Source organism: Pelobates fuscus, chromosome 13 (genome assembly GCF_036172605.1).
Source record: "Pelobates fuscus isolate aPelFus1 chromosome 13, aPelFus1.pri, whole genome shotgun sequence".
Classification (NCBI taxonomy): Eukaryota; Metazoa; Chordata; class Amphibia; order Anura; family Pelobatidae; genus Pelobates; species Pelobates fuscus.
The window spans coordinates 84,791,877-84,863,965 of NC_086329.1; the positions used below are offsets into that span (position 1 = coordinate 84,791,877).

General features: G+C 42.7%; 1 protein-coding gene across 1 annotated transcript; it reads right to left on the reverse strand.

Moving 5' to 3' along the window:
• Positions 1 to 783: 783 nt before the first annotated feature.
• On the reverse strand, positions 784 to 6,542 carry LOC134583198 (intelectin-1-like). Its single transcript, XM_063440034.1, has 6 exons — positions 6,398 to 6,542; positions 6,036 to 6,283; positions 3,115 to 3,273; positions 2,009 to 2,129; positions 1,820 to 1,923; positions 784 to 1,009 (listed from the first exon to the last, which is right to left on the reverse strand). Exons 1-6 carry the CDS (start codon positions 6,531 to 6,533, stop codon positions 857 to 859), a joined length of 921 nt encoding a protein of 306 aa, XP_063296104.1. The 5' UTR covers positions 6,534 to 6,542; the 3' UTR covers positions 784 to 856.
• Positions 6,543 to 72,089: the final 65,547 nt, after the last annotated feature.

Consider the following 72,089-nt stretch of genomic DNA (forward strand, 5'->3'; position numbering starts at 1 on the left):
CACCACAGGCACCCAGACTTCAGCTCATGGAAGTGATCTGGGTTCAGTGTCTCTTTTGCACCCAGTGCTGCAATATAAAACATTGTAGTTCCAGAGAAACTGCAATGTTTACATTGCAGCACTAAGTCTTCCTCCAGTGGCTGTCTACCAGACAGCCACTGGGGGGCGCTTCATGGATCGAAATGGACCGTTGGTCCGGTATATGATGCTCGACATCCTTTGCTTTGCATGAGGACATCCAGCGTCAGATTTTTTCCCCATAGGAAAACATTGATTCAATGCTTTCCTATGGGGAGGTATAATGCCGGGCATGCCTGGGGAGGAGTGTCAATCCAGCGCAGAGGGACATTGGCGCTGGGATAAGGTAAGTTAATAAAGTGTTTTTAACCTTTTATTCATGGGGAGAGAGGAGGTGTGAGGGAAGGGGGAGGCAGGGGGCACGATAGTACCAAAAATTCAGCATGGTATTCCTGGGACTATAGTATCCCTTTAATAGATTATAACAAACAAAATGAATTATGTACGTTAGCACCCACCAATATTGGGGTACTTTGTTACAAGCAGCAGGCTTAAACACAATGTTCCCCTATTTTGTATATGAGACAGATTATTTGAACGATTGTTTGACAATTGCTTGAACTGTTTACTGTGTGTGCGCTGAGCCATATTTCAGTTTCTATAAGAATATTCCAATATTATAACACGTTTCTAATTAAACTAATTTTTTTTAATTTTTTTTATCAGTATGCTATAGACTGGAATGCCAATAATTAAAACAAAACATAATTTTTATAAGATTTATGAAATATTTTTTTTTTTTTTTTAAAGTGCACTAAGTGCCAAGATGGCTTCCTAATTAGCGGTAAAATAGCATGACAGTTGCCTCTGTCATCTCCTTGCTGACACTCCATTGTGAACGTGTGCCATATCCGTTCCAGTCGTAGGCGACAAAATCTCCACATTGGATGGGATTCCCCTCTGGAAAGAAGCCCCCACCTCCAATACAGTGCTGAAAGAATTCAAGTTACAGTAAATATAATATATGTTTTAGTAGTTGGTTGGTATCACATTTTTACGTTTCATTCAGTTCAATTGTTTATAAACAGTCTTTTAATTTACTGGAACAGGATTATTTTCAGGATTTTTATATCACATCAATGTAGTGAGAGGGCTAAATATTGTGTGATCATGAAGGTTGGACCAGTGCAAGTCTAATAGGGTTATTCACCAAAGTGAGCATTCAAATTGAATTTCACATTTAAGGCTAAAAGAGTCAAAAGACTCTTGATGCACAGCTGACTGACAATTTCCCTTCTGTGAATACCATTAACTTGGTAGGGGACATTAAAGGGGCACTCCGCTGTCCAAAAATAAATAAATGAATACAATTTTTAAAAAATCACTCACTGATTAGTAGATAATACCCCAATGAAAGCGTACATGCATTTAATTATGTATCTGTTCAGTAGAGGTATATCTAAAAAAGTCTATGATTGGACTGACAATCCCAAAAACTGTAGATCCATTGTCTACAGCCTTTGCAAGCTTTCCTTCTCTTCCCCAGCCCGAACTTTCTGTGACCGTCCAATAACAGACTTCCCAACGCAGCTCCATGAGAAGTCTATGCATAGAAATGTGCTCTAAGTAATTGCTTTCTCTTCAGTTTCGCTACAATGAGCTAACCAAACCAGGAAGTTTGACTAGTTCCTCTAGACTAGTGCGTCCTGCATGAACAGAATGTGCTTGGATCTCACATATAACAGCTTCTAACATGCAACAGTGGTTTACATGATTTAGAGGAGCTGGTGGCAATACTTACGTGTTCAGTGTTGCATCCCGTAACTTTCATTCCTGGACACAGAGCAAGAGGGGCCTTCTCTGTGTTAAAAACTCGGAATTGGACAAAGCCGGCAGTGAACTCATCTGCAGAATGAGATAGATGTTGGATATTATATGGACAGACCTCTTAGTCCTGGCTTCGAGTCTACATTTGTATATTATGTCCTACTTTTTCCATTTGGAGAGTAGTAATTATTTGTCTTTTCAGCATTTCCAAAGTCGTACACAACCGGCACAGCAGGTCCGTTGTTGGTCAGGCAGCTCCCAGCGTTATATCTTACTGGATATTTCTAGGGACAAAGATATACAATGACTGCTAATGTGAATATTATATTTCTACATAAGTGCAATCTTCCTAGATGTGTAGAATTCTCATTTAATCAGCAAAATGTTAATAATGATAATATTAACTGTTTTAGCCGAAAATATCAACTTTGACTAAAACGTTTGTAAACCTTCTTTCGACCAACTTTCGTAAAACAATTTGTCTCAAAAAGCTTTCTGCTGCTCTAGGTGAAATCTCATTTCCTTAAAGGACCACTAAATTCACCCAGGCTGGCTGCAATGGCCCTATAGTTGTAACCCAACAATATAAATCTTTGTAGAATCTTCATTTTTTACAGTGCAGGGTTAAACACACCTCCAATGGCTGTCTTGCACACATCCACTAAACACGTTATGTGCAACAACCAAGTGAAACTGTGCCATGTGACATTCAAAGTCCATGAGGATGTCAAACATCATCAAATCCAGCTTTTAGAAAAGGACTGAATTCAATGCTCTCTTATAAGAAACTTTTGATTGAGCTTGTGCATTATGTCCATAAAGCCCCTCTATAAGGCACATGGGATGACCAGCAAGCAGACAACACCACCATGATGATGTCGCAGGAGATGGAGTTGGTGGATCTCTGCGTTAACATTTTGAATTTTTTTATTTTAAATGTATACATTTTTATTGTTTGTAGGGTCTGAGGCTAATTACGAAGTAGGGTACTATAGCGTTAGGAATAGAGGTTTAATGCTACAGTATTCTTTTAAGTCTCAGTGGATCAACTATTTAGACATCAACATTTTACATATAATACTGCCATTCTATCTGCCTGGTGAATATAAGAATTAGTAGCAATCTGTCTGCCATTTCTCATAAACAGCTCTGTTTTTTTCACAATGCTACATGGGCAGCATCTATACATGCATTGTCCATTACATACACGCTTTCAACTAAATATACACATAGTTAATACTCCAAATGGGTTTTGGAGAAATAATGTACCTTGTAGAGGTTGAAAAGGTTGCCTCCTTCTGCGGTGAAGAAGCCATTCGCTGTACGATATCTCAGCAGAGCCGTGTCTCTCCATTGAGAAAGTGGGGTCTGGTTAGGCACATGCCACAAACCCAAATCCTTGGCAGAGATGTCATAATATCCTGGATTCTGGGAAATAGTAGTCATTTCATTAATTAGGTACCTTTCTTCATCCAGTAACTCGGAAAGAGGTAGATACGCTATTATAGTAGATCCAGCATGAAAAAAGGCAAACGACTATATGATTGTCACACCTATATAAGTCTGGAGAATCTTGAAAGTAAAAAATGTGTGTGAAGTCCTATAATGCTGTTTGTAAACCACTAGATACTGCAATTCAAGAATATCAGTCCAATTTCAAATTGCCGCAAGATTAGATAAATAATTTTACAGTTAGATACACAAAGATTCCATAAAACTCTGTATCAGGATGGATCATAAGATCAGATAAAACCATTCCTGAATAATTAGTTTGTTTTTGCAAGCAACCACAAACATGTGCAAAGCATGTATAGCAAGAGTCAACAATCTAACAGCCCCTCAGTATTAAAGGAATACTATAGGAATCAAAACAGCTGTAGATTAATGAAGCAGTTTTGGTGTATAGATCATGCCCCTGCAGTCTCACTTCTCAATTTTCTTCCATTTAGGAGTTAAATCACTTTTGTTTCTGTTTATGGAGCCCTAGCCACCAGTCTGTCGGTGAGTGTGTGTTGGTCAGTTTTGCAATGGCCGCGGCTGGACAGTGGAGGACCTGGAAGTGCACGGAGGCACGCAATGCCACGTCACATTCCGACATGATGTCAACGTGCTCCACCTTCACAGGTGTGTGTCTGTCAGTCAGTGTGTGAGTGTGTGTGTGTGTGTCTGTCAGTCAGTGCGTGAGTGTGTGTCTGTCTGTCAGTGAGCGTGTGTGTCTGTCAGTGAGCGTGTGTGTCTGTCAGTGAGCGTGTGTGTCTGTCAGTGAGCGTGTGTGTCTGTCAGTGAGCGTGTGTGTCTGTCAGTGAGCGTGTGTGTCTGTCAGTGAGCGTGTTGGTCAGTGTTTCAAGGGCCGCGGCTGGACAGTGGAAGACCTGGAGGTGCACGGAGGCACGCAACGCCACGTCACATTCCGACGTGATGTCAACATGCTCCACCTTCACAGGTGTGTGTCTGTCAGTCAGTGCGTGAGTGTGTGTGTGTGTCTGTCAGTCAGTGTGTGAGTGTCTGTCTGTCAGTGAGTGAGTGTCTGCCTGTCAGTGAGTGAGTGTCTGTCAGTGAGTGAGTGAGTGTGTGTCTGTCTGTCAGTGAGCGTGTGTGTCTGTCAGTGAGCGTGTTGGTCAGTGTTTCAAGGGCCGCGGCTAGACAGTGGAGGACCTGGAGGTGCACAGAGGCATGCAACACCACATCACATTCCGATGTGATGTCAACGTGCTCCACCTTTACAGGGTTTCAAGGAGTAGCGGAAGGAACCGCTTTGGCACAGGGTGCGTACGGCGCCATTGGGGGGTATACCAGAGGCAGGACTCCAAAGTCGCATACTGTTAGCGGAAATGTGAGTAGAGTCTGCTTGTTGGCTAATATTTTTTTATTTTATTTTTTAAACAAGGGCCGGGATTTAGTATAGAGGGGAAAATGTGAATTAGTATAGAGGGGGGGACGGGACGGGACTGGGATTTAGTATAGATGGGGGGACTGGGCTTTAGTATAGAGGGGGGAATGGGGTTTAGTAGAGGGGGGGCTGGGTTTAGTAAAGGGGGATGCTTGTTTTTTTTTATACTGTACTTTTCAAAACAAACCTACGTTTCTACAAAAATTTAAGGTTTTGTTTTTTTTGCGGCCCACATAAACTTAAACCTTGTTTATTTGGCCCGTGCTAGCCTTTGAGTTTGACATGCTTGTCTTAGAAGAAAGACGAGATAGGGGGAATGAGATAGAAACCTTTAAATACATAAAGGGAATCAACACAGTAAAGGAGGAGACTATATTTAAAAGAAGAAAAAAAAACTACCACAACATGAGGACATAGTCTTAAATTAGAGGGGCAAAGGTTTAAAAATAATATCAGAAAGTATTACTTTACTGAGAGGGTAGTGGATGCATGGAATAGCCTTCCAGCTGAAGTGGTAGAGGTTAACACAGTAAAGGAGTTTAAGCATGCGTGGGATATGCATAAGGCTATCCTAACTATAAGATAAGGCCGGGGACTAATGAAACTATTTAGAAAATTGGGCAGACTAAATGGGCCGAATGGTTCTTATCTGCCGTCACATTCTAGGTTCCATATAAAATACACCAACACTGCTTCATTAAGCCAAAGTTGTTTTGGTGCCTATAGTGTCTCTTTAAATTAAGACATATTTGGACAAACACCCCAAGGTTGTATTAAACCCCGTATCTGGTTGTGCACTCCAAGATTAACAGTGTTATTTACTAAAGTGAGAAACCAGAGTGAATTTAAAATTTAAGGTCAAAATAGCCAAAGTGGGGAAGTTTTTAAGCTAGTTAAGCTTTCAGTTCATCAACTTTGTCCCTAAATTTTAAATTAACTTTGATTTCTGACATTAGTAAATAACTCTGTAAATTAAAAACCTTCTCTGTATATTCAACCCACGATTGTATTAAAAACCCAGTATGCACCATTCAAGGTGAGTAAACATCCACATTTTGAAAAGTAATATCATGTTGACTTATAGAAAAACAAACACTAACTTAATTTCGAATTGCAGCCCAAACCCCAGAATGTGCCCAAAGACAAGAAAATTGCACTATAAAAACAGAGTATTTAGCCGTACGTTCCAAAACTCATCTCATTATAAGGAAAAACCTTAACCACAAAAACATTAAGTGCGATGTTTAATTCTTGGAAATTATTGCTTAGTTTCATAATTTTACATAATCATTTTGAGTACCTTGTAGTCATCACTGGTTGCTCCAGCAGCCTGCCCAAACGTGGCATAGTTTGCCCAGTTGGCATCTCCCTCAGGGTAGTTAGCGGAATTGCCCTGCTGACTGGACCAGCGATCACCTGTTGTGCACTTCCCATACATATTGTTTTCATGGATACTGGCCACCAATGTCCACCCTCCTCCATTGGTGGTCATGTCACAGAAGGTCTGATACTGCTCTCCATCTTTGGTTGTCAGAGTATAAATTCCATCTGTGATAATAACAAGAGTGGAACACGTTTACTGGTGCTCAGAAATAATATATTCAGTCTGGTATTCACAAGAAGCGTAGAATGCCAGATTTGCCATTGGATTCTCTGACTCACCTGTTGCAGAGCTATCGATTTGCTTGAACTCTTTGCAGCTCCTGAAACCCATGTAAATGCCTCCAGTGGGTTGGTCATCAGCAGCATGTCCACTGGTAAATACCACGGCCAGCACTAACAGACTGTACTGCAACATCTTCTGCTAGCATGAGAAACAAATGACAGATTATAAAAACACAGAATTCCATATCAATAAATACAAGATAGATTGTGCGCATAGATTACCCTGCAGACATTTAACATTGTAACCATGCCAAAATAAAGCTAACTTTTCATGATGGGACTGGCTGCACAAGTGTGAACCCAATACCACCCCATCCTTACCATTTCACAGAGTCAAATGTTAGAGAAGGCTCTAGGCTTCTTCTTATAAGACGTATATACTTCATGAACCGGTCCATCTACATTCTTAGTTTTCTTTTTTTTTTTACAACATAGCTTAGATTAGATTGTGTCTTTAATGGGTGTAAGGAATGGGTGCCTTAGCCTTTGTGTAAATATTTGCATACTGTTAATGAAATGTACACTGAGGGGTTTATTCAATAAACTCCGAATTGCAGAAATGTAAAATCCAAATGACAAAAGTCAGGCAGGCAAATATAACCAAACTGTGATTATAGGTGAGCTGAAGATTTTTTTTTCTTCAAATCAGCTAATTTTGCCTGAAATTTGCCACCCAGAATGTAATTTGTTACAGTTCGCCATTTCAAGGATATTCATGTGATAAAATTAGAACTGGGTGTAATTTACTAAATGTGTAAAAAAAAAAAAAAAGTGGGTGTACCTACAAAGAGCGCTCATCTTTAAAAAAAAAAAAAAAAAAAATCTTATTTATTCCTATTGTTCTGAAATAGTTAATAATATCTTAATAATGGTTAAGCTTATCTAAAACAGTGTTATATATGTGTAATTATCATTCAATTTAAAGTGCAAAACCTTTTTAAATGATTGTTAAAAAAAAAAAAAAATGCGAAAACAATAACAATGAGAAGTGCTAAACCATTAAAATGCTTATGTAAAATTTTACACAATTACCATACATTTACAAGTGCAGCATATAAGGTGTATAGTAATAAAACACAGTGGTTATGGTGTTTAAATCTTAGTGGGCATGTGTGTTACACGAAGAAATACTTTTTGATATGCTTCTTTGAAGTGTTGATAAACCTAAATGTTTTTTTTTGTTTTTTTTAAACCCACATAAAAAATAATAGTACAGACAATCTGAGAACTTAGATGGAACTTGAATACATTAAGGACAATTGTAAAAGTACCAACTTACCAGCATGGGGCCCAATATGTGGCTTAATTTCTGTAGCCTTTGGTGTCTTTTGCAAGGGGACTTCTTCCTTTCTATGGACGTTCTCCTCTTTAAGAAGTGATGGTATATGTTAATGAGAGGAAAATACAAATTTGGTGTAGTATGTCTTTAAATAATAATGTTTTAAAAAGAGAAAGGATCACACTCACGTATATGAGAGTCTTTTTCTTGTAGGCTCTATTTTTTCAGCAGGTGTCTCTCTGAGGGCAACGCATTGGTGATAAAAGATATCCTCCTCACGGTATTGTAGTAAAAAAAAATAATAATAAATTGGACCAATATTAAAACAAAAGAAAATCTCTTATCTTTAATACGCGTTTCACGACAAATGGCTTCAGTCAGTATTTATGCCCAGTAAGTATTAGGTTTATATACCTATACAGTAATTAATAAAAAGTTCCTGATGTCACTGCTCGAGTTCGGCGTGAATTCCATGCCACCTGATTCCATGAACGGGTTTCCAACCTCTTTTTGAATTTTTCATGGTTCGTGGCTATTTTGTGTTCCGTGTTCTGAGTTCCACATCTCTTTTTGGAGTCCGCGGAGGCCATCTTTTACTCCACTCAGGTTTACTGTTATAACTATTGGCAAAATTCTTTGCAAACTTGTAGGTCATATATATGGACCAAAAAGTTCATAATGCACAGCAATTTAGTTCATAAAAAGTAAATTTATCTGTTAAAAAAAAAAAGACACAACATTAAATCTAAAAAGGTATGTTCCTTTGTTATACATTTTTTATATATTTTCAAATCCATTTACTATTATAATTACTTTTTTAAAATTGATTAATTGATATGTATTGCAACTAGCCTCTATACACGTAATATTATTGTTAGCATACATCTCTCTTAACATATATCATTCTCCTCTAAATTATTAATTCTCAACATATTCTCCATTAACTCTATGTACCCCTCCCACATCCATTTAGGTCTTGATTTTTGCAATATTATGAAGCACTTTAATAACCATTATATAAAATGTTTTGTACCTTAAATTGGATGATAATTGCAATTATTACATATATATTTATTTATAAAATATTTTAACAGGATGGATACATTGAGATTTCTCTCGTTTTCAAGTATGTCCTGGGTCCACAAAACATTGCATTGTAACAATAGGATTCAATATTACAAAATTACAATATATATATATATATATATACACATACACACACATTGTCAGGGTATTTATATCGGCAGACATTTTGTGCTATAATAGAAATTAAAAGTGTATGTTCTGAAGTCACAATGAACAGACCAGACTCCATTTTGTTATTTTCAAGTTAACAAAAGACACAAGATTTCTATCCCTTCTGTAAAACTGACCGCTTTGCCCGAGCTGAATGGAATGTGTAGTATAAACAACCTAGAGATAAGACATGAAGACGGGGGATGGATAGACTGTCTAAAATGCTAATGGAATAGAATAAATTCTAAACCCAGACATTGTGACAGATAAGATGAAATAATTTAATTTTACTTTCTATATCTAACAGATTCCCATTGTATTTAGGGGTCATTTATAGTATTACAAACTGTCATATTAGGAATTACTACAGAAAATGGAGACACATAGTCTGAAGAAATTTCAAGAAAACCCTTTGATCTTAAAGAAAACCTGAGTTATAGGCAAAATATAGATAAGCCAAAATGACCTCAAAATAGCCACCAGGAAAAGTTAACTCTTTCCTGGATAGGTATGTTTAGTGGGACAAGACTGCCATCTAGAGTCCAAATACTAAAATGGTTACCTAGAAAGGAACCACACCCACAGTGTTCCCATTGGGTTATTAGCCACTGACGAACAGAGAAACTTTCTCTTTAAAAAGTTAAGACAAAGGGAGAGAGAGTCACTCAAGCATTCAAGCATTCAGGAGATTCGGAGAGATGCAGAGAGGGGGCAGATGAATGCAAAGAGTCGAAGCAGGCTAAGGAAGAAAAGACAGAGAAACATTCCTTGACACTTAGCTACCTGAGAATATCTGATGAGAAAATATCTACTTAACTGGTAAATATACTGGCTTCAATTAATTAATTAAAATTAATTAAAATTAATTAAAATTAATAGCATGATATATGACTGAATAAATCACGATCAGATTTCAATATTTAAAAATCTTAATTACTAAAGAATATATATATATATGGTTATAGCATCCCATCTGCAGCTGGGATTAATAATAACCATTAATGTATTTATGTGACATATCACATGTTAGCATATCGTGATATTTATCCAGCTGTATTGATTTGCTCTAAAATAAGATAAAATATCTGTTAGACAAATTAATTAAATTCTGCTTATATAACATAGTAAGATTTTCTCTTAATTGGATGGATACAGGAAATGGCTAATTAACTGGTTAAATGTTATTTTATTTAAAATTACATAGGAATAGATCTTAAATCCCTAGAAGAGGTCTAGCCAGCATTGAAAGGGTTATTAACTGTTAGCTAAGTTTTATTGCTCTACGCTGCAGCTCTGTGTGTGAGTTTCACTGTGAAGACAGTCATAAATCTTTTTGACAATTGCTATGTTAACCAGTGGAAGTATAAATTGCCACTTTGTCTTGCATATTGTTTTATACTGAATATTCATTGATTATTGTTACGCATGCTACTCATTATTATTATTTAAATTGTTAAAAATAAACTATTTTTATAACAATTTGTGATTTTATTTATATGGTATACATTTCACTTAACACGATAAACGTTCTTTGGGATCTGAGAGTTGAATTAGTGGGCAACTTCTCAACTGTTACATTATTATCCCATAAATATCCCCACAACATATACATATATATATATATACACATACACACACATATATACATTTAATACATAACAGGTAATAAATATATTCAACCATGACAGGTGCATTCTGTATTGAGGTACATTGCCGTAGCTCTCTAGATTGAATGAAGATTTGACTGTGTCCCTGAGGTTATTCCATAATTGGTGCTCTGTAGGAAAAGGAGGATCGAGCCACTTTATTTTTGTATTGCGGTATGCTAAATATCATGCTAGTACTGGATCGGAAGTTATAGGAGGTGGGAACCGCTGGGAACCACTCCAAGCATACACTGGAGTTCTACGCACGACTCAGAGCCAGCATCTGGATACAGCTACACACCCGGAGACTGCTCTTCAAGCAAGTGATGCAAGCAGTAGCGGAATGGATCCGCCCGGCAACCCGATGCCACATTGGAGTAAATCTCCCTCGAGTCTCCAGAACAAGCTGCAGATCAGCACGGCGGGAAACAACGCAAGGCTACCTGGACACCAAGCACCAAAGCGAGACCCACCGGTACACCCGATTCACCCGCCCTCAAATGACCCCAGCATCCTATACCCAGGGTGATGTGCTCCAGCACAGGAGAACTCACGCTACAGGCCGCAACGCTGACCGGAAAGCGGGGAAGTCAGCTGCGGGAGGGGACCAGAGGCGGAGAGCCCTCCCACGACCTACAGAAGGGGAAATCCTGTACCTCACTAGGCTGCCCAACCCAGAGATACCCGCGATGGGAGTCGGCTTAACACACAGCGCAGTAGGATGACCTGACTCAGTCCTCTCCCCAGTGACTCTCCAGTAAGTGCCATGATCTTGCCGACTATGTGAGCCGGCTGACTTTCACTGCCTCATTGAGGGACAGACTGATGCCTTATCATTAAGTCTATACAGATCCCGCAGACTCTCTCCTGTCTTATTCTGCTGTGACTATTACGATTTAAGCGTGGAGCTTGGTCTCTACATGAGTAAACTACTTGTCTATAACAATAGACAAAATGAGGACTCTCCTCCGTTTATACTTGCGGTCAGACATGTTTGCATAGCCTGTTTATTTTGCATGTTAATAATATGCCATAAAAGAGTGCAACGTTATGCTTTATGATGTAACTAGCATACGGTAATCTTACTAAACCTAACCTTAAGCGTTTTGACAAATCCTCTACTAACACTAAAGATTGTGCAGATTTAAAAAAAAAATAAAAAATACCCACCTTAGCTAGCATTACTCTTAAGACATATATACTTACACTATCTTCCTAGTGCCGCAAATCTAGACATGTTAGCCTGAATTATATCAAGCGTGTTAAAATATTGTATATTATTATAAGTTTAAAACATGTTACTTTAGACTTTCCAGGCTGTACCGTTTCAATACCGACCACAGGAGTCGGATGACCTCCACTGATACACTGCGACTCAAACTGGGGCCAGCCATTATGATCACGCAGCCACGGGGGACTTTGTCCTGTGCTACTATTCAGCATTGCCTCCCTGCACTAAGTGTAACTGGCAAACTTAGCCGAGCGAGCTCACACTCCGGTTTATTTCCCTGTTGAAACGCTACGTTGAAATTCATACCCACTAGGAATACACCTGTTAGCAATGTTGTGAAACACCTGTAAGCCTAGCATATCTCGCACTACAGATAGCTCAGGAACTCACACACACACTTAATCAGCATAAAACTCCTTCGTTAAGGTTACACGCCTGCATAGTCTACTGTTTCTACAAACGTGGAAGCACAAGCTAGACCACCAGCGAAGAGATGCGTAAGCGCCTCACTTCATGATACGGATATAGTGATCAACAGCATCAGCCTGTCTATCAGACTAACAATGTATATCTGTATAAAACGTGTGATACTAACCTAACCCACGCTCTGACCAAGCATGTATATAGCATAGTTGTACATGTACAGTTGAAACTATAATGTTAAAGCTATAATGTTAAAACTGCTTATTATATTATAAAATTATGCCTGATAATCACATGCCCCGCATGTTACGTGAGGGTATTGCTTGAAGATGCTTTGGGGGCACTTCGAGCCTACATGTACTGTTTTTTATGCACTGCAAAAATAAAAAAATTAAAAAATAAAATAAAAAAAATAAAGAATAAAAAGAAATATATATATTTTTAGGGTTCCTACATAGGGACTTACTTCTGGTAGCATTTCTTGTGCTGCCTGCTTTTGTATCGCGAATACTATGTTGACTCATGTCAATGATGGTGGTGGTTGGCTGTCTCCATGTACACGCACTAGAATAATTCAGCACATTGATACAGCCTTGCACACTGACTGGAATTTTCCATCATTCAGCCTCATTAGAAGATTTTCCATTACACCAGTCAAATCTAAAGTCTGGTAAAACTTGCTTTGCTATACAATAATTTTCTGCTCTAAGCTTCAGTAGGTAGGCACTGGTGAAGTTCCAAGATGGTGGGGTGCTGTCTGCCCACATAAACCCATTTCCTCAACACATACCCAATAATAGCCTTGATGATATTTTACCACAGTCGAAAATTACTTGGTTTTGGCCAATATTTTTATCGCACTTTGACATTATTTAATGCGAACCAATTTAATAGATTTGAATCCTCATTAGAGGTTGTAACGGATCACCTGGCACCCCGACTTGGTACCTCCGTTAATGGATGCTCCTAGCGCTTCCTGAGGACTCCAAGCACTCTGGCCGACACCACAATCACCGAACCGATTCAGCATATGAATCTCCTCAAGCATATGAATGCTGTAGACCGTTGAATAGGAACCATACGAATAGGCTTGCACTCCTAGCAGTCAACTGGAACAGCATGCAATAAATCCTTCCCCCAATAATGAGACGACACTTCACTTTGAGGGTAAAACAGGAACTCTGGACTGGCTCATCCAGCCTGGCTTTTATTTCCATCTCACACATACAGGCCACACCCAGGGGGAGGCATAAAATAACCAATCCGAGATTTGGTACAACCCACACATCCCCTCCCCTTAGCCTGAGAGATAATCCACTTATTATACAGTTTAAAACATAACTTTTACACAATATCTGTAACTTCAAAACCATACATCACATTCACATACAAATCACATATTCAGACTCAGCATACTTTAAACATAAACACTTCCAAAATTCAGGCAAATCCCTCCAGTGGATCAAAAGTTACACGGAAGTCCTTTTATGACCGACCGCAAGCACATTTTCTTGCCCAAAACAGTTCCATAGATTTGGGCTGTGCGGTCGGTCAATTCCCGGCATAAAAACGGCTAAGTCCCATTCGAAGTGTGCCTGTACTTCGACTTTGGTCGAAGTGTCGAAGTGGAGTTGATGTTAAGGGTCGGCGGTGTTCGAAGTTAAAATGGCCGCCGCCACGTGGTCCTTTGTCCGATACCGGCCGCTTCGACGACTTCGGTAACTTCGACAGCTTCGACAGCTTCGACTGTGTCTGAAGTGCCAATCTGTCCCCAAAGTATTTAAAGGGCTAGGGACAGTATTATATCAATCCACATGTCCAAAAGTAGTTCTTAAAGGGTCAGTACATTATGGTAGCAGTCCATAAGCCCCAATTCAGTCCCTTAAAGGGCAATACCTCCCAGGGACCATAATCACTGGGCAGGAGGCAAGCAACCAGGCTTCTCCAGTTCTCAGTGGCGAGGTTGGTTCCGCCACAGAGGTCTTCTTTCTTCTTAAAACTTCTTTTCTTCAGCCCCAAAGGCCTAAAAAAAACAATAATGCCCAAATTTTACTTTTATTTATAATGAAGGAGCAGCTTGTAAAAAAAAAAACCTCTCAAGACAAGCAAGGAAAAAAAAACACAATTCCATAAAAATAAATCTATGTTGACCACTGAGGGCTGTATGCCGACTGAGCTTGCATGGCTTTTTCACACTATGTGTTCTGACCTGTCTTTCTCATCACTCTTTTTGCAATACTGTCTATTTTAAGAGTTGCATCAGGACTCAAGTTAATTCAAAGTGCATTTTAAATTTAAATGGACACTATAGTCATCCAGACCACTTCAGCTCATTGAAGTGGTCAAGGTGTAGTGCCCCTGTCAGTTTAACACTGCAATTGTAATTATTGCAGCTATTGATAAACTGCAATAATTACCTTGCAGGGTTAACCCTACTTCTAGTGGTTGTCTACCAGACATCCACTAGAGGTGCTTTAAGGTCGTTAGATGACTTTTGGTCACTTAACTGATGCTGGACATCCTCACGCTCTGCATGAAGACATCCAGCGTCATCTAAAACCTCATTGGAAAGCATTAATTCAATGCTTTACTTTGGTGGTTGTCCTAATGCAATCGCAGCGCATGTGCATTAGGTCCCCGACGTCGGGGGAGGTGAATCAGAGGCGGAGCTTGACCCAGTGCTGAGGGATATCGGCGCTTGAATCAGGTTAGTGACCCTGCCCCCTTAGTGGCATCGTCAAAATTGCTGATTTTTAGCCAATCCAATGCTTTCCCATGGGGAAAGCATTGGATTGGTTACATTTGGTAAGGGGCGGGGCCATAGCCTTTTGGCCAATCAGCACCTCCTCATTGAGATGCATTGAATCAATGCATCTCTATGAGGAAAATTCAGCGTCTCCATGCAGAGCGTGGGGAAGCTGAACGGCAGGGCTGCTTACTGTGCAGCACTGAGCCAGGAAGCCCCTCCAGTGGCCATCTAAGGAGTGGCCACTTGGAGGTGTCCCTAGGGGCAATGTAAACACTGTCTTTTCTCTGAAAAGGCAGTGTTTACATGAAAATGGCTGAAGGGCCATTAAGCTGTAGTTGTTCTGGTGACTATAGTGTCCCTTTAAATAAAGAATTAAAACATTTTCTATCATCAGTTGTTCAGCCTCTCTGTAATAATAGTAGACACAACAATAATAATTATTTTTTTGCACCAAGAACTGGGTGGTTCCTACCTCACTTTGCCTCCATTGCAGGCTTGTATTCTGTAAAAATGATCGCCTGTTAATGTTCAACTCCTTACCTCATCCAACATACCTGCTTCCACAGTTTCATACATTTTTCCCCCCTGGAGATTATATCATAAAATGTCTAGAAATAATGTGCAGTTTATCTTCTATGTAATTATACCACACGTCATTTGACACCTCGAGTTAACAGATCATATCTGTTAACACAAGTTATTGTTTAATCCTGGTCCTGAAGAGGAAAAACTGATACTTCTAGTTATTTATTTATTACTGGCTTTTATAAAGCGTCAACATATTCCGCAATGCTGTACAACTAGGGAGGAACGTACAAGATACACAGACAATTCCAAAGGGTAAAGAAGATCCAGCCCGAGAGTTGAGATCTAGCCATTGAAGCTCTATTATACATAGTGCTTAGTTAAATAGCCCGTGAGATTAACATCTAAAGGATAAAATGGGGATTTGGGACAAGGGGTTGAGGGAAAATTGGAAGTGATGACCAAAGGAAGTTAACAAGGAGTTGCAACTACTAGTAAAATGTAAAGAGAATGAGGAGGTAACTGAGTAAGATCTTAACAACTGGAGGAGCATGCTATAAATTTTGAAGGAACCTGGATGTGGGTGGAAAGTGCTTAGAGAAAATTAAGAGATTCAGTTGCTTGGATCTTGGAGTTTGCAGTGAGGCCTAACGAACAGGGATGGAGATGAGACACAGGTATATAAAGGGCAAATAATTGAGATAGAGGCTTACTACAGCCAAGGTAAAACAAGACAAACAATTAATTCTAACACAACATGTTGACACAGGAATGCAAGATTAATAGCAGTATCCCAAACATGCAACACCACAAGTAGCCTTCAAACATGTGTCTGGAGGCTACTTGTATGGTTGTACATGTGGGGTTGCTGCTTGTGATGCCATCAGCAAACACAGTGGAAGTCTGTAATTACATTTGCTTTATTTCTTTATTGTAATGGTGGTGGGTTGTGGGGTTGGAGTTGGGGGATATTAAAACACCGTTTTTGGTTGTATTAATTCCTTAAAAGTAGATCTGGCCATGTTTGGGGGCTCTGAGGGTGTGGGAGTAATGACTTTGTGGCTCTCACACAGATATTCCAGGTGGAAGGGGGAGAAAAGTAGTGGCCAAAAAACCTGCAGCAGGAGGGGGTCACCGATCGCCTATTGCCCGAAGGCCCAAACGGTTGGGAAGAATAATCAAACAAACTGTATTACCAAAATAGTGCGCTATTACTGAAGATGGTAAATCTGTAAGTAAACAAAGAAAAAATATAGTGCAGATGGTATAAATAAACCATATATAGGAAGGGGTGTGGGGAAAGAACTCACATGGACCAGAGCCTATCACCCCTGGCTCTGAGTTTGCAAGGCTCCACTTGAGAGGGAAAATCCCACAATCTGTAGATGAAGGCTGTATGCTGGATACTATAAAGCCCAAAACGATTCTGTGTGGTATAGAAAGGCAAAAGATTGAATAGTATCTTCAATGTTTAATAATAAAAAAGCGGTTAAAAACTCTTACTTAGTAAGTGGTGGGTATTAGCTACTTGAGCTGTCCACATAAAAGCATGTATACAATCAGTAAAAACGAATATCCCGCTCACGTGACGACTTCCGGGTCAGCCTTCCGATGACGTCTGCGTGACGCATTTCGCCTGCCTTTCTGGGCTTCCTCCTCCGACGTCCTTGGTCTCCAGCTCCTCCTTTTGAATACCTCACTCCTCCCCTGCATCGTTATCATTGGTCCGGGGGCGGGACGCCGCTGTATTTCGCTGTCATTCAATTATTCAATTATCTTTACAAGGATATGCTTACAAAGCTTAAGTCCAAAATGTTCTTTCACACATATAACGTTAGCCATTACGGCTTAAAGGTTCAGATATATCTTAAGCAATATTGCACTCCCTTCAAATGAAAAACATTCAAACAAAGAACATCTCCAGCCCCATATATTTATGTCATTATTGAACATTATATACAATGTAGAGGAGCCAGATAAAATACATTACAGCTATAAGGAGAATATATCTCTAGAGATATGAAACCTCTTCAGTGTAACAGTTACATCAATTTATAAGAGGGAATCAGGAGAAATAGATCTCAAACTATTTCTATATTATCCAATGCTTATTAATCCAATTAATATATGATTAGAAATGAATAAAAACATATAAAATAATTTAAACAATAGAAAACATTAAAAAAAATATGAATGTATATACAAAATAGAACATAAACCTATCTAATGTTCCCCATCTTTGTGAGCTCTAACATGAGATTCCAGACAGGAGAGAGATAAAAACAAAAATGAATCTCATAATAAGAGGAATTCTATACAAATGGGAGAAGAAGAATATTTCTATACACCCCAATATTAATAAGTGGTGTCTAATGACGCTATCGCAAGATTCATTATGGATGGCGTACATTTAAAGAGACAGTCACCTCTCCTTATTGTTAAAAATTACACAACATTCGCCAGAAATTGCAAGGTGGTGTTCATATGTACATACACAATCTTCCTATTACATAGAAAAGAAAAAAAACAAATTATCACAAAAAAAAAATGAATGTTGTTAGGGTCCCCACCCGCTGCTCATGGGTGGGGACCTGGGAGGGACATTAGGTGTCCCCTCCCCTTTGTTTAATTAGGGGCCCCACCTGCCGCTCATGGGTGGGGACCCCTTTATTTAATTAATTATGGACCCCACCCGTGGATCACAGGGGAGAGCTGGGGAGGAGGTTACCCCCTTATTGCACTAGTGACTGGGCAGCAATAGTAGTTTTCAATGACAGCAAGCAGCCACTGGCTGCTCGCTGTTTAGGCGACATGCCCCTTAATTGCTGATCATCAAATTAACTCTTAATACTTATGTTTAACATGTTATCACTGCACACTTATCACACTGCACTTCAAACATTCTGCTCTATCTTTAGATACATTCATGCTAATGGTATCTATGAAATATCAATATTTAATTTACAGTTTATTCTTATAGTTTGTTTGCGACTAAACTTAAGCCTTGATATTATGAGTCATTGTAGTGGATTGTTGTGGCAGATGGGTACAAGGTAAATGGAGAAAAACAAGTTTATCTGAGGTTATATTAGGGTATGTCCTCTGGCTAGATGTGACTCAGTTAACATATTTAATATTTTAACTTGTAAACATATTGCTGTTTGTTAATCTTCTTAGAGTGGTATAAATTTAAATATAGATTCCTAGCATACAAAATGGCCGTATCATGTTATGTATAACATGGAGATGTTCAGTATTGCTTGGATCTAGGTGTGTGAACAGTATTTTAAACGTGTTCACACATTCCTTCTTGACCCTAGAATGACATTTGGATCTCTCCTTGGAGCAAAACGCTGTTACCACACATATTAAATATTATATTCCTAAATATTATATTTTTGCAATAATTCATCCAGTAGTTGTTTAAACATCTGTACAAATTCTGATTAAACATCATTTTTTTTCACAGCCTTTTTGTTCTTACTGTACATAACCCTTTCCTTTGCCTTAGACTAAATCTCATTTCTTCCAGTCTAAATTGGTGACCTAGTGTCCTATATATGGATAGATTTCTAGACAATGGTTAACACTGTCCCCAAATAAATTTGTATAATGTTAGCATATCCCTTCTAAAGAGCCAATTTTCTAAACTAAACAGATTTAAATTTGTTAGCCTTCCTTTTGTTAATTTTGCAACCAACCTAGTGTCATAATATCCTTCTTTAAAACAGGTGCATATTTAAGGTGTCGTCCTACCATTGATTTATAAAGAGGAACAATTATATTTTCATCCGATTATGAATGCCCCGTCTTATACATGACAATACCTTACTGGCTTTAGCATCTGCTGATTGACATTGTTGCCTAGTTTGTTGACTTTTACAATTCCCAAATCCTTCTCGGGTGTTGTTATCCCTAATTCACTAACATATAGAGTGCAAGTTGCTTGTGCATTCTTGACCCAGAAGTGCATAACTTTGCATTCATCTGCATTACACTTTGCATTCATGATCTGCCATTTGAGTGCCCAGTCCCACAGTCTATCTAAATCCCTCTGCAGTAAAGTGACATATTGCTCACATTGTTTTATGTTACCTAGTTTTGTGTCATTTGCAAACATTTCACAAATGATTTTCAATGACTATATCTATATAATTTATAAATATGTTGAATAGAAGTGGTCTCATAACAGAACCCCGAGGAAGGACACCACTTACCAGTTTTGTAAATTTATAATGTGAGGTTTATTGGTGTGGAGCCTTGGAATGCCATCATACAGCTCATAAGAGGTGTCTATAAAGCCTTTTTTTTGGCTGTTTACTCCCTCATTTTAAGTTTTTTCATACAAGCCTACCTTCCGTTTTCCTACATTTCTATATGGCAAGGAAGTAGTCATCTCTAGTAGACTGAACTTCGCTACTGGGCCTTCAGGAAACACAGTGCTGGGATATGACCACTCATAATGGCTGTTCATTGCAAAGCCCTGTAACATAGTGTGCAGGAGTACTGAGAGAGAATGGAGCAATTCAATGATCAGTTTTCTCACATAGTAAACAATGGAGAGATAAGAGAACATGTCAGAGCACTCTGATTGGATGGCTTAAACCCACCAATCTCCCATGATCTCCTCTACATCTCCAGACGTAAGCTCTGCCGCCAGTGTGCATATAGTGCAAGCTCTCACCCAACATGCAGCAAGAGACATTATGGACTGTAAGACCAAAGTTCCCATGTGCCGGGTTACACTCATAAGATGCAGGCCAGATACATGAGCCTGGTGGGCCATATCCAGTTGTATGTCAAGTGTTTGACACCGCTAGTTTAGATGTCTATAGGTCAGAGCCAAAGATATTGAACTTGGGTGTTAATCCATTTACATCTCCACTCACAACTCCAGGAATAATTGATATTATTTATAAGCAAAAATAAAGGTTTTCATTCACAAGCTGGGTTGTTTCCTAAACTGAGAATTCAATGTGAATTTCAAATTTAAGGTCAAAACAGCTGAAGTGGAAAAAATCTCGAAATCTATGCTTCCGATTTGGCTCTTTTGGCCTTAAATGTAAAAATTCACTTGACAGGCGCATAGTCGTACCCTTAGGCATTCATAATAAAAAAAAAACATGCACACCCAATATTACACGGACACCGATATGTTGGGTAAAATTATGTCCACAGCTTTTAATATAATATCATATCAATATTAGTATGAAAAGTCATTGTCAAGCAAACCCTGTGACACAGTATATATATAACCCCCCCACAACATTACAATGATAATGACTACAAAATTAACAACGTAACACCATAACAATATAACATAAATAACATCATGAAACATAATAATGGGCAAAGAACTTGCCTTAATGATCCAATGTAGGGGTATTCTGAGATACCCCTACACCCCCAGGTCCTGAGCCACAGGCCAGTTCGAAACCTACCATACCAACTTGGAACCTCATACCAACTTTTAAAACATAATTAATTCAATCCTTAATAACAACCCATTCCAGCCCCCAATTTAGCTATCCAGTCCCCCGGCGCTGTTACCAGACGGAGGATAAATCCTAACACAAAACCATGGAGGTCTGTGGGTAAGCATTAGAATGGGGAAATTTTAAGATGGCTGTCCTATATGTATCAGCCTGCCCACCCCAGATAACTAGCCAATCCAAACACACTAACTACGAATGCCCGCCTCCTACCCCTGTCAAGGCACTATTCCATTCAGCTGTGCTGCTCCATGGGCTACATTAAATTCCCACTTTTGCGTTGAACCCTGTATTTCTGCAAAATAATAATAATTTTAAAAATTTAAAAAAATCTTTCAAGTGAAAAGACAGTCGCCTAAGATTGCACATCAATCTATCTAGCTACTGATCAATTTTGGTTGTGTCTGTATAATGTAAACTGAATACATTATATCACAATTGGCAAAAACTTTATTTTTGCTTAGATCAGTGGATTTGTTTACAGTGGTTATTTTATTTAACAGTAACTCACATTGTGTACATAATAATACTAGCTTGGAAAACCCTCTATTTAATTTAAGAATTAGCTTGGGGTCCAATTCTTAAATTTTAATATACTAAATATAAAAACACCCCTCTTCCCCTGCAAAAAAAACAAAAGAAAACAAAAAACCCACTGGAATTGTTCCATTGTTTGATGAATCTCCACTGCTCTCTGGTCTTATGAGCAGTTGTCTAGGGCCCAAACAGAAAAACAAGCAGGGCCGCCCCAAGACATTGTGCTGCCCATTGTTATGTTTGGCAGCAAATTTAAATTTGGTATTAGTCATACTCTTTTGACTAAAAAGCCATTTTAGTTTTAGTAGTATTCCAAAACACACCCACATACACACACTAACTAATTACACACACTGACAGACAAACACACACACTCTTACTGACAGACACACTCTCACTAACAGTGTATACACATTCTTTGTGTATAGCATAGGTGCAGGTTTCCAAGGTTACTCTACAAACACCTTCACAAATTTAAAAAGAATAATGAAGGCAAAAAGACCAGGGGCTTTACTTAATTTTTCAAAACTCTGATTTTAAAGGAACACACCAATAAAAATGCTTTACTATGGGGAAATCCTAATAGGAGAGTGGCCATTTCTCCACATACGCGTTAGGTGTCCCCCTTCAGCTGACGTTGGCGGGGAAGGAGCGGAGGCGGACCAGAGCCTTCGCCGAAGGATGTTATCGCTGTACCCAGTCAAGTGACAGTTAAGTCATCCCTCCTGCACCACAGGGGGGGAGGTGGGCACTATAGGGATCTATAGTGCCAGGAAAAAAAATTGTTTTCCTGGCACTATAGTTTCCCTTTAACAGTTTATTGTAAAATTCTTGACATGTGCATAGTTGCCTCTGCGGCATATGCTTAAACCCAACATCAATCCCCATAAAAACACAGACACCGTATTTTTTTGGTAACAAATTATCACAGTTTTTATTGATAATAAGTTTTAACAAGTAAAATGTAAGGTCATTGTCAACACCATGCCAACATTGACATGTGAATCCAGCATCCTGCCTTTATACAATTAATACCCCCGACAATGACCCACTCTTACATAAACAATAAATCCCAACAACATTATAACACCATATAATTAATGTTGAACACATAACAATTGCCACAAAGGGCATCCATTTTAACAGTTCCACAATTGTAGGGGTATGCCGAGATACCCCTACACACCCAGCTTCTGAGCTACCAATGAGCCCGAACCTACCAAACCAGTCCAAAGGCCTACCTATTTTCCCTGAACTAAATGTTTTACCCCATATGAATCTGACCTACCCCCCAACTTTTCTCTCCATCCCCCGCCACAGCTCAGAGCTTGACTCCTCAAGCCACCTGAGCGCCCCCCCCCCCCCCCCCAGCAAAAAGAGTGCTTGCTGCAGGCCCTCCTGTAAACCCAACAATAAAAAAATAAAAGCCGACTTCGGAGAAGTGAACCCCATCATGCCTCTAATATCCTGGAAGCATGGCTTCCAACTCCATATGCCTAATCACCCCTGCCCCCAACTGCCATCACCTTGTTAACTTTACTCCTAATCTTAGCCACTGCAGAAGGATTCTGTGCGTGGCACCAGTGACAATGAGGAACCATTTCCGACCCAATGACCACAAGCCCAGGCACTAACTCTCTCAATCTGTCCATGTCCCTCTTCATACCTAGAATCAAACCACTCTGGGGCACTAGCCCCACATCATTCCCTCCCCATCCCCCTCCCCCCGCCCCCCCCGCATGAAGCACTACATTATCTGTCACCTGCCCCAAACTAATCTTACCAACAATTTCCAAACAAATTGCACTCCAACCCCAACCCCGATAACAAAACCACTGGAGTCAAACCAGGGAGCTAGGAAATCCCAGCTGTAAACCATGATGGTGAACTGCAGCTCTCCGATGCACCCAGTAAATGTAGGAATGTCTGACCAACCAGGCAGTCCAACCTAGAAAAGAAAGAGACAGAGAAAAACCCCATAGGATCAGGTAACACCACCCCAACCCGATCTAAACCAGTTTATCAGACCTAACGTAGGATCTGAACCTCACAGATTCCCACCTACCAATTCTCATAACCAACTCATGCCCAGGACCCAATCAAGCAGCCTCTGTCGCAGCGCCAATCCTAAAGGAATGAGTCTCAAATTGAACTGGATCCTAGCCTAAATGTACCAAGGCCAACTGGAAGACCTTGAGGAACTGATACTTCGATAGGGTGGAGCCATCTGCATGCAGGATAAAGCAACCCCTCCTCCCCCGTCTCTGCACCGACCCTTAGAAAAGCCTCAGCACAAAAAAACAGACGTACACCAATGCGTCTTGGAATGGCGCAAATTAAAAACCACCCTGGTATGCCAAAATTCGACACACTAAAGACTGTAGACCCCCCAACCCCCAAAACGATCAACTCGCTAACCCGAAACGCCCCAAAAAAGGCCCAACTAAAAACCACAGAGAACAATAAGATTTCGTACTGAGAGAAGCACACTTTGGGTAGCACCTGAACCACCCGACGAAGAATGTTGAACGACACTGGCCTCCTAGAGTCGACCGACACCCTCCCCTTCCTAAAGCATTTGAGAGCTTGACGAACAATAAAATGCTTGTTAAAAACCTCCAACCCATTAAGCTTAAATAAAGAGGCTAAAGGTGACAATTTATGCCCAACCACCGCAGGAGATGCACCCGAAGCAAACAAACGGCATAAAAACCATAATAACGTGTCCAACAGTACATCCGCCCATTCCTGCCACACCTTACTGTACGCTGCTCAAGTAGAAGACGCCAAAGACTCCCTTATCAAGCTGCCAAGCAGGAGGTCTCGAGCTGCCACACTTCCTCCGGACACGACATACCCTTCACTTGCGCGCCTGGAGCCACCCGATGAAACCTCGTCCACTGCAAACGATACAGCGAATCAGCAATAACATTTAAAAAAAAACGGCACATGACGTGCCCGAAAGACAATATTACATTTCATACAGTACAAGACAAAGCGCCAAAAAAGCTGAACCACAGGATTAGAGGAAGCAGAAAGCCCATTGTAAAAAAATATCTCCTTCTTATCCCGCAACTGGCGACCCCACAAAGCCAATGCTACCACTAGGAGAAATAGGTCTAGAAAAGTTAAATTACGGATAAACGGGCTAGCCTTCCATTTCTCCGGCCATGCTCCCGCACACCATTGCCCCGAAAAGTAAGCCCCAAAACCCACACTTCCGGATGCATCCATAAATAACTTCAATTCTGGAGAAGAAACTGCTAAATCCCAAAAAAAGACCCGCCCATTAAACTTGTGGAGTAAACACCCAGACGTCCAAATCAGCTTTCATGGATGCCATGGCCCGAATGAAATGATGACAACCCCCCCAGTGGCCTTTGCCAAGAACCTGTTAAATACCCTACCAATAGGGATTACCCGACATGCCAAGTTCCAACAGCCAATCAACGACTGTAATGTTGTAACATAACTTTTTTGGCTTCCCTGACCTCCGTCACCGCCCCACGAAGAGCAAGCCATTTGTCTTCTGGCAAACGACATTCTCCCGTGACGGAATCTAATTCCAAGCCCAAAAAACTCAAACACGTCGTGGGACCAACCGTCTTGTCACCTGCCAAGGGTACACCAAAAACATGCGCCACCCATTCCAACGTTCTCAATCCTATATGACAAGCCTCTGAACCGGAATGCACGACGCACAGGAAATCATCCAGATAGTGGACCACAAATTTCGTTCCCGCCTCGACCCTGACCACCCACTCCAAAAAGGTGCTACATTTTTCAAAGTAGCCGCAGGAGATAGAACACCTCATGGGCAAACAGAGATCTACAAAATACTTGCCCGCAAAATAACAGCCCAACAAATGATAACATTTTAAGTGAATTGGAAGGAGACGATACGCCAATTCCACATCTGCCTTGGCCAACAATGCTCTGCGGCTCGCGAAATGAACAAAGAGCCTTATCAATATCATCGTTTACAAACTGTTTAGCCATGGTAACATCGCGCCGACCCTCACCTGCATTAACCCCACCGGCAGCGGATGGGACCGCACCTCCTGATGAACCCCCTGTGGTCGCAGCCTTACCACCCTTGAAGCACCGATGAAGTCCATGGGTTCCTCCACAACACGAGCACTAATGCTTAAACCGACATGCGGCCCCTACTTGCACTCTCCTTCATTGAAGAACCAGCAGAAACCTTTTCTGTGGCTGGTCGAAAAGGTGGCTGAAGATCCCGCACCAGCCCCTGGCTAGAAAGGGAGAGGCCTTCTGTGGCATCATTAGCTTCATCCAGAGTAGTAGGTCCTTTTGATCCCACTGCATCCCTGGATTGGCAGACAAGTGCTGATGAAACTGTTCGTCATAACGCCACCACGCAAGACCCCCGTATGTGCGATATGCTTCTCAAATACTGTCAAGGTAGCAAAATAACTGGGAACAATGATCTGGAGACTTCTTGCCCATCACGCTAGCTAGAATACAAAAATCCCTCAACCAATTGTCAAACGTCTTATGAATCTTACAGTAACAATGCTTCTTTTCCTCCTCCTCTTTTTTAGTATCCTTTTTATCCTCCTCTTTAAGATCTATATACTCCTTCAGGGGAAGAAGGGAATAGATCTCCACAAACTCCCCTTTCCAAATACGTTCCTTCACTTCGGGCTGTGAGGTATTGAAGTGACTCACCCTCCGAACTCCTTGCCGCTGAAGGCCTTGTGGGCATCAACCGAGATCCACTGTCCTGACTGGTTTCCGGTGCTTCAAGCCGTACTTCCATATCCGCAGGTCTCACCCTTTCATGAGGGCAACCGTTTAGATGACTTCACAGCGTATGGTCTCACCCGATCTGTGGGCGACCGTCTTGGCGAATTCAGTGTCACCCGATCCATGGGCGACCGTCTTGGAGACCTGTAAGGAGAAGACATCCTAGGTAGGCTGACCATAGTATCCCTGAACTGCCTTACTCCCGAGTGGGAACTGACTTAATCCCCCACTGGCGTCCTGACCCCTAGGGCCGTGAACATGAAAAGAAGCCCCTGCACCGCCCCTCTCTCCAAAACTAGATCTAGACCCACTATGCCACCGGTACTCAATCCTAACAGTTGAATCTGAAATCCTCCCCGCGCATATCCTGAAGGGGACTTCCTGCCATCGCTATCCATCTCCTTACGATGACTGCTCCTAGACCAATACCTATCAGCGTGTCTATGGAACCTGACATCACCCTCCTGAGTGCAGCGAGGGATGCCCACCCCTGAGGAAAGCCCCCTGAGCTGTCCCTCTGTGTCATCCCTATATGCGTACTCCCTTTTGCTTGCCTCCCAACTCACCCCATGTCATCCTAACGTTATCCTGGGAGGTGACACACTACGCTCCCGTAACCTGTCAGGGGAACTTATGGAGCGTTGTCCGTCAGTGGAAAGAAGGGACCCAGCTGCCGTTTGTCTGGCCTATGCCACCCTTGTGCTGCCAATCAAACCTGTACTTGGGCCCACCTCAGGGGAAACCGTTGGGCTAGCAAAAGTGGGGGCAATGGTGTTGGATGAACAACTGATGTCTCCGCTCTCCCACTCCAAGCAGCACTTCCAGCGTTACCAGATCCTGCTGCAAAGTCTGCTGTTCGTCCCGCATCATTCCTGCTGTTAGCTGTGGGAATAGGTTTCTGTCCCGCACGTTGCAGCCCTACTGTCGAACGCCCAGCTGCATCTGAAACAAGATAGTTAGAACGCTCAGTCGCATGGAAAGGCCGCGTTCGCGAACAGAGCGTTCGGTAGTTTTTGTACCTGTAGGTTCGTGGCCCGAACATTCAGTAGTTTCCATACCTCCACGTTTGCGGCTCGAATGTTCGGTAGTTCCCATACCTCCTTGTTCATGGCCCGGACGTGTAGCCACAAGGGAATCCTCCTGTTTGTGGCCCCACCGTTCAGACAGAGCTTCATTCCTGTTACCACGACGCGAATGTGCGGCCTCCCACTAACTCCTCCACTCCACAAAACCTCACTGGTTTTGCCGCCGACATCCTCACCGACACTGCCAGATGAGCACTTTTCCATCCTGATATGAGAAAAACCTGCAAAGGAGACAAAAGGAAAACACTACACAAAAATCTGTCACAACAACAGGTAAGTGCACCTTAATTAAAATGTCATCTTAACCGGAAATGGCCCCTTTACATATGGGAGACAGCCACCAGAGATGGAGTAACCCCACAATGCTAATTATTGCAGTTTATAAAAAAACTGCAATAATTAGCTTTGCAGGGTAAAAGGTGCTGGGACAGTACACTATTTCTTTTGTATGGTTTGCACAAAGCTAGTGCTTTGTTTTACAAGTGTGTGTGTTCTCCATGTGTGTGTATATATGTTATAAATATATAAACATACACACACGTTTTATAATTGCCCACCTACTTTTGTCCCTGGCCCCAGTGGTGTATTTTGGCTTTGTGCTGCCCTAGACATGATGAAACTCGGGTATCCCCCCAATCTTCATGTCAAGGCTACACCTCTCCCTGTTTAAGACACTCCTTGACAGACACACACTCTCACTGATGCATACACAGACATACACTTACTGACAGATACACAGTCATTGGCTGTCATGGTACCTGTGGTGTCTACCTCAGAGGAGGTTAGACACCTAGACGAGGTTCCTCAGAAAGGGGCTGGTGCACCCGATCGTTTCAGCCTTTCCGGCTGTTTACACGCCGTCCGCGATAGCTCCGCCTCCTTTTATGACGCGGCGCCCAATAGCCGACGTCATGACGTCAATCACGTCACGACCCGCCAGAAACCACAAATCAGGACATTTTGGGGGCGTGGTCACCAATTAAGGAACCAAGGTATAAAAGAGACGCATTTGCTATGATTCATTCCCCCATTGTGGTTCTAGCTTGTCTGGTCACTCAGTGCTCTTATTTCTGTTGTGTATCTGGTTATTGATTCGGCTTTGCATTTCGACCCTGCTTCCTTCTCTTACCCTTTAGACTCGGCTTGACTCTCGATTACCTGTCCTCTCGTTCCCTCGACCTCGGCTTGTCTCTGACCATTCTTTGTCTACTCCATACGTTAGTCCAGCCATCTTAAGGTCCGGTATACGTACCTACTTCTGTTTGCATTCTGCGTGTTGGATCCCTGTCACGATCCTGACATTACGAGAGGGCCAATGGATCCTGCAGGTGCGAACTCTCAGATCGGTTCCCCTGATTTTAGATTTGAGGCCATGGACCATAGAATGGACCAGATGGCACTAGCCTTGCAGTCTTTGTTATCACGTCCTAATACTCAGCCAGAGGAAATGCGTGCTTCCACTATCACTCCTGTAAGCACAGGCTTAGAGGTAACCACATTGAGTGCTTCTTCTCGTGTTACTTCCCCTCTACGCTATGGCGGCTCACCAGATACTTGTCGAGGTTTCTTAAACCAGATAAGTATTCATTTTGAGCTACAACCCCAGGCCTATCCTACTGACAGGGCTAAGGTTGGATTTATAATTACCTTACTAAGTGACAAAGCACTTAGATGGGCTAACACTCTGGGGGAAAATGATAACCCTTTGGTCTATAATTATAATGCTTTTGTCGCAGCTTTTAGGAGGACTTTTGACGCCCCAGGAAGAAAGGCCAATGCAGCTAGATTACTGTTACGTCTTAGACAGCATAATAGAACCCTTGTGGATTATGCGCTAGAGTTCAGATCCTTGGCGGCAGAGGTCAAATGGAATGAGAAGGCTTATATGGACGTATCTTTGAACAGGTTATCTGATGAGATTCTAGATGAGGTTGCCACAAGAGAACTTCCGGAAAATTTGGAAGATTTGGTTTAATTTATTTCCCGAATAGATGAACGTATGAGACAGAGGCAGAATACTCGGGATAGAACCCGTAGATCTTCTATAAGACTTGCCCCCCCATTTCAGAATTCTGACTCTACGACCCTAGCTCTTCCAAAACCCATGCAAATAGGAACCACTCGGATCATAGATGATGAGAGACAGTACAGGAGAAGGGAGGGTCTTTGTATCTATTGTCGACTAAGAGGTCACCTGCACCTAAATTGCCCTACGCGGCCGGGAAACGCTCGCACCTAAGTTTCTCAATAGGACAGGCCTTGGGTGTTTTGATCTTGTCGTCTATGTATGATTATAAAGACCATAGGCTTCTTATACCTGTCTCTTTAGCTTGGGAAAAGGGAGTTATAGATACAATGGCTTTGATAGATTCCGGAGCAGCTGAAAGCTTTATAGATCAAGCCTTTGCCCATAACCATTCTCTCCCATCTCAACTAAGAGATACACCATAGATGGTAGACCACTATCAGAGCCTGTTATCTTTCGTGAAACTATACCCATCGGGTTAACCATTGGTATCCTACACAAGGAAAGTATGTCTCTCATGCTAATCTCATCTCCTTCAGTTCCAGTGGTCTTGGGGTATCCCTGGCTTAAGAAACATAACCCCATCATTGACTGGGAACTAGGAGAAATAGTATTGTGGGGTCAGGGTTGTAGGGAAGGATGTTTACAGAAAGTCACACCTGTTTGCTTAGGAAACGCTCCTATTAACTCTTCCCAATCTGCAGACTTACAGATACCTTCTCAGTACCTGGATTTGAAGGCAGTCTTTGACAAGAGGAAGGCTGATACATTACCTCCTCATAGGTCTTATGACTGTAATATTAAACTCTTGCCTGGTACTATGCCTCCGAGGGGTACGGTGTATCCTCTATCCACTAAGGAAAACTTAGTCCTAGGGGAACATATACGAGAGAATTTAGACAAAAGTTTTATTAGAAGGTCTTCATCTCCGTCTGGGGCCGGTTTCTTCTTTGTAGATAAAAAAGATGGCACTCTGCGGCCTTGCATAGATTATCGGGGCTTAAATAAGATAACGATTAGGAATGCATATCCTATTCCCCTGATTACCAAGCTATTTGATAGACTGAAGGGCTCCAAGATTTTTACCAAGTTAGACTTGAGGGGAGCATATAACTTGGTAAGAATTCAGCAGGGAGACGATACCCGTTACGGCCATTATGAGTACACTGCAATGCCCTTCGGGCTTTGCAATGCACCAGCGGTCTTCCAAGATCTAGTTAATGAGGTTCTTAGGGAATTTCAGCATGAATGCGTTATAGTATATTTGGATGGTATACTAATACACCACAGACAAGTCAGAAGGGTATTGCGTAAACTTTTACAGCATGGATTGTATTGCAAATTGGAGATTGTAGCTTCGATCAATCTCAGATAAATTTTCTAGGTTACGTAATTACCGGTGACGGCTTTATGATGGACCCGATTAAACTTAAATCGATTTTAGATTGGCCATTGCTCAGGGGACTTAAGGCCATGCAGAGATTTATTGGATTCTCCAATTATTATAGGTGCTTTATTAAGGGTTACTCTTCTATTATTGCTACTATTACTAATATGACTAAACAGGGTGCTAATACCAAAACTTGGTCTACGGAGGCTCTAGCTGCTTTCGAAACACTCAAGGAAACTTTTGCCTCAGCGCTAATATTGGTCCATCCTGACACCTCGTTGCCTTTTTTACTCGAGGTAGACGCCTTGGAGACAGGTATAGGGGCAGTCTTATCCCAAAGACAAGGTTTGGATAAACCATTACATCCATGTGGCTTATTTTCTAAACAATTGTCGGAGACAGAAAGTAGATATGACATTGGAGACAGAGAACTGTTAGCGGTCATAAAGGCATTAAAGGAATGGAGACATTTGTTAGAAGGGACTTTACACCCGATTACTATTTTAACAGACCGCAAGAATTTGTCCTATATAGGGGAAGCCAAGCGGTTGTCCGCCAGACAAGCTCGTTGGTCCTTATTCCTTACTAATTTCAATTACGTACTCACATACAGACCAGGTTCTAAGAACTCCAAAGCGGATGCGTTGTTCCGCCAACATGAACCTACTACTGTCACGGAAACCGCTTTGTCTCCTATCATTCCCAAACGTAACAGTATTGCCAATACGAGTGTCAAGATACACTCACCGTTACTTTCTAATATTGACAAAGAACAGTATCTAGCTCCTGAACTTACTCCTGAGGGACGGTATTTTGTTCCTCCTAATTTCCAAGTGGACTTGCTTCATTGCTTTCATGACAGTAAAAATGCTGGGCACCCCGGCATACACAAAACGTATTCTCTGATTTCCAAAGACTTCTGGTGGCCTACTTTACGTAAGGATGTAAGGGATTTTGTCAGGGTGTGCAATATATGTGTGAAGAATAAACAACCACATACACTCCCATGTGTTTTTTGCAACCCTTAGAAATACCCCAAAAGCCATGGTCCAGTTTAGCTATGGACTTTATTGTCGATTTACCTGTTTCCAAGAAACATACTGTTATTCTCACGGTGATCGACAGATTTACTAAGATGGCTCATTTCGTCCCATTGCCTAAACTACCTTCTCACCTGAATTGGCTGAGATATTTGCAAAGGAAATGTTTTGCTTACATGGTATTCCTACTGAGATCGTTTCTGACAGAGGTTCCCAATTTGTTTCCCGATTTTGCAAGTCCTTCTGTTCCCAGTTGGGTATCAAGTTGAATTTCTCATCTGCCTATCATCCCCAATCCAACGGGGCAGCTGAATGCACCAACCAAAAGGTTGAACAATATTTACGATGTTTCGTTTCTGAACACCAGGACAATTGGGTCGGTCTGATTCCTTGGGCGGAGTTTGCGCACAACAATCTTGTTTGTGATTCTACTCATAATAGCCCCTTTTTCTTGAATTATGGCTTTCATCCTACCATTCTTCCTTCGGTTTCGCCTTCTCATGGTATACCGTCGGTTGATGTTCATATTGCCAATCTGAGAAAGTTGTGGGATCAGACTCGACGAATTCTTGTTCAAACATCCGCGGTGTTCAAGGTGCACGCTGACAAACGTAGACGGGCTGCTCCAGTTTTTGCCCCGGGTGATAGGGTGTGGCTGAGTACCATAAACATCCGCTTGAGGGTTCCTTCCATGAAGTTTGCTCTTTGCTACATAGGACCTTACAAGGTCTTAAGAAGGATTAACCCGGTGGCATATCGACTTGCCCTTCCTCCTGCCATGCACATCCCTAACTCTTTTCATGTCTCTTTGTTGAAGCCTCTTGTTTGTAACAGATATTCGTCCCTGGTGTCTTCCCCTCCTTCGGTCCAGGTTGAGGGTCAGGAAGAATATGAAATAGGAATGTGCATGGGGAAAATTTTCGGTTCGGTTCGGCATTCCGAAATTCGGGACTTCGTCAATTCGGCACTTCAACACTTCGGAACTTTGGCAACTTCGGAACTTCAGCACTTCGAAACTTCGGCAGTTCGACACTTCGGAAATTCAGCAACTTCGGCACTTCAGCATTTCGGCACTTCGACACTTCTGAACTTCTGAACTTCTATTGCAGCCGCTTAGTAGATAACTCCCTAATTCCCACGGTATTAGGGAATTATCTACCAAAAGGCTGAGAGACCTAAATTGGTCTTTCAGACAAATTTACTAATACTAAGTAAAAATGACTTAGTATTAGTAAATTTTGCCCCTACTCGCTATACCGCGAGTAGGGGCATGTCTAGTAAACAGTGAGCAGCCTGTGGCTGCTCACTGTTTAAAAAATAAATAAATAAATAAAATAGGCCCCCCGGCGGGTGGGGGCCCTTAAGTAAAATGATGGGGGGACACCTATTGTCCTCCCCCCTGGCCCCCACCCCTGAGCGGTGGGTGGGGACCCTAAATACTAATAAGGGGGGGACCTAATGTCCTCCCCCCTCGCCCCCACCCCTGAGCGGTGGGTGGGGGCCCTAAATACTAATAAGGGGGGGGACCTAATGTCGTCCCCCTGGCCCCCACTCCTGAGCGGTGGGTGGGGGCCCTAAATACTAATAAGGGGGGGCCCTAATGTCCTCGCCCTGGCCCCCACCCCTGAGCGGTGGGTGGTGGCCCTAAATACTAAAAAGGGGGGGACCTAAGGCCTCCCCCCTGGCCCCCACCCCTGAGCAGCAGGTGGGGGCCCTAAATACTAATGAGGGGGGACCTAATGTCCTCCCCCCTGGCCCCCACCCCTGAGCGGCGGGTGGGGGCCCTAAATACTAATAAAGGGGGGGACCTAATGTCCTCTCCCCCGGCCCCCATCCCTGAGCGGCGGGTGGGGGCCCTAAATACCAATGGGGGGACCTATTGTCCTCCCCCCCGGCCCCCACCCCTGAGTGCCAGGTGGGGGCCCTAAAAAAATGTGTGTCCCCCCCTGAGGGGGGTACCTTTAACTAAGAACCTGTAAAAAAATATATATATAAATAACTTACCATTCGATGTTTTCTTTCTTCTAAAATCTTCTTTTTTCAGCCCCAAAAAAGGTGAAATAAAAAACCATAATAACCGACGCAATAAAAAAAAAACAAAAAAAACGAGCGCCCCAAAAAATAATCCTTCTTCACCCATGGAGGGCTCCGTGCAGACTGAGCTCTGCAGGGTGGGGTAAGGCTTATAAAGCCTTGCCCCGCCCTGCAATTAGGCTCAGAGCACTCTGATTGGTAGGTTTAAGCCATCCAATCAGAGTGCTCTTACAGGTAAATTCAGAGACTGACAGGTAAGTCTCTACATTTACCTGTCACAGTACTCTGATTGGTTGGTTTGAAATCCACCAGTCAGAGTGCTCTGTGTCATTTTACACAGCATGGGAAAGTTCTTTGGAATTTTCCCACGCTGTGTAATTTGACTCATAACTCTCTGATTGGTGGATTAAGTAACCAATCAGAGAGTTATGAGTCAAATTACACAGCGTGGGAAAATTCCAAAGAACATTCCCACGCTGTGTAAAATGACACAGAGCACTCTGATTGATGAATTTCAAACCAACCAGAGTGCTGTGACAGGTAAATGTAGAGACTTACCTGTCAGAGCACTCTGATTGGATGGCTTAAACCCACCAATCAGAGTGCTCTGAGCCTAATTGCAGGGCGGGACAAGGCTTTATAAGCCTTGCCCCGCCCTGCAGAGCTCAGTCTTCCATGGGTGAAGAAGGATTATTTTTTTTTGCGCTCGTTTTTTTTTTTTTTTATTGCGTCAGTTATTATGGTTTTTTACTTGACCTTTTTTTTTAATTCTTTATTTTTTTCGTGCAGAGATTAGTTTACAAGCTCTTTATGACATGTCAACGGAGTTACACATAACAAGATAAATTACACGGCTGTAGTAGAACATGTTGTTAGAACTGCACATTTTGTAGGGTTAAACTTATCATGCCTAATATGCTATTAATGTACTATTTGAGAAACATGGTTAGATGCAGCTGCACTTATCAGGGAAAACATATCAGGAGTGCTGTCATGCAGGCTAATAGTACAGTGCCTCAGAGGGTGGGTCAGAAAGCATGCTTAAAAAAAGTCGTAAGAGTATAATCTCTAGAGTAGGACACAGCTAAATAGTACCATACTACTTTCATGAGAATTAACCTAGTGCTAATAGTAGAACTAAACAGGAAACAAAAACAAAAAAAAACACAATAGCATGTAACAAGGTGCCAGGCATTATGAGTGAGTAATATGGTAATATGGTCAAGTAGGAAGATATCTGAAGCGGCAGTCCGTTTTTTTATTTTCCGTTTGACAGCCCATTTTGTGTTATATTATGCTTAAACAAGCCCAATAAGATCGACCAAGTAGTACCACATCCAGACCTGCAGATAACAGCATTACTTTTGAAAACTTAAACATTCAGGCTAGGGTAACAAGCTTACGATGCCACTGCAGTATTGTCAATTATTCTTAAGGTACACATAAAACAAAATCGTGGCAATACGGTGAATGGCGCATTGTAATAAAAGAAAATTAAGGTTAAATAAAATCAAGCTACGCGCATGTCTAGCGTGTTGGGTTACTAGAAGATCATCAATCTGTAGCTGTCAGATAGACATGTAGGAAACTGACTGTAAGCTAAACAGTATTGTTGTGCAGATGAGTTACATGTAGGCATACCACTGGAGCTCTATTAAGATGCCCCTTGGGTCTGAACACTGAGTCTCAAGGGTGCTCTGGATAATGTAGTTACTAAGACCAGTACATTACAAGCTAGGGGAGCCCAATTTATGCCTTGTCTGCAAGTGAACTCCTGTCAGTAAATTCTCTGGGGTTAGCACTCAAGAGAGCAAAACCTCAATGTGTGTATTGTACACTAGAATATAGTGTTCTGCATTATTTTATAACATAAACTTAGGCTAAAAAACACAAGTAAGAAAGCATGAACAATAGCTAGTCAGGAAGAGGTATAATAATAAATGGTGCACTCCACAGAGTAGATTTCTGGCATGTGAGTGTATAACCCCCAAGGAGCATAAAGCAGGCCTATAGAAACCATGCTGCAGATATGAGCTAGATAAGCTTAGGGATGCGAGACAAATTAATCAAGCGGTCTTTAGCCCAGGTCTCCTGTCAGACCAGACTGCTGCAATATGAAGGGTTCCCTCAACCTATGCCTGTAAGTGGCAGGCAGAGTCCCGGCAGGTGTGCAGGCCGATTCGTGCCTCCCATGGCACCGCAGCAAGTAGTGTCGCAACTGTCCCAAATGGTTTCAGGAACCTTTCTGCAATGTCCTCTGACATCTCTCTCCATCACATGGAGACACCTGCGGGAATCCTGGCGAGGCTGTACCGCTCTGGTGCGTGGGCCACGGGTGTGCGCTCGGGCCCTCTTGATTCGCCGCCTAGGAAGGGGTCGCCAAACCGGACCTCTGACTGGAGGCTGTGTTTTAGGCGTAGAAGGTGCGGGTGGCTGTCGCTTTTTCTCCCATTCCTCCCAGAATTTTCGGCACATGGTGTCAAACCGATGCAGGAATCCTGCCATCCAGCCATCTTGGGTCATCTGCTCATCACACCTGTCGTTGTCCTCGGCCATTTTGGAAAGGCCTTGTGTCGAGTGAGAGGTAAGTGCCTGTTTAGTGGGGGCCGGGATAACCCCCGCCGGCCCAAAGGGGGGGAGTATGGGGCTCTGAGTATCCACTCAAGAGAAGGACCAGGCAGCCCCGGGCTGAGAGATCGGCCGTTTCTCCCACCAGGAATCTGCCAGGCCTCTACTAGCTGAGGGCCGCAGCTGTCGGTTAGCTGATTTTAGGGTGCCAGTATACTCCCAAACGTTGCCCCAGCTGTACCAGGTAAGGGTATCATCCGGAGGAGATTCGGTATTGGGGTTTTTTGTCCCAGAAGTTGCTATTTAGTCACTTTGAAGCAGGAGCACATGCAACCTGCGACCATTCAGTATGGCATCCAAGCCCCGCCCCCCCTACTTGACCTTTTTTGGGGCTGAAAAAAGAAGATTTTAGAAGAAAGAAAACATCGAATGGTAAGTTTTTTTTCAAATTTTTTTTACAGGTTCTTAGTTAAAGGTCCCCCCTCATTATTTTTAGGGTGAGGGGGGTAGGTAGGGGGATAATTTTTTTTGGGGGGGGGGGGAGGGGGTGACTAGGGGTTTGGGGACCCCTAGTCACCTGGGGGACAAATTTTTTTAGGGCCCCCACCCGCCGCTCTGGTGTTGGGGGCCAGGGGGGAGGACATTAGGTCCCCCCCCTTTATTAGTATTTAGGGCCGCCAACCACCGCTCAGGTTCTCGTATTTCTCGTGGGAAGTTACAATATCTCGTTGATTGGAAGGGTTATGGGCCTGAGGAAAGGTCATGGGTTGTTCGTGAAAATATACATGCCCCTCGTCTCCTTCTGGCATTTCATGCTCGATTTCCATCTCGCCCCGGTCCCATCCGCCCGGTGGGCGTTTCTGAGAGGGGGAGGTACTGTCATGGTACCTGTGGTGTCTACCTCAGAGGAGGTTAGACACCTAGACGAGGTTCCTCAGAAGGGGGCTGGTACACCTGATCGTTTCAGCCTTTCCGGCCGTTTACACGCCGGCCGCGATAGCTCCGCCTCCTTTTATGACGCGGCGCCCAATAGCCGACGTCATGACGTCAATCACGTTACGACCCGCCAGAAACCGCAAATCAGGACATTTTGGGGGCGTGGTCACCAATTAAGGAACCAGGGTATAAAAGAGATGCATTTGCTATGATTCATTGCCCTGTCGTGGTTCTAGCTTGTCTGGTCACTCAGTGATCTTATTTCTGTTGTGTATCTGGTTATTGATTCGGCTTTGTATTTCGACCCTGCTTCCTTCTCTTACCCTTTAGACTTGGCTTGACTCTCGCTTACCTGTCCTCTCGTTCCCTCGACCTCGGCTTACATAGTTACATAGTTGCATAGTTACATAGCTGAAAAGAGACTTGCGTCCATTAAGTTCAGCCTTCCTCACATTTGTTTTTTTGCTGTTGATCCAAAAGAAGGCAAAAAAAAAAACAGTTTGAAGCACAATTTTGCAACAAGCTAGGAAAAAAATTCCTTCTTGACCCCAGAATGGCAGTCAGATTTATCCTTGGATCAAACAGTTATTACCCTACATTGAAAGATTATATCCTTGAATATTCTGTTTTTGCAAGTATGCATCTAGTAGCTGTTTGAACATCTGTATGGATTCTGATAAAACCACTTCTTCAGGCAGAGAATTCCACATCCTGATTGTTCTTACAGTAAAAAAAACTTTCCTTTGCCTTAGACGAAATCTTCTTTCATCCAGTCTAAACGCATGGCCTTGTGTCCTATGTAAAGTCCGGTTTGTGAATAGATTTCCACACAATGGTTTGTATTGGCCCCGAATATATTTGTATAATGTTATCATATCCCCTCTCAGGCGACGTTTTGATAAACTAAATAGCCAAAATATCATAGCTGATATGTTCCATTCCTTTTATTAATTTTGTAGCCCGCCTCTGCACTTTTCTAGTGCCATAATATCCTTCTTTAGAACAGGTGCCCAAAATTGCACAGCCCACCAGGGGGAGCATTTGTCTCCCAAACTGTGCCGGACCACCCCGATACTCCAATTAGAACATTTAGTTAGAATGTTCACACCTTGGCAAGGAAACTAGTGACGCGTGCTTACCCTGGGTTGCCACCCGTTCGAATCACCGAAGCCCACCAGGGGGAGCATTTTACTCCCGAACCGGCCTGCATACCCTGTCTTCGATCCCTGTGTCTGGGATCATCCTACCTGCTCCTAACAGAGCTATAATCACTTGCCACTCTCAAACCTGGGAGCTACGAGGCTAGACTCGTGGCTACCCAGGCGAACGCTCTCTCCAGCGCATACCTGAGTGTGGGTACCCACCGGAGAGAGGGATGCACGCCAGCAGGGAGTTCCTGGGGCTGTGAGTTTGTCTCATGGCCACAGGGTTCCTGCTGGCCGCATGGAAGAGGAAGCGCCCATTCAAACTGGGTTTGCGCCATTCTTCTGGGTGGTCGGTGCGAGTAAATCGCTGATTGGTCAAAAGGACTTCCACCTAACTTTTAAACCACTGGAGGGAATTGTCTGATTTTTGAGTATGTTTGTATTTGGAGTATGCTGATTTAGAATATGTACTTTACTATATGTACTTTATGGAGATTGCATGTATAGTTTAGGAGTTATGAATATTGTATGAAACTGTATATTTTCCTGCCTGTGATAATTAAGTTAACTCACTGTGTACAGTAATTATATCACAGGCAGAGGGGAGGGTTTGTGTCTCCTAACTGGGAGTGTTTAACTGTATTATAATGTATTTGATTGGCTGTGCCACAAACCCATGTGGGTGGTAACATTGTGTAAAAACCTGTATAAAAGAAGCAATAAAACCACAGCTTCTGGCCGTTCCTGCTTACACTCCAAACTGTGTGTCGTCCAGTTATTGGAGGGAAGAATATTTGCTCCTGTGTCTGCTGTTCCAGCTTGCAGGAGATTCAAAGGGGAAAGTCCTTGTAAGGACTAGAGCTAATTCCCCATTCGGTCTCAGAGTTCCCAGGGCTGAGTAGCGTCCAGTGCCTGGCGGTGTTTGCTGGAGTGCTTGGAGCCCTCAGGAAGCGCTAGGAGCATCCTTCAACGGAGGTACCCAGTCGGGGTGCCAGGTGATCCATTACAACTTTCAAACAACTTAAGACTTTTTAAAAAAACGTTTATATACAAGAGTTTTTTTCAAAATCGAGATAATTATTTTAATGCCTTCAATTATAAAATCTACTTGAAGAGTGTTCATATTCTCAAATTTATTTAAAAAGTGTCTAGTAGCCTCACAAGCTTTATCGTGTTGTATAATCTTAAGTGGCTACTGACGTCGCACGTGGCCATTCTGAGTATAACGTCAGTGGCCACATTTGGCCTTAGTGGGGCCAAGTGTCAGGATGGTAGTCCGGTGCCCGGAACCCAGACACAGTGTCCAGGCGGCGGTGCGTGGACCGGGACCCAATATGCCTGATGTTAAGTGGGAGTCTTCAGCGTGGAGGTGGATTAGCAGGGTCTGGTGCAGGGTAACCGTATGCCCCCTGGTGTTGAGCACCAGCGTTTGTGCAGCCACATACCAAGACCCTGAATCAGCTTATGCGGATACCAGGAACTAGGAGATTGGAAATTAAGCAGACCTCCCAGGAGGCTCTGCAGCAAGATTGTATCCAGTACTAGAAACAAGGCTAGACTAGAGATAGGCACCAAACATGAAAACAAGACAGAACTAGTAGAACCCAGAACCAGAGAAGGATAGTAAGCTAAACCCAGAACATATACCCAAGACATGAGGAAAACATGAACATAACATGGGCATGACTGGACAGGACTGTACATGGGCTGAGTATACAAACTAAAACAAGACAATATAACATAGGCAAAACAAGAGGAGAAATAACTAAGTTATACATATGAAAATCATGGGGATTTAGTCACACACTATATGATCATACATTGCATAAGCCTGCCAACAACGCCAATGTACCCCATATCTGGCAGGTCCTACACTGCCTAATGTATACTAAAACATCTTAAGTAGACATATATAGCACTTACCTGCAAGAAAGGGCAGAAGCTTTGAGCAGCTGCCTGCAGAACTCTGAAACAGAAAGGAATGATGGAAAACAAACAGGTGTGGCAACATATAACAAACATTTAAAGGAAACCTGGAGACTGGGAATCCCAGGTATGGATTAAAGAAATGAACCCAGAAATTCCAGCATAAAGAAAACCAGACATAGAATAGAAAACCAAAAACCCAGAAAAACTAAGCAAGGGTAGTAAAAAGAGTACTGGATACCAGAAGCCAAGTCCAGACATCAGAACAGAGCAGAGCAGATCATGACACCAAGTAGGCAATATATCCCATCGATAGCCAGTTTCCTTGCTATGGCGTGAGGCTGGATGGTGGCCAGTAAGCGCCTGATGTAGTGTGGCAATTCATGAATTGATATTGCCGCGGGTATGCCTCTTATGTTTATATTTGTGTGATGGTGATGTTCTTCCATAGCTGTCATCTTTGCACACATAGCTCTCTGGTGGGACCAGATCTGCTGCACCGAACCTTGGAGCACGGACAGGTGGGTGTGTATGTCAGTAATGCCCTTTTCATTGGCCTGCACTTGGTCCATGATAGCTTCCACATCTGTTTTGATGGGTGCTTGTTCTGCTTCCAAGATTTAGTGGAAATCTGAAAGCAAAACTTTCAGATCGTGCTTGGTGGTTGGTGTCGAGTCAGTAATGGTTTCAGGTGGCAGGGGTTGTGCTGCTTGAGTGTCCAGTGGGTTCTCTGGCCCCATTAACTCGAATGGTGATTAAGTAAGGGTAGTGGTGCGCAGGACTTCCGCGGGAGTTGGTTTAGGCTGTGTGGGCCTCTGTTGCATGGCCCTGATGACCCTGCTGTTTGCTGCTGTATGTGGGTTCTGTGAGTCATAAAAGTCTTTATTTGTAATTTTTTTGATTTTAACAGAGTATTGGTGACAAAGCAATATCACAATGTATACAGTACATGAGTTAATCAAACAATACAGAAAAATTATTGGCAGTTCACAGAGCTTACTACCACAACGTTTTGGTATACAGTGTAGATAGTTGTGGTCATGCAGTGTTTCTAGAGCGGTACAAAGCATTTGATTTTGTATGTGGCTCTGTGGTCCACCGTTAGCAAAATTTGATAAAGAATTAAAAGAAAATACAACAAACAGATGGAGTCGTGCTTGGTCTCCCTTTGTCCTTGTTGGACAATTTTTTAATTGCAGGTACTCTGTTGCCATCTAGTGGATTTCAGCCATGCTGCATGCAGTAAAGTTACACTTTATTTAACTGCATTACAGGCTAACAGTACTTTGCTGTATTTTACCTTCATTAAGTACTATATAGCTACCATCTCCATTTAGGCTGTGATATTACTCAGACCTACTTTCCATGTTGTTCTTGACTATCAGATATTGGACTTATTGCACAATTTGATTACAGATACCCCCCCTCCCCCCCCTATTAACATTCTTATTTTTTACTCTTTATTCTAGTCTATCTTTTTTAAAATGTGTTTTAATCCTTTGTTACTATTGGGAACTTTGTTCTAATTAATTTATAACATATTATAAACCAATTGATTATTTTTTTTATCATTCTTTATTGTAGTTTCTTCCTTACATGAGTGCAAGCTACTGGTGTTTCTTATAGTTTTTCTGATATATTTATTCTGCTCTATTAGGTATTTAACTGTAGTAGGTAAATATTGTGGAAGGATTTTGGTGATGGTGAGCTGTGAGTGGTTGATTAGGCCCTGGAGAGATAGCACAGCTAAGCGGACAAGGGCACATGTACGAGTGTGAGGATGGATGCGTGTGATTGGTTGTGTATGTATGTGGGGGTGGGGTTATGTGGTGTGTGATTTTGTGGTGGGATGGTCTTACCTCAGTGCCACTTGGGATATCTCACCAGGGGAAATGGATATCTCACCATTATAAAGGAACAACACTTCCTGTTGAATAACATTGATAAGCAGGTAGAGTTTAAGGCAGTCCCACCAGAGATGTACATAAGTACCAGGAGCTGATCCATATCTCCAGTATACATTAGGAAGCATTAGAGTTTTGGTTAAGGTATACAGGAGAGTATTTTGTAAGCTGTTTCCTAGTTTTTGATGGCAATTGAACATACTTTTTGCACTTGATCCAGGGAAAGGGTAATTCCCAGTTTAATTTCCCATTTCAACGTAATGCATGGGATTGTTCTGTTGGAGAGGTCAAAATATCATAGATAACCAAGGCCAAATGTAGAGGGTGGTCTATAGCCACAAAAACTGCCAATGAGTGCCACAACATTTGAGGAAGTGGTATAGCAACAATGTGTTATTTGGTGGATTGGATCCCCATTGTGGAAAACCTTTCAGGAATTAAAGTGGACAGTGGACTATTGATGAAGTGAGTTGAACTAGATGGGAATATATGAAGCTATGCAAACCCTGGTGGGAAAATGTGGTTGTTTGCAATCGGATATAACAAATTAGGTTTGGAAGAAATCCTTGGTTTCATGAAAGGCTCATCGTCGCCATATAGGTTAGTGGAATTCAAAAACAACAACTTTTTCCTAGTCCATTTAACCATTTTTCATATAACAATCTGTCTCAACAAGCTTTCTGTACATGAAATTTCCTCACTCTCAGTGGATGATAATCTATCTGCACATTAACATTTGAAATGCTGCCATTTTTCTGCCTGACTTACTGACAAATGGAGTATCTCTTTAAGGATTGTTAATTAAATGACATTTAAACACACGCACACTATATATATATATATATAAACTGAGACATTTCAGAAAAACATTGTACCTTATATAACTTAAAAAGGTTTCCTCCTTCTGAAGTGAAGAAACCATTTTCTGTACGATATGTCAGCAGAGCTGCATCTCTCCATTGAGAAAGTGGAGTCCGGTTAGGCACATGCCATAGACCCAAATCCTTGGCGGAGATATCATAATATCCTGGATTCTGGGAAATATTAGTTTTTTCATTAAATTACTTTACCTGTACTCAGCCAGAAACTCAGAAAGAGGCTCATATGCTTTTATAATACATGAAGCATAACAAAGGCCCCGATTAATTTGATTAGAACACAGAAGGTAACAGTGCTAGTAAGCCCCGGGGACCCTTGAAGGTAAAAATATGTGCGGGTTAATAAGTCACCAGTTACTGCAATTCAAGAATACCAGCACAGTTTCAAATTACACCAAAACTCAATTAAACTATTATCAGCATGGACCGCGAGATTAGATAAACTCTTTTAGAATAATCAGCCTAATTTAAAATAATAATACAATTTTTAAAACCCTATATTGATGTATATCTTAATATTAGACTTAAAAAAAATACATCTATGCAAGCAAAAAGTTTTTAGAATAAGTGCAAAGCACATATTGTAAGATCCAACAATCTTACAACAGCTTAATATAAAAATAATAAAAATCTGGGCATGCATTTTATAGTTAGATTTAAAATCTTATCTATTCATTCACCCTGATGTTAAATTAAAGGACCACTCTAGTGCCAGGAAAGCATACTCGTTTTCCTGGCACTAGAGTGCCCTGAGGGTGCCCCCACCCTCAGGGACCCCCTCCCGCCCGGCTCTGGAAAGGGGAAAAGGGGTACAACTTACCTTTTTCCAGCGCTGGGCGGGGAGCTCTCCTCCTCCTCTCCGCCTCCGTTCCTCCCCGTCGGCTGAATGCGCACGCGCGGCAAGAGCTGCGCGCGCATTCAGCAGGTCACATAGGAAAGCATTCATAATGCTTTCCTATGGACGCTTGCGTGCTCTCACTGTGATTTTCACAGTGAGAATCACGCAAGCGCCTCTAGCGGCTGTCAGTGAGACAGCCACTAGAGGAAATAGGGGAAGGCTTAACTAATTGATAAACATAGCAGTTTCTCTGAAACTGCTATGTTTATAAAACAATTAGTTAACCCTAGCTGGACCTGGCACCCAGACCACTTCATTAAGCTGAAGTGGTCTGGGTGCTTAGAGTGGTCCTTTAAAAACCTTCTCTAGACACTCAAACGTATGGCATAAAAATTAAAAATGCACAACAAAAACACCCCCATTTTAAAAAGTAATGGCATGATGACTGATATAAAAGCAATCAGCCAATCACTGCATCTTGAACTGCATCCCACATCTGAAAAAGGTGCCCAGAGATCAGAAGATTGCTCTATAAAGCCAGAGTATATGGCTATGCACCCTAAGACTCATCTTAGAATAAGAATACTGACATATGTAATTTGAGTACCTTGTAGTCATCACTGGTTGCTCCAGCAGCCTGCCCAAACGTCTCCTTCAGGGTAGTTAATGGAATTTCCCTGTTGACTGCTCCAGCGATCTCCACTGTGCACTTCCCATACATATTGTTTTCATGGATACTGGCCACCAATGTCCACCCTCCTCCATTGGTGGTCATGTCACAGAAGGTCTGATACTGCTCTCCATCTTTGGTTGTCAGAGTATAAATTCCATCTTTGATAATAACAAGAGTGGAACACGTTTACTGGTGTTCAGCAATGATATATTCAGTCTGTTATTCTCAAGAAGGATAGAATGCCAGATTTGCCATTGGATTCTCCGAGTCCGACTCACCTGTTGCAGAGCTATTGATTTGCTTAATATCTTTGCAGCTCCTGCCCCCTATGTAAATGCCTCCAATGGGGTATTCGTCAGCAGCATGTCCACTGGTAATTACCACAGCCAGCACTAACAGACTGTACTGCAATATCTTCTGCTAGCATGAGAAACAAATAACAGATCATAAAAACAAACAAACATTCTTAAACACAGCACAAAATTCCATAGCAATAAATACAAGATTCAGTATCATATTATACTAAACACAGTGTGTGTATAGATTACCCTGCATTCATGTAATGTGATAACTGTACTTATATAACATTTCATCAAGGGACTGGCTGCACAGTCTACCCAGAGTAGGAACACAATGGTTCCCAATCCTTACCATGTCTCAGAGTTAAATGTTAGTGTAGGTTCTCTGTTCCTTTTTATAAAGGGATGTATTTCATAAACCGGTCAATCAGCATTTTTAGAATATAATTATTTTTTCTTATGAATTTTTATGGATTATCTTATATTAGAGAATGTTGGAATGGAGTAATTTTCTACAGAATTGTTTTAACAAAGATCCACCACAATATAAAAATAAACATATTTGCAAGATCTTACATTAGTTTTTCAATTTGACAATTTGTATTGGTTTTTGGATACAGAAGGGAAAAGGGGGGGGGGCTGTTGGCATTCATCACATAATTGGTTTGTTGTTGGTACCTTTGGGATAGGGATTGGGTACAGAAATCAAAGAGGAGGGGTTAGGGTTAAGCGGGCAATCATTCCTTGGCATAGCATCACATGAGGTTCTTCTACAGACACTTGAGTGTCCTACCCATTGCTTTTCCATGGGGATGTGCGGTTCTTACGGCTGCGATCTCATACTACCTCCTTGACTGTCATCTATTATAGTGTATGAAAAGCCTCTCTGCCCTGGTGGGTGTATATGCTATCAGACCCCTACTGTTGTTTATGGCTGGTCGACGTGGGTGCCTTCCTTGTTAAAGTTCTAATTACTGGGTACATCTGCCCTGCCTATTGGTAGCTCGTGGGCTGTGGGCCTGCCCTTGCGTGGTCAAGCTCTTGGGCTTACGAGGTTGCGAGTGGGTGGTTGGGCTACTGGAGGTTGTCTGTCTCAGATGTTGAGCGTACTGTAGTCTAAGTGGGAAGGATGTGTTCTCCTCCTAAGTGATTGCCTATTTGACAAGGGAGAGGGGTAGGGGTATAACTGGGGCAACAGAGGTGTCCTCACTGTACCATGCCATTTCTAACCTAGTGCCTCTGTGCTGTGTTTAAACACTGGGGTGGGATGAAGAAGTCGCCTATTGGTAGGTTTGAGATAGTGTTTTTTTTCTTCCATCCAGATATATAACTAGTCTACCCTTCCTATGTTCCATTTCATAGTATTTCTAGTGGGATTATGTAATTCCCTGTCCCCCTATATAAGAGGGCTATTGTGGTCAATATTTGGGAGTTTGTGAAACGTGGATAAGTTTTTTGTTCTGACATTATGGGTTTCGAAATGCAGTTCAAAAGAGGAGAGGGTGCGGGATCCCTTCATGAGGGTAGGGTTGGCCTTCAAAAAGTGCATTAACTGGGCATATCGGAATGACTGTAAGATTGTTGGATTGTCCGGGCTTGTCAGGCTTTGGAGGGGTTGTATGGAGTTTCCCTCTAGAATAGATCGTAGTGTAAGATATTTCGCTTCAGTAGATCATTAGAGTTGTTGATATGTGCTTGCTTGAAGTCCAGGTGAAAAGAGTGAGTTGTGCATCAGATGGTACAGGGGAGATTGGTGTGGGGAGATATTGTGTGAATTTCTTATGTTTGTCCAAACTCAGAGTGTGGGTAGGATGGTGGGGTGGGAGGTATGGCGTATTAGTAACGATATTGGGTTTGTTTTGAGCCATTGGACAGTGTGCAGTGGGACTTGGAACATTGCGCTCTCGAGTATTGCCCATTGCCTGTTAGGCGGGGAAACAGTACATTCATAAATTCTGGATAGCATGGTGGCCTTATAGTATCGTTCCATGAGGGGGTGGCCTAAACCTCTGCATATCCTATGCCCAGTTAAAACTTCATATGGGATCCTTGGGGGTTTATGAGCCCATATGAAGGTGGTGAAAATTTGTCGGAGTTTTGTGAAGAAGGACTTAGGAATAGTAACTGGCAATGTTTGAAATAGGTACAAAATCTTGGGGAGTATGTTCATTTTGAGGATGTTTATCCTACATAGCCAATTGAAGTGCGTCTTGTACCATGACGCAAGGTCTTTGGATATGGATTGGAAGAGCGGTTCCAAGTTTAGGTCAAAGAGGGAGGTTAGGTTTGCGGACAGGGCCCGACTGGGTTTACGAAGCAGCCCTGGAAAAAAATATATGCCAGCCCCATAAGTCATTGTGCTATGTAGGGTGTTTATTTATATATATATATATATACAAATATTGAGAAAGTGGCTTGCACTCACGGTCTTTGTTTCTTTAAAATGATTCCTTTTTATTTCATTTCTTTAAAATATGATCGACGTTTCAGCCAACGTCCGTGGCTTTCATCAGGATCTTTACAGTTCAAACACACAATACAAATGTCATGCTTATATAGCTAGTCAAACTAATACTTCAATCAATAAAACACTCACCACCTGTAAGGCTGTTTCTCCTCCTTGGCGTCTTTCAGTTGCTACTACGCATGCACCCATATGCCGCTACCCGGAAGTAGCGTATCGGCGTGCCCGTTGCTATGGTTACCCGGTATGCTTATCCGGCTCCATAGCAACTTAGCGATACAACTTGTCTCTATGTGCCGATCGTTCAGCCTTCTAACCTACTATTTCATATGCAACATTTAAAACATTAAAGTTCAATTGAATCAGAATGGTGTTTTATTGATTGAAGTATTAGTTTGACTAGCTATATAAGCATGACATTTGTATTGTGTGTTTGATTCCAATTGTAACTCTGCTGCCGCTGTATTTGAGTTATTGCGTATAACTCTCTGATATTGTGCATGGGTATAGATTTTTTCAAAGCCCATGGATGTGCACTCTGTGCGTGCAAAAGGGTATTCCTATCTGTCGGTTTAGAGAACAATGTGTACTCAATTCCATTTACTCCATAGGATAGCTCCAGATCTAGGTATTGGACTGAATTCTCACTGATATTGGACGTAAACCTAATTGGTGTAGGTAACTGGTTCAATGCTTCTATCATATCCTGTGCTTCTTTTGCTCTGCCATTCCAGATTATAAGAAGATCATCAATGTAGCGATAGTATCCCGTGATGAATCTTGCGTATGGGGTTAATATGTGTTGTACTTCATACATATACATGTATGCGTTCGCATATCTTGGTGCTACTGCCGAGCCCATAGAGGTTCCCGCTATCTGTAAATACCATTGCTCTTCAAATCTAAAGTAATTGTTGTTCAAAATAAATGATAATAGCTCCAATACAGATTCAATCGGTGGGCCTCGATATAGTGATGAATTGCACAGCACTTGACGCATCGCCTCTACCCTATCTATGTGTGGGATGACCGTATATAAATTGGACACGTCCATGGTGATAAAAATCAGTGTTGTATCTTTGAAGTCCAAAGATTTAAGATGTTGCAGTAAAGACTGTGTGTCTTTAACACAGGTATACAGAGCTTCAACTGTTTTTTTACAGATAAAATCAAGCCACTGTGCGATGGGTTCAAGTACACCGTCAATGGCTGAGACAATGGGTCTCCACGGGGGTCTCTGAGTGTTCTTGTGTATTTTAGGGATGCTGTATATCACCGGAGTGCGGGGGAAGGACTTATTCAAAAAATGATATAATTCTGTATCAATGTATCCAGCTCTTAAAGACATATCCAATACATCTACAAGTTTCTTCTGTATTTCTGTTGTAGGATCTCCCTTTAATGGGTAATACGTATTGATATCCTTCAGCTGTCTTTTCAGATCATCAGAGTAGTAACTGTAGTCCATAAGAACAATCCCACCTCCCTTATCCGCTGGACGGATCACTATTGTAGAATCTTTGGACAGCTCCCGTAGCAAACCTCGCTCCTTTTTGGTGATATTATGCTGTTGTCTAGACTCACGCGTAAAAAGGTCTTGAGACATCCTTGGTGTAGAGGATAAAAATGTTTTTATCGTATGTTTAGTGCTGTGAGGGTCAAATGTAGATTTTGTCCTGAATCTACCTGTTCCAATGTCTGCTGTTGATAGTTCCACTTTTGAAACATTCTGGAAATACTCTTTCAATCTCATCTGTCTCCCGAATTGAAACAATTCAGTGCTCCATTTGAATGAATTTGGGCCACATGTAGGTATGAAAGACAGCCCTTTACTTAGATTGGTTATTTCGGTAGAGTGGTCTCACAGAGTGGTCTCTGTGAGAGGTTGAAGATAGGGTTTACCTCCTGAGTGGCGGTTTCCCCTTGAGTGCCGTGTTTGATCTTACGGCTTCTCCTGATCCTGTGTCGTGTTCGCCTCGGAGTCTGCTTCTGGTCACTGTCCCTGTGCCCACTGTTCCTAAAAAAGGAGTAGGGTCTGATGGTATGTCACTTTCAGATGCTGACTCACCCGATGTAATATCCACTGTGGGTATATTAGGGCACACCACTCTCTTCCTAAATCTTCTGGGTCTAGGGGGACGATCGCCAGACAGCCAGCGGTAGACACGATGATCGTGATAATCTTGTTGTACCCTCTCATACTTTTGTTTTTTGAATTTCACCAACTCACTTTTATATTTAAGTACTTCCGTGTTGAGCTGCTGCTGTATCTTTAAACCCTCAGAGGATAGTAACGCTGAGTGTTCTGTTTCCAACTCTGCTATGCTGCGCTTGACATCCACCAAATCGGATTTAACATCTTTAATGGCTATAAGCATCAGATCTAGAGAGGCCCTATTGAGTACATGGGTCCAATCCCTGCATACTGTAACTTTAAGTCTTCCTATGGTAGGTATGTTACGCAGTCTGAATCCACATGGGATCATCTTAGCCTTGTAATAGTCTGACAAAAATATGCCGTGTAAATCTAGATCTGTGCTTTTTTTATATAGCCTGAGTAATTTAAAGTAAACATCTTTTGGCGTAACATTGCTAGAAAGGCACTGGCTGGTTTCATCCCATAATATATCTGCTGCCTCCTCTGATGTAAATTGGAGGGTTTCAGCATGGTCACTGTAAGCTCCTGCTTGTACTAAGAAGTCATCCATGTTTAAAAACAAAAACCCAATTGCTATATACAAACCAATAAATGGTCAGTATGCACTTGAAACAAATCCAATGTGACAAAAAAAATGTGAAAATGTAATTTCACTGACTGCTGGTGCAAAGGGGGTAAGAGGTAGAGTCCAATCCCTCCTTACAATACAAAATACTTGAAAATCCCCCACACTCACGCTTTAGTAGATATCCACTTCGCCGGGTGCCATGACTTGAACTCCAAACGAATATTTCAGCAAAGAATAGCCGCTCACCGGTCTTATAAAAATCCCAAATTTATTTAAATAAAGTTAAAAAAGAGACCAACGTTTCAGTCCCCGCTCGGGACTTTCCTCAGGGTAACAAATCAATAATAAATACAAACGCAAACACTGGCAATATATAGGTAGAAAGCAATTAGTAAAACTCACCCAGGTGCAGTAGATGTGTGTCAGCCGTGTACCGGAGCCCTTCCCGGTATGCGCGTGCACACCCGCGTAAACTCCGCCCCCTTTACGTGCACGTGATACGTGCGGTAATCCGTGTATGTGTATATGGTTGCTAAGCAACCACATGTGCCCAAATTCTACAAGCTGAATGGGAGTGTGATGAATGTATTAAACAGAGTGATGAGTAGAGTCTCACACATACACATACAAGCATACTACAGACAAGCTCACTGTCACACACACACGCTAACTAAAGACAAGCTCACTGATGCGCACACACTCTCCCTACAGACAAGCCCATTGACACACACATGCTCCCTACAGAAGAGCTCACTAACACACAGATTCACTACAGACAAGCTCACTGACACACACATGCTCACTACAGACAAGCTCACTGACACACATATGGTCACTACAGACAAGCTCACGATCACACTCATGCTTACTACAGACAAGCTCATTGTACATACATGCTCACCACAGACAGGCTCCAACACACCCATGCTCCTTACAGACAAGCTCACTAACACAAACACATATGATCCCTACAGACAAGCTCACTGACACACATACAAGCTCATTCACTAGCAGGCACACACACACACAAACTCACTAGCAGGCACACACAGAGGCTCCCTCACTAGCAGATGCGCGCGCACACACACACAGAGGCAGACAGTTACTGACACAGAGGCAAACATCCACACATACAGAGACAGACAGTCACACACACACACAGGCAGACAGTCAAACACACAGGCAGACAGCCACACACTCACACACGCACACACACAGACAGTCACACACACAGGCAGACAGTCACACATGCAGACAGTCACACACATAGACAGTCACACACACAGACAGTCACACACAGTCACAGTCAGTCACACACACACACACACAGTCACACACACAGGCAGACAGTCACACACAGACAGTCACACACTCACAGGCAGTCACACACACAGACAGTCACACACACACACACAGTCACACACACAGGCAGTCACACACTCACAGACAGTCACACACACACACACACACACAGTCACACATACACACAGTCACACATACACACACACAGTCACACACAGACAGTCACACACTCACAGACAGTCACACACACACAGACAGTCACACACACACACAGTCACACACACACAGACAGTCACACACACACAGACAGTCACACACTCACAGGCAGTCTCACACTCAGACACACTGACCTGCTTCTTAACTCCTGCTTGGAGCTCCTGGAGGCTGGTTGTTGGGGAAGCAGGGACTCCTTCCTGCTTCCCATGCTGCAGTTAGCCAGGCCACCGCCGAACGCTAAGCCCCGCCGCCAAAAAAAAATTTTTATGATCCCGGCCGGCCATGTGTGAGCTGTGCCGGCCGCCTGGCTCCCCCTGCTCCCATGGGGTCCTGTGCGCCCGCATAGCTCGCACATGGCCGGCCGGGATCACAGGAGCATGAGCATGATAAGGGCTGTCAGCCGAGCCCCAGGTGCTGCGGCCCACCGGGAAATTTCCCGGTATCCCGGTGGGCCAGTCCGGCCTTGTTTGCGGATAGGTGAACTCCTAGGTAGGTGATGGCGTTATCTGTCCAGGTGAAGGGGAAGGTCGTTTGGAGGCGTGAGCACGTGGGATGAAATTGACTTGGAAGTTTGATATTTTATTGTATGTGGATATTTCTTCTAGTAGAGGGGCTTTGGATGAGGTGCGGGAGGCAATTGTGAATAGGAGGTTGTCTGCAAATGCCAAGATTTTGTATTCTCTCTGTTGTACCCAGAGGCCTCGGATGTCCGGGTTGTCACTAATGCCTTTTAGGAAGGATTCCAGGCTGAGGATAAAAAGGAGTGGGGACAAGGGGCACCCCTGTCTCATGCCATTTCTGATATTTCCCACTGCAAGGCTTCGAATTAACGGTCATCTGTCGGAACTGGCTCATGAGTGTAGGCTCGCATCCACTTCATCCAGTTTGGTCCGAAACACAGCTTCTGGAGGGTGGTCAATAGTAGGTCCCAATCTACACTGTCAAACGCCTTCTCGGCATCAACAGACAGTAGAAGGCTTTCTGTGGGTTTGCTTTGTGCTATGTGAATCAAAGTCAGTAATTTAGTAGTGTTATATTTGGCTTCCTTGTTCGGTACAAACCTGCTTAAGCTGGGTGTATTCATGTTTGGAACAATGGTTTCAAACGGTTTGCTAATATTTTTGTGAAGATCTTTAAGTCTAAGTTTATCAGAAAGATCGGGAGGTAATTCTCACAGGTGGTTGGGTCTTTGCCTGCAGGTTCGGGTATGAGTACTATATGTGCCTCTAGGAAGGATGAAGGGAGGGATGCTGAATGTGCAACTGAGTTAAATGCTGACACCTAGAGCTCCGTCAGGATGCCAATATATGCCTTATAATACTTGGCTGAGTAGCCATCTGGCCCAGGGCTTTTACCCAAAGGTAGATGATGTATGATGGATTTAAATTCCTCTCAGAAGATTTTGGCATCTAGGGCCGGTAGAGTATTTGTGGGTAAAGTGTGTTTGATTCTGGTGGATAGGAAGTGATCAATCTCCTGACTGGATGGTGGTGATTGCATTAGGTTATATAGGTCGGAATAGAACGTCTGGAATGCAGTCAAGATGTCTGGGAGTTTGTGAATCTTCCAAGTAGGCAGACGCTTTTTCCCCCTTGGGAGTAATAGGACTGTTTTGTGAGCAGAAGCGATATCTTTATGCATGCGTTAAGTAAATATTGTAATTCAGATCGTTTAGCGATAAGAGTAGTGTATGTGCTTAGCTATGTGTGGTGTTTATGGGCGTCTTCGAGGGTCCTGATTTCTGTAGTGAGGGATTGTAGTTTGGCTTCTCTGAGTTTTTCTGTTGAGAGACCTGTGCGGTAATTTCACCCCGCAGCATGCATTTCTGTGCTTCCCAAGTAATGGGCGGAGAGGAGGACGGTTCAGTATTTTCGGTGAAATAATTTTGTAGAGATGTGTGGAGTCAGGACACTATATTGGGGTTGCTAAGGAGAAGATCATTCAATTTCCACTGGAATGACCTCTGCGGAAGTGTCGGCATTTGCACGGCCAGAGACAGGGGTGCATGATCCGATCACGTGATTGAGCCATATTGGCTTGATTGGATCATGTGAAGGAATCTGTGTGGGAGGGAAGTAAGCCTGGAATAAGTATGGGTGGCAGGGGAGAAATAGGAAAAGTATTTTGTGTGTGGGTGGGTGGTGCGCCAGCAGTCGTACAGTTGAGACCTGTCCATTAGAAGAGCTAGTTGTTTGCGTGCTGAGGATTGGTAGGTTGTTGTGTTAGAGATCATGTTGAGAGCTGAATCTAACAGAGGTTGAAATCCCCTCCTAGAATCAGGATACCTTTTGCGAAGTCCTCTCTGACTTTTAAGTGCTTTCTGAGGGTGCTACATTGGTGTCTGTTTGGAACGTATGTATTGGCAAGCGTGACTGTGTTTTGGCATATATGTCCTTTAACCATTAGTAGTCTGCCAGTGTCATCCATTTTATGTGCCCTGTATGTAAATGGGACGTGAGGTAGCTGTCATCCAAGCTATACATGGTAAGATTCTTTAACCTGTCCTTGTAAGTTTTGAACCAGTTTAGTAGCCCTTCTCTGAACTCTCGCAAAAGTATCAATATCTTTCTGGAGATACGGTCTCCAGTACTGCATACAATACTCCAAGTGAGGTCTCACCAGTGTTCTGTACAATGGCATGAACACTTCCCTCTTTCTACTGCTAACACCTCTCCCTATACAACCAAGAATTCTGCTAGCATTTCCTGCTGCTCTATTACATTGTCTGCCTACCTTTAAGTCATTGGAAAAATCACCCTTAAATCCCTTTCCTCAGATGTTGAGGTTAGGACTCTATCAAATATTCTGTACTGTGCCCTTGGGTTTTTACGTCCAAGATGCATTATCTTGCACTTATCTGCCACAACTCTGACCATTTTTCTAGTTTACCTAAATCATTTGCCGTTTGGCTTATCCCTCCTGGATCATCAACCATGTTATATGTCTTAGAATCATCAGCAAAAAGACATACCTTACCACCAAGACCTTCTGCAATATCACTATTATTAAAAATATTAAAGAGAACGGGTCCAAGTACAGATCTCTGAGGTCTCCCACTGGTGAAAAGACCATGGTTCGAATATACTCCAACCCTCTGTTGCCTGTCACTCAGCCACTGCCTTACCCATTCAACAATATTGGAATCCAAACTTAAAGATTTCAGTTTATTGATAAGCCGCCTTTGTGCAACTGTGTCAAAAGCCTTACTGAAATCTAGGTAAGCAATGTCTACTGCACCACCCTGATCTATTATTTTAGTTACCCAATTAAAAAAATCAATAAGATTAGTTTGGCATGATCTCCCTGAAGTAAACCCATGTTGTCTCTGATCTTGAAATCCATTTGTTTTTAGATGTTCAACAATCCTATCCTTTAACATGGTTTCCATTACTTTCCCCACTACTGAAGTAAGGTTTACTGGCCTATAGTTGCCCGACTTCTCCCTACTACCTTTCTTGTGAATGGGCACAACATTCGCTAACTTCCAATCTTCTGGGACTACTCCTGTTAACAAGGATTGGTTAAATAAATCTGTTAATGGTTTTGCTAGTACACCACTAAGCTCTTTTAATAACTTTGGGTGTATTCTGTTGCCTTCAGCAGTGCAACTTTTAAATAAAGCTAAAACATTATCATGGAGATCCCCCAAAATACAGTAATTACAAGCATTTATATTGCAGTAGATGTATTTATTAGACAGTATATAGGGATTATTGATTAGTTATTGATTTTAAATGTATCACAGAGCTCTGGAAAAACAAATTGTATGAATCATTTAGGAAGAACAAATTACTTTTCTTCAGGCTTTGTGTGAAATCAGATGTTTCCTGTAAAAAAAATAGTATTAAAATAATTAGTATTACTAATTGAGCTGTTAGTTTTTGTGTATTGTAAAATAAAATATCATATTATAACAATGTTTTAACACACACACACACACACACACACACATATATATATATATATATATATATATATATATATATATACACACACACACACACACACACACAGTGATTTTGAAAGTTTGCCCACTGACAAATAAATGATAAGTCTATAATTTTAATGGTAGGTGTATTTTAAATGTGAGAGACAGAATAACAAAAAAGAAAGAAAGAAAGAAAGAAAGAAAAACGCATATCAAAAGTTATAAATTGATTTGCATGTTAAAGAGTGAAATAAGTATCTGATCCCCTATCAATCAGCGAGATTTCTGGCTCCCAGGTGTCTTTTATACAGGTAACAAGCTGAGATTAGGAGCACTCTCTTAATGGGAGTGCTCCTAATCTCAGCTCGTTACCTGTATAAAAGACACCTGTCCACAGAAGCAATCAGATTTCACCATGGCCAGGACCAAAGAGCTGTCCAAGGATGTCAGGGACAAGATTGTAGACCTACACAAGGCTGGAATGGGCTACAAGACCATCGCCAAGCAGCTTGGTGAGAAGGTGACAACAGTTGGTGCGATTATTCGCAAATCGAAGAAACACAAAATAACTTTCAGTCTCCCTCGGTCTGGTGCTCCATGCAAGATCTCATCTCGTGGAGTTTCAATGATCATGAGAACAGTGAGGAATCAGCCCAGAACTACGCGGGAGGAACTTGTTAATGATCTCAAGGCAGTTGGGCCCATAGTCACCAAGAAAACAATTGGTAACACACTATGCCGTGAAGGACTGGAATCCTGCAGCGCCCGCAAGGTTCCCCTGCTCAAAAAAAGCACACGTATAGGCACGTCTGAAGTTTGCCGATGAACATCTGAATGATTCAGAAGAGAACTGGGTGAAAGTGTTCAAAGGAGACCAAAACCGAGCACCAACTCAACTCGCTGTGTTTGGAGGAGGAGGAATGCTGACTATGACCCCAAGAACACCATCCCCAGCGTTAAACATGGAGGTGAAGACATTATGCTTTGGGGGTGTTTTTCTGCTAAGGGGACAGAACAACTGCACCGCATCAAAGGAACGATGGACGGGGCCATGTACCGTCATATCTTGGGTGAGAACCTCCTTCCCTCAGCCAGAGCAATGAAAATGGGTCGTGGATGGGTATTCAAGCATGACAATGACCCAAAACACACAGCCAAGGCAAGAAACTAGTGGCTCAAGAAGAAACACACTAAGGTCCTGGAGTGGACTAGCCAGTCTCCAGACCTTAATCCCATAGAAAATCTGTGGAGGGAGCTGAAGGTTCGAGTTGCCAAACATCAGCCTCAAAACCTTAATGACTTGGAGAGGATCTGCAAAGAAGAGTGGGACAAAATCCCTCCTGAGATGTGTGCAAAGCTGGTGGCCAACTACAAGAAACATCTGACCTCTGTGATTGCCAACAAGGGTTTTGCCACCAAGTACTAAGTCGAAGGTGTCAAATGCTTATTTCACTTATTGACATGCAAATCAATTTATAACTGTTGACATGTGTTTTTCTGGATTTTTGTTGTTGTTGTTATTCTGTCTCTCACTGTTAAAATATGCCTACTATTAAAACTAGAAAAGCTACAATTTCTGGGGAAATTGTGTGAAGTGTTCTTGCCTCCACCAGTAGTCTACAACTGGAGTGGGCGGAGTAACTGTTATTATTTATATAGCACATTTAATTGCAACGTTGTTGCCCAAAGTGCTTCACAGTTACATTAAAGCATACAGTTATAAAAACATTAGCAGGTGTACAAAAGGCCCTGTCTATGACATCACTTGCTGCTGCAGCCTGGCACAGGTCAGAGTATTTTGGCGGTTGCCATCTTCAAACGGTCGTATTTTAAAAACTATACATCCTACATCGAAGATATATATTGTGAGAATCACAAGACCCTGACCTACATTTTGATATATAGTATGTCTCTGAAGTATTAAAAATGAAGGCACAGTCGCAGTTTAGAAATTGCCCTTCAAATGTGAGCTTTGCAGAGTGGAGTTTCAATGAATGTCAATGGACGGCATGAGTTGCAAACAAATGGTCATATTGTGACAACTATACGGACTATGGCTTAGCCGTGGACTTTTTTAGTGACAGCAGGGATAGCTGAACGTTTTCATATTTGTGTAGGTGGGCTTGAAAATGGGAGTGGTGGCAGTTTAGAAATCATGTCCTGATTTTTCAGCTTTTGCCAGCTCCCACTCTAGCTTTGAACATTTTGCCATTCATTCCTATGGGACCAATTTCGCCACAAGAACGACGATATTCCGTGAACCATTCGGCGAAACCTTCCACAAAGTACTAGCAATCCGATCGGGAACAATCCGCACGTTTCGGTATATTACTGTCTATGTAGTGTAAAAACTGTGGGAGGAGTTAGGGTGGTAAATTTGGCTATAGTAAGAATAATAATATATATGTGAGATAACATTAAGTGGTCTTGCTATGCAAGAACACTTAATTATAGACTGATCATTGCTTTGTCAGAGGGCAAATGTTTAAAATCAGCAGGGGATCAAATACTTTTTCCCTCACTGTGTGTGTGTATATATATATGTGACTTTCAAACGTAATCAGAGTTTTGTGTCAAAGTGAATTTCAAATGTAAGTCCAGGCATATTTAGGAATAATGCTGACATGCATAAAATACTATAGCAAAAGTATGCGATCAGTCTCTTCTGAAGGCATCTATACTGTTTTAGTTTGGTTTATGAAGTTACATTTCCGATGACAGGCCACTTTAAAGGGAAAGCATTGCTTCTCTGGAAATAACGGCACTGAATAAAACATTGAATATCCGCTATATTTTGTATTAACCATTTTTGTGCGATGCTCTTTTTTCCTTTAAACATTACATGGATATAAATAAGAATATGCAGATCAATTTACAAAGCAGTGTCCATAGCTGTGCTTCTGCTCAATATAGTTATCCATAATATCCACAGTCACAGCTTGTAGGCTAGCTTTTAGGTGGAACCTGCTAACAAAGCACAACACTAGGGTAATAGCAGGCATAGGTCTGTCAATTATATCTGCCATGAACAATGTTAAATTAATGTCTGCAGCTATAAACAGCACAGTTAATAAAAGACCTGCTAAGGACTGTGAGACCGTAGCATCTTCTAAGAGAGACGCTTTCTCCTCCTTCACACTGAGAGAGCCAATTTGAGCCTCTCCATTAATAAAAAATAAATTCATTAAAGAACAAGTGTGGAATACATTCACACCAGGAGAAGCCTCCACCCCATGGTTTCATGCTTAAAGTAATATATGTGCCTTAAAGGGCTAGGAGAAGCCCACTCATCCTCGCCCTATAGAGTGAATCCCTAAAATATTTACTGTAAAATTGATGGCTAGGAAAACCCAAATATCTAGACCCCTTCCCCAAGTATGTTCCAATCTACCCATCTCACCGATGAAAATAATAAGAACTTTAACCAAGTAAATTAAACACAATCCAAATTGTTGGAAGGCTCCTGGTTTGGACCCCTGTTTGGGGTGACAGTGGCTATAATGGGGGATGTTGGCTGAGTGCTGAAGCTTATCTTGGGCCTGTGAGGGGGAATCCTGATCCATGGTGATCTAGCGCTTCAGTCCGCATGATTAAGAGCTTTACCATCTATTTGAGAGCTGGCCCTGTAAGTTAAAGCCCCTTGTCGGCCTCAGCCACACAGCAAGAGAATGAGCTGGCCAGTGAGGGAGATCCCCACCAGTAATGCTGCCTCTTTCCTGCATGCTAAGCCTTGGCCTTGTTGACCTTGTGGCAAATCTGGACCTGGTTCCATGACATCTTCAATTGATAAGTCAGGCACATACATGTGTACTTGGGAATCTGCTTAGAAAGTAGCATATGAGTGCATGCAACATATGAGTGCATGTAAACTCTGGCATTCATTTCTCAGCAGTATGTATATGTATTTGATCTTACTGTATCCACATGAAGTCACACTCTGTGTGTGTGGCTATAAAAGAACAGCCTAACGTAAGATACTAATCAAAAGATAAAAGGTGTCTGTGTAATAAAAAACAAAACAAAAAAACACAATAGTTATTATGTTGTTATTGAATGTTCAATTTGTTACTTACACTCAGAGAGAATTTTAGAGGTGTAGAAGTTTTTTTTTTCCGCCAAGTAGTTGTTTCTATATCAAGAAAGAAGTATATTAGATAACAAATCACGGTGTGGTTAAAAACGCGCTGTCACTTATTACTTAAGAAATGTTTCTAATAAAAACAGAAAGCAGATTCATCACTACCAAATTATTATTCTTTTTTTTTTTAATGCATAACAATTGATGGATACCTACAAACATAAAAAAGATAAAAGGGCAATTGTGTTAATATATAACTATTCAGGGAGAAATAAATGTTTCAATTATTAACATATGTATAGTCTACAGAATTATATGATATATATTTGACCATTTCAGAGATTCTGTAATATAACGGAAAGGTTGCTAGAGACATCAAACAATATTATCTTCATAGAGTGGTTCTGGTGTACAGATCATGCCCCTGCAGTCTTACTTCTGTACCATTAAGGAGTTAAATCTTTTCATGCAGCTCTATCCACACCTTCCTATATGTAACTTACACAGTCTCCCTACACATATCCTAAAGAGATTAAAGTTTAAACGTCCTTCATTGGACAGTCTGTTTCATATAGAATTTCTAATCCCCTGCTCTTTTAATAGCCTGCTAGACCCTGTAGGAGCCTCATGTGTGATTAAAGTTAAATTTACAGAGTTGGAGATAAAAGCTTCTGCAGTAGGTTTAAGGTCCAATTAAAAAATTTAAAAAAAAAAAACAAATTCATGCAGGCTGTGTGAGAGTCTCAGAGTCTAGGGGAGATGTAGCTAGGGCTGCATAAACAGAAACAAAATGATTTTACTTCTGAATGACAGAGAATTAAGCAGTGAGACTGCTGGGATGTAACCTATACACTGTAACTGCTTCATTGAGCTAAAGCTTATTTTGTGCGTATAGTATCCCTTTAATTTAGAAGTGCAAAAATATAATCTTTGATAATAAATAAAATGTCTTACTTACCACCTTACAGAAAATGCCGTTTAAGAGCCCTTTAATATCATCGTTATTCTTGAAATAAAGAAACACATATAATTCTTGTAATTGATACTTTGATGGATTTAGATTCATTTTCTTTAACCCTTTTACTACAGGAATCATGTATACACAACTCCCATGTAATATTCTCAGATCCCAAAACAATGTATACACAGTTTTAACACAGAGACATTACTACCCTGACAGCAAAGCTAGCACTAACATTATAGCACCAGCTCAGCTGAGCCCCCCTGCAGCAACATGGGTTAGAGACTGGTGGAGAGAACAATCAGAGCAGTCTGCTCCAAGCCAGTGATGCAGACCGCCCTGAAACCCACCTGGCCACCAGGGAGCCCACATGAAATGTTTCCTCACATGCCCAACGTTAGCAGGAGAGGGGCAAGAGCAAAATTAAAGCTATGCACTGTGTGAGGAAGCTGGAGCTTCCTCCCGTGTGCACTATGTGAGGAAGAGAAACACAGCCAACTCACCCACCCCAATATTACCCCCCAACTCCACCTGTCACACTCACAGTCACATTGAGTCAGCCACCCTATATCACACACAGTCTGACACAGTCACCTTCCACACAGACAGTCACCCTCATACACACACAGACAGTCACCCTCATACACAAAACAGCCTCCACTTAAACACAGCAAACACATCAAGACAACAGCAGATGTTTAAACAGCAACTAGATGCATAATTGCAAAAACAGAATATTCAAGGATATAATTTTTCAATGTAGGGTAAATACTTCTGGGGTCAAGAAGGATTTATTTCCTAGTTTGATGAAAAATTAGAAGCGCTTCAGACTGTTTTTTTTGTCTTCTTTTGGATCAACAGCAAAAACATATGTGAGGAAGGCTGAACTTGATGGACGCAAGTCTCTTTTCAGCCTTTGTAACTAGGTAACAATGTAAGTATATGTAACTACGTAACTTTTCAGGACACCCAAAATACTCTGTATTCTGATTTTTTTCCCCCTAGAAACGGTTTGGTAGTAAAGGGTTAATGTGAAATTATAACAGTAAAAGGTTTATGTCCTAGATGTGCTATGTAAGTAAATACCTAATATTTTTAAAGTGCTATAAATGGTTATGCATGTGATAAAAATTAAAATTAGACTTAAGATATATCATCTTGCTTTATTCATTTGAAATATACACATATATAAACACACACTTATGCACACACATATACGTATATACTCAAACTTTAACCTTGCACTCAACAGCATCAGTACCACGTGCGACTCCTTGTCATTAACATGAGAGCAGCACTCAGGGGTCTTTGTCTTCGAGTTTTTATTTTGAGCTGTATTGAATTCTCAGATATAAACAGGTAAATCATTTCTTCAAATCTTCATAAAAATCTTCAGACTGAAACATTGATTTGCCAGTTTATATATATATATATATATATATATATATAGTGTTCAAGTAGAGATTGTAGCCGTATTAGTCCAGTGATGTAGATGTAAAAAACTATTTATACCTTGTAATACCTTTTTGATTGGACTAACAGAATTTTTTAATGACAAGCTTTCGAGAGAACCTCCCTTTCAAGTCTATGTGTCGTCTTGCTCAGAAATGCTTCAGACTTGAGAAAGGGAGGTTATCCCGAAAGCTTGTCATTAAAGAATTATGTTAGTCTAATAAATGTATTACAAGACACAAATTGTATCTGTTTTTTTAAATATAAATATATACACACACACACAGGATCTCACAAAAGTGAGTACACCCCTTACATTTTTGTATTTTATTATATCTTTTCATGTGACAACACTGAAGAAATGACACTCTGCTACAATGTAAAGTACTAAGTGTGCAACCTGGATAACAGTGTAAATTTGCTGTCCCCTCAAAATAACAAGACACAGACATTAATCTCGGTCTACGAGATAACACTCCTGGTTCTCTTCCTATCTCTCCTAGCGCTCATTCAGTGTTTCTTTCTCAGGCTCTGCCTCTTCTCCCCAATCCTTCTCTGTTGGTGTTCCCCCAAGGTTCTGTCCTTGATCCCCTATTGTTCTCAATCTACACTGCCTCCCTTGGTAAACTCATCAGCTCCTTCGGCGTCCAGTATCATTTCTCTGCGGATGACACGCAAATTTATCTATCCTCCCCTGATTTCTCACCACTCCTCTTGACTCGTGTCTCTGACTGCCTCTCTGCTATTTCCAACTGGATGGCTGCTCATTTCCTTAAACTGAACCGGTCTAAAACAGAACTTCTGGTCTTTCCTCCCTCAAGTGTTGCTATTCCCTTGTCTGTGTCCCTCCAAGTCAATGGCGCTACCATCCACTCTACCTCTAAGGCTCGCTGCCTAGGTGTTGTCTTTGACTCAGACCTCTCCTTCACCCCTCATGTCCAATCAATCGCCAAATCCTGCTGCTTCTATCTCTAAAATATTGTGCGCATCCGACCCTATTTAACGCCAGATGCAGCTAAGGTGCGGGTCCATGCCACTGTCCTCTCTCGCCTTGACTACTGCAATCCGCTTCTCAGTGGTCTTACATGTTCCCAACTTGCCCCGTTACAGTCTATAATGAATGCGGCGGCGAGGCTCATCTTTCTGTCCGCCCGCACCTCCTACGCCTCCCCCTTTGTCAGTCCCTATATTGGCTTCCCGTAAGATATAGTTCTCAATTTAAGATCGTGATACTTGCTTACAAATCTCTACACAATCCTGCTCAGACCTACTTATCCTCACTATAACACAAATATGTTCCATCTGTACCACTACGCTCTGCTGGAGACCTACGTCTAACCTCTGATGCGCACCTTAACCCCTTAAGGACCAAACTTCTGGAATAAAAGGGAATCATGACATGTCACACATGTCATGTGTCCTTAAGGGGTTAAAGACTTCTCTAGGGCTGCACTGTTCCTATGGAACGCCCTACCCCTCTCTGTTAGACTTTCACCCAATCTCCACTCCTTCAAAAACTATTTGAAAACTTACTTCTTTAGGAAAGCATATTAATTAAACTGTGAACAGCTTTCCTTCCCGGCACCCTGTTTCCTCTCCGGAAACTGTCATTAAAACAAAACACTAAGCCCTCATTGAACACTATCCTAGCAACCTACTTCTCTACCCTATCCTTACCTTTTGTGTCACATTACCCCACTCCCTCTTGCATGTAAGCTCATTGAGCAGGGCCCTCAATCCCTCTGTTCCTGTGTGTCCAACTTGTCTGGTTACAAATACTTGTCTGTTAGTCCACCCATTGTACAGTGCTACAGAACTTGTTGGCGCTTTATAACACAATAATAATAATAATAATGTCTAAACTATTGGCAACAAAAAGTGAGTACGCCCCTTAAGTGGAAATGTCCAAATTGGGCCCAAAGTGTCAATATTTTGTGTGGCCACAACTATTTTTCAGCACTGCCTTAACCCTCATGGGAATGGAGTTCACCAGAGCTTCACAGGTTTCCACTGGAGTCCTCTTCCACTCCTCCATGACGACATCACGGAACTGGTGGATGTTAGAGATCTTGCGCTCCCCCACCTTCCATCTGACGATGCCCCATAGATGCTCAATAGGGTTTAGGTCTGGAGACATGCTTGGCCAGTCCATCACCTTTACCTTCAACTTCTTTAGCAAGGCAGTGGTCGTCTTGGAGGTGTGTTTGGGTCGTTATCATGTTGTAATACTGTCCTGCAGCCCAGTCTCCAAAGGGAGGGGATCATGCTCTGCTTCAGTATGTCACAGTACATGTTGGCATTCATGGTTCCCTCAATGAACTGTAGCTCCCCAGTGCCGGCAGCACTCATGCAGGCCCATACCATGACACTCCCATTACCATGCTTGACTGTAGGCAAGACACACTTGTCTTTGTATTCCTCACCTGGTTGCCGCCACACACGCTTGACATCATCTGAACCAAATACGTTTATCTTGGGCTCATTGGACCACAGGACTTTCTTCAGCAAATGGTTTGCGAGCTTTCTTGCACATCATCTTTAGAAGAGGCTTCCTTCTGCAGACCAATTTGATGCAGTGTACGGCGTATGGTCTGAACACTGACAGGCTGACCCCCCACCCCTTCAACCTCTGCAGCAATGCTGGCAGCACTCATACGTCTGGAACTTAACCTGTAAAACCGCTGTACGGGCTTGCCCAAAATGCTGCAGCTCAGTTTCAGGGTCTTGGCAATCTTCTTATAGCCTAGGCAACCTTCGGCACCCCAGATGTTTTGGACTACACCTCCCATGATGCTTTGTCAGCATGATGGGTGTAAGAGCATTATGGGGGATGTAGTCCACAACATGTGGTTGCCTATCCCGGGCCTAGGCCATCTTTATGTAGAGCAACAATTCAATTTTTCAGAACCTCAGAGAGTTCTTTGCCATGAGGTACTATGTTGAACTTCCAGCGACCAGTATGAGAGAGTGTGAGAGCGATAACACATAATTTAACACACCTGCTCCCCATTCACACCTGAGACCTTGTAACACTAACGAGTCACATGACACCAGGGAGGGAAAATGGCTAATTGGGCCCAATTTGGACATTTCCACTTAGGAAACGTACTCACTTTTGTTGCCAACAGTTTAGACATTAATGGCTGTGTGTTCGGTTATTTTGAGGGGACAGAAAATCTACACTATTATACAGACTGTACACTTACTGTTTTACATTTTAGCAGAGTGTCATTTCTTTAGTGTTGTCACATGAAAAGATATAATAAAATATTGACATAATTGTGAGGGGTGTACTCACTTTTGTGAGATACTGTATATACATATATATATATGTAAAATATAAACGACAAAAAATATGCCATATAGTTTCAGTTGTATCAGTCTTTAAGAAGAAAAATATATACAAATTAAAAAGCAAACATAATATATTAATCTATTTATTATCAATCATTACCTTAACTTCCGACATTATGTCATCCATCACCGCACAAACAGCAACTTGGTCACTGGGAGTCATCTGTATCAGTAATATAATATTTAAAGTTTTATACCACTACAAGTAGAGTAATAAGTAGTAATGCATTTAAAAAGACATACACAACTACACTGAACTCAGATTTTTTTTTAAACCTCTTCACTACCTGCAAATGTGTGCACACTATGTATTATATATTGCCCTGCAAAAAAAACAGACTTTTTGTACATATCTACGAAGTGAGAATTAATTAATCAGATGATAATATGTGCAGAGACCGACAACATTAAAAGAACAAATGTTAAAGGATCACTACTCATTTTCCTGACACTATCAAACCGTTAGGTCCCCCCACCCTCAGCGTCCCCCTCCCGCTGTGCTGAAGGGGTTAAAACCAGTTCAGCCACTTACCTTTATCCAGCGCCGGGCTACCTCACCTACGTCAGCTCCCAAGTGGAGCGCAATGCGCGGCAAGAGCCGCACGCGCATTCAAACAGTCCATAGAAAAAGCATTTCTCAATACTTTCCTATGGAAATTCTGCACGCTGAATGCGATTTTCGCATCCAGCATCGCCTCTAGACCTGGGGGGACCTGGCACCCAGACCACTTCATTGAGCTGAAGTGGTCTGGGTGACTATAGTGGACCGTTAACATCTATATGCAAATTTCACTTGAAGACATAATATGGGCTCTTATATAGATGATTGCGCTAAAGATCATTTAAAGGGACACTGTATGCACCCAGACCACTTAAGCCAATTGCTGTGTCCCTTTTGCACTTAGTGCTGCAATGTTAAACATTGCAGCAGGACCTTTAGGGACCTCCAGCGTCAGATTTTCCCCATAGGAAAATTCTTTCCTCTGGGGAGGTCTAATTTGCGCGCGGGTTGAGGAGTGTGGGCGGAGCCTGTCCCAGCGCCGAGGGACATTGGTGCTGAATCGAGGTAAGTGGCTGAAGGGATTTTAACCCCTTCAGCCCTGCGGTAGGGGGGGGCGCGAGGGAGGGGGCACTATAGGGACCTATAGTGCCAGGATAACGGGTTTGTTTTCCTGGCACTATAGGATCCCTTTAAGTTAGCAACTAGTGAAATCAAAAGCAACTGGAAATATTGGTTTGAATAGCCAGGTTCTTGAAAACCTATTTTTTTTTACTGAATTTTGCATGTTATGTCTTACAACAACTTGCTGTTAGAGAATTACCTTAATATACTAATAAATATTTCTTTATGAGGAATCATAATAGTTATCCACCTGCTCATCCAACAATCCAAAAGCAAAACCATATAAATCATAACCAGTGGTAAGACATACAACGCTATCAACCTATCTATTTTAATTTTTTTGTCAATCAGAAAGCCACTAGAGACCCTTCCTGGAGGCTAGGCGACGTTTAATTGTGTAACTGACGCAGGACGTCCTCACGCTTCCAAGAGGACATCCAGCATCAGTTAAATCTCCATAGGAAAGCATTGAAACGATGCTTTAATATGGGGAGTGCCTAATGCGCTTGCAGTGCTAAATGCGCTTGCAGTGCTAAATGCGCACGCGCTTTAACCTTCTCCCCCCTCCCCCGCACGTGACATCGGAGGAAGCGGAGCGCCCACCTGGCCCCGAAGAAAATGCTGCTGGCATAGGGTAGGTGTTACAAGGGTTTGTATTCCTTACCCTATAGAATCCCTTTAATGAAATATTGAGTCAGTTTCACCAATTCATTCCCTTTAGCATAAGACATCTCTATTTATGATCTCACATTAATGTTTATGGCATGTGTAGTGTCAAACTAGAACAAACAAAACACACCTTGATATTTAAAACTAAAGTATCTGTCTGTCTGTCTGTAAACTATATAGTGTGCCTTTAGCAGTAAAAACTATTTAGTATTTCAAAAATTACCTCTGGTTTACCGTTTCCAGGGAGATCCTTCAAACAACCTAAAATTTCCTATAAAAGAAAACAGAGAATAGAACTTTTTTGTTGTGTTACTAATATTGTCAATAGTTGTGAATACAATTAAGTTCAGTATGCAGAGAAAATCGAAGGGGGACTGTAGCGAAAGCCACTTCGCCACTGTGTTTTGGAGGGGGCTGCTTGCCCGCCTCTTACCCTGTGACTACGGTCCCTGGGCGATTTGGCCCTTTATGCACGGTATTTGGCCATACTGTGGGTTATTGGGCTGCCCCAGGATTATGGGCCCTCTCATCAGCCCATACGAAACTTAAACCCCATGGCGTTTGAACTGTGTTTGTGGCATCTGCGCGTTGTTTGGATATGTTGAGCGCTCAGATCCAAGCCATCTGGGGATGGGTTGAATGTGGGGGTTCTGTTTAGTATAACAGGAGTCAAATGCTTCCAGAAGGTCAAATGCACATTTATACTAACTTTTGAACCCCTGGTCCAATTCGTATGATTTTTGAGTACCGTATATACTCGAGTATAAGCCGAGTTTTTCAGCCCATTTTTTGGGCTGAAAAACCCCAACTCGGCTTATACTCGAGTCAAGGTCTGTATTATGGCAATTTGCATTGCCATAATACAGACTGGGGGGAGAGGGGGGCTGGCAGAGCTGTAACTTACCTGTTCTGCAGCTCCTGTCAGCTCTCTCCTCCTCTGCGCCGTCCGTTCTGCTCTTCTGTCAGCTCACACTGGAAGTCTCGCGAGAGCCGCGGCTCTCGCGAGACTTCCAGTGTAAGCTGACAGAAGAGCAGAACGGACGGCGCAGAGGAGGAGAGAGCTGACAGGAGCTGCAGAACAGGTAAGTTACAGCTCTGCCAGCCCCCCTCTCCCCCCCACTGAACTGCCACTGGACCACCAGGGAAGGAGAGCCCCCCTCCCTGCCATATATCAAGCAGGGAGGGGGTACGAAAAAAAAAAATATATAAATAAAAAGAAATAATAAAAAAATAATAATACTAATAAAAAATTAATAATACAAAAAAAAAAGGGGTATAAGGACCACTAGGGGGGGGGGGGGGGTATAAGGACCACTATGGGAGGGAGGGGGTGGGTTAAGGACCACTATGGGAGGGAGGGGGGTATAAGGACCGCTATGGGAGGGAGGGGGGTATAAGGACCACTATGGGAGGGAGGGGGGTATAAGGACCACTATGGGAGGGAGGGGGGATAAGGACCACTATGGGAGGGGGGGGGATAAGGACCACTATGGGAGGGAGGGGGGGGGATAAGGACCACTATTGAAGGGAGGGGGGGATAAGGACCACTATGGGAGGGAGGGGGGGATAAGGACCACTATTGGAGGGAGGGGGGGATAAGGACCACTATGGGAGGGAGGGGTGGGATAAGGACCACTATGGGAGGGAGGGGGGGGGGTATAAGGACCACTATGGGAGGGAGGGGGGGGTATATGGACCACTATGGGAGGGAGGGGGGTATAAGGACCACTATGGGAGGGAGGGGGGGATAAGGACCACTATGGGAGGGAGGGGGGGGGATAAGGACCACTATGGGAGGGAGGGGTGGGATAAGGACCACTATGGGAGGGAGGGGGGGTATAAGGACCACTATGGGAGGGAGGGGGGGGTATATGGACCACTATGAGAGGGAGGGGGTGGGATAAGGACCACTATGGGAGGGGAGGGGGAAGTAAGGACCACTAGGGGAGGGGAGGGTAAGGACCACTAGGGGAGGGGTGAGTCAGGACCACTGGGGGGGGGGTGAAGGAACACGGGGGTGGGGAGGTAAGGACCACTAAGGGAGGAGGAGGGGAAGTCAGGACATATGGGGGGGGAGGGGGCGGCAAATTTTTTTTTGCCTACGGCGGCAAATATCCTTGCACCGGCCCTGCACACACTGCATTCACACACTGGATTCATACACACACACGCTGCATTCATGCACACACACGCTGCACTCATACACACACGCTGCACTCATACACACACGCTGCACTCATACACACACACATACGCACACACTGCATTCATTATACACACACTGTAAATAAATATTCAATTAATATATTTTTTTTAGGATCTAATTTTATTTAGAAATTTACCAGTAGCTGCTGCATTTCCCACCCTAGTCTTATACTCGAGTCAATAAGTTTTCCCAGTTTTTTGGGATAAAATTAGGGGCCTCGGCTTATATTCGGGTCGGCTTATACTCGAGTATATACGGTATGTTGTTCCCCCGAATGGATTGATTGTGAATATGTATTTTTATGCGAATGTGATGTATATTTTGGGAGTTATGAATGTTGTGTAAAAACTGTATTTTCCCTACCTATGATAATTGTATTTTCCTGTGTGTACAGATAATTAGTTTACAGGTAGAGGGGAGGGCTATGTGTGGGATGTAACTATTGTGTGATTGGTTAATGTACGTTACTGTGTGTGTCCCTCCCCTTCATGGGAGCACCTAATAAAAAGGGCTGCAAGCTAGCAGCCAGAGAGTTCTATTTTTACCCTCAACTTGAGTCCTGTCTCTTATTGGGGGAATCTGCTACAAGGGATTGCTATGCTAGGCATATTCCCTTGCTATAATCACTGAGCTCTTGTAAGAGCTTGTTCCTGCTTCGTTCTGAAGGGAGATATCTGCAGCCTGCGGTGCTTATGGTGTCTGGTGGAGTGCTTGGAGTCCTCAGGAAGCGCTAGGAGCATCCATTAACGGAGGTACCAAGTCGCGGTGCCAGGCGATCCGTTACATTGGTGGCAGCGGTGGGATGGCGTCCTAGTGTGAGGTAAAGCAGCTCAGAGACACTGTTTGGATTTACAAATTGAGGGCAACGCTAGCAGTTGTGCAGTGTCCCTATCTTCAGCAACATAATGGAACCAGCAGTGGCTACAGCAAGCATGGCGTATAGCTACTCCGTACTAGAGTTTGGCACGATGGTAGGGTTGCACCTGAAGTTTTACGGACCCAATCCAGAGGAGAAATACGTGCGGTTCGTGTGGGACATGGTGACCCGGAACCTACAACACAGGGCGTTGAGGGAAGGCCAGTGGGCACGTTGGGAGAAACTCCAGCCACAGGTAGAGTGGGACGAGGAAGAAACCGAGGTGGCCGGTGGAGATGGGACCGAGGTCTCTCTACCGGCCCTACAGGGATGCTGGGCACCCGGCCCAGATCCCCAGCGGCAGTGTGTTTTACAGGAAGGGGAGACAGTCGGTCTCACTCCCCAGCGGCAGAATGCGTTATTGGAGGAAGAGACAACCGGTCTCCCTCCCCAACAGCAACCAGAGGTACCCGAGGTAGAGGACCTCATAGACTGGTCCTGGGAGGACCCCCTGCAGGCAGGTGGAGATGGGACCGAGATCTCTCCACTGGCCCTACAGGGATGCTGGGCAACCGGCCCAGATCCCCAACTAGAGCTGGAGTTACAGAAAGTGGAGAGCATCGACCTCCCCCCCCAGCAGCAGCCGGAGTACCAGGCGGAGGTAAGTGATATTTCTCCTCCCCAGTCAACTCCTTTGTTCCCTGACCCCCCAGCAGAAGAGCTGGCAACTGGGCAGAGCGCCGCTGGCCTCTGTCCTCTCTTGTTTTCTTCCCCTGAGCCTGACTTTCTACAGGCTGCCCCAGCGGAAGAGCTGGCAACTGGGCAGAGCGCCGCTGGCCTCTGCCCTTCCTTTTTTCCTTACCCTGAGACTACCCCAGCTCTGACCCCAGAGCAGAGCACATCGGGCATCTGGCCCCCAAGTACTCACAGCCATTTGCCCAGCAAGGCCGAGGGTGCCACAGTTTCACCCCACAACTTGGGACCTACAGGCCAGTATGACTTATTGTGGGGGGGCTATTCTGTGAATTCTTTATTGTGGGGGGGCTACACTGCTAAATTTGTTTTGTGGGTTAGACCCTCTGTGAACTATGTACCGTGGGTGGGCAATTCTGTGAATTCTTTATTGTGGGGGGGCTACACTGCTAAATTTGTTTTGTGGGTGGGCTGCCCGACTAATCTAGGTACTGACCGGCAGAAGGTCAGGTACCTGGTTAGTCTACCCCCGAATGGGAAGATATGTAGAGAAAGCCACTTCGCCACTGTGTTTTGGAGGGGGCTGCTTGCCCGCCTCTTACCCTGTGACTACGGTCCCTGGGCGATTTGGCCCTTTATGCACGGTATTTGGCCATACTGTGGGTTATTGGGCTGCCCCAGGATTATGGGCCCTCTCATCAGCCCATACGAAACTTAAACCCCATGGCGTTTGAACTGTGTTTGTGGCATCTGCGCGTTGTTTGGATATGTTGAGCGCTCAGATCCAAGCCATCTGGGGATGGGTTGAATGTGGGGGTTCTGTTTAGTATAACAGGAGTTATGTATTTTTATGTCTTTTGGTGGTTGCTGGTAACATGTGCTTAATGGAGGCTGTGTTTGTCCCTGGATATAATTAAATCAGCTTCTCCATTGTCTCCAGGATAGAGGATTCTGGGGAACTAGATTGAGCTGGAAAAACCATGCTTCCAGAAGGTCAAATGCACATTTATACTAACTTTTGAACCCCTGGT

What these genes read in the sequence shown, in the direction of transcription:
- LOC134583198 (XM_063440034.1), bottom strand. Translation starts at nt 6,533, where the DNA reads ATGTTGCAGTACAGTCTGTTAGTGCTGGCCGTGGTATTTACCAGTGGA. An exon ending in AATCGATAGCTCTGCAACAG is followed by an intron (nt 6,284 to 6,397) that starts GTGAGTCAGAGA and finishes TTATTATCACAG; the next exon opens with ATGGAATTTATACTCTGACA. An exon ending in ACCTTTTCAACCTCTACAAG is followed by an intron (nt 2,130 to 3,114) that starts GTACATTATTTC and finishes CTTTGTCCCTAG; the next exon opens with AAATATCCAGTAAGATATAA.